The sequence below is a fragment of the Elephas maximus genome, chromosome 4 (assembly GCF_024166365.1).
Source record: "Elephas maximus indicus isolate mEleMax1 chromosome 4, mEleMax1 primary haplotype, whole genome shotgun sequence".
NCBI classification, from domain to species: domain Eukaryota; kingdom Metazoa; phylum Chordata; class Mammalia; order Proboscidea; family Elephantidae; genus Elephas; species Elephas maximus.
This window is the reverse complement of record NC_064822.1, coordinates 181,717,021-181,777,968: the sequence shown is the minus strand read 5'-3', so window position 1 is coordinate 181,777,968 and position 60,948 is coordinate 181,717,021. Positions and strand designations below refer to the sequence as shown.

The 60,948-nt window shown below is 45.4% G+C and overlaps 2 protein-coding genes across 4 annotated transcripts; one reads left to right on the top strand and one right to left on the bottom strand.

The window, feature by feature from the left end:
* Nucleotides 1–1,159: 1,159 nt before the first annotated feature.
* Nucleotides 1,160–29,627, bottom strand: EIF3L (eukaryotic translation initiation factor 3 subunit L). 2 transcript variants are annotated; one of them, XM_049884402.1, is made up of 13 exons: nucleotides 29,527–29,627; nucleotides 28,921–28,969; nucleotides 27,605–27,815; nucleotides 23,925–24,004; nucleotides 19,959–20,020; nucleotides 16,779–16,848; nucleotides 16,454–16,527; nucleotides 11,682–11,853; nucleotides 9,470–9,624; nucleotides 7,243–7,413; nucleotides 6,005–6,502; nucleotides 2,338–2,418; nucleotides 1,160–1,378 (listed from the first exon to the last, which is right to left on the bottom strand). In XM_049884402.1, the coding sequence occupies exons 1-13, from the start codon at nucleotides 29,557–29,559 to the stop codon at nucleotides 1,340–1,342; spliced, it is 1,695 nt and encodes a 564-aa protein (XP_049740359.1). In that variant the 5' UTR covers nucleotides 29,560–29,627; the 3' UTR covers nucleotides 1,160–1,339. The 2 variants fall into 2 exon arrangements, with proteins under 2 accessions (XP_049740359.1, XP_049740360.1); XM_049884403.1 differs by lacking the exons at nucleotides 23,925–24,004; nucleotides 28,921–28,969; nucleotides 29,527–29,627 and having other exon boundaries at nucleotides 27,605–27,683.
* Nucleotides 29,628–39,091: 9,464 nt separating this feature from the next.
* Nucleotides 39,092–57,500, top strand: ANKRD54 (ankyrin repeat domain 54). Of its 2 annotated transcripts, XM_049884391.1 has the most exons (8): nucleotides 39,092–39,541; nucleotides 40,844–40,891; nucleotides 51,727–51,825; nucleotides 54,772–54,843; nucleotides 55,338–55,385; nucleotides 55,468–55,592; nucleotides 55,802–55,909; nucleotides 56,282–57,500. In XM_049884391.1, exons 1-8 carry the CDS (start codon nucleotides 39,217–39,219, stop codon nucleotides 56,354–56,356), a joined length of 900 nt encoding a protein of 299 aa, XP_049740348.1. In that variant the 5' UTR covers nucleotides 39,092–39,216; the 3' UTR covers nucleotides 56,357–57,500. The 2 variants fall into 2 exon arrangements, 1 of the variants encoding a protein (XP_049740348.1); XR_007517396.1 differs by lacking the exon at nucleotides 56,282–57,500 and having other exon boundaries at nucleotides 54,772–55,385; nucleotides 55,802–55,888.
* Nucleotides 57,501–60,948: the final 3,448 nt, after the last annotated feature.

Here is a 60,948-nt window from a genome sequence, read left to right as displayed (position 1 = left end):
TGTAAAATTTCACTTAAAGCACAAAAAAAAGTTAAAAAAAAAAAAAAACTCTCTCTTTTGGGCTAACACATGTCTATTTTTACAGGCTACCTCTTATTGTTTCACCTCTTGCTGCCAATCTGAAGGTAGGAATTTCTAAAGCAAAACTCAAGTTTGGGAAACAAATGGCCTGCCCTGACTACCTATTAACTTGACGTTGGGCAAGTTATTTAACTTAGGCGCCAAGCCTTCCTTCCCTCAACAATCAACCAGGATACCAAATCTATCTTTCTCAAGATGTGCTCAGGTCTCACTGACAGCTTGCTCCTGAATACAAAGATTCTAAAGCTCTAAAAATGTTCGATCTTTGTTGGGTAGGCCAGATGAAAGATGGTAAGACTAGCTTTAGTGAAGTTTTCAATTTTCTGTAGATCTGTGCTTTGTTAGAAAAGATGAGAAAACAGCTCTGATAAGCCCAGTGACAGCAGGCTGCTGGGTTTGGAGGTGCCAAGAAGCCCCGGTGTGACTGTTTAAGGGAAGGGTGGTAGGAAAAGAGATGGGAAACAGACAGTACTCTGTTGTGACTGCCTGGGAGGGTGCTGGCAGACAAGCAGTGGAGCTGAACTCACTGAGGCTACAAACAACATACACCAGGTTTTGTCAGCTCAGAAGCAGCAGGGTTGTCAAGAGAGCAGTGTTAAGAATCCGAATACCTGGGCAACAAGAATAATAAAGTAGTAGTCTGGAGCCAAATTTGGCTTTTTTTTTTTTTTTTTTTTTATAGCTATGTGGCCTTGATTAGGTCAATAACCCCTAGTCTGTTTTCTCATCAACAGAGATCATACCAAAACCAGAGCTGTAAGGGCTAAACAACTGTATGGACAGCCAGCCCTTGGCACAGCTCCTGGCAGGAGATGTTCAATGAAGTTCCTCCCCCAGTCCCAGGGGCTCCACTAACATGCCATCCAAATAATGGCAGGTCATTAAAGACTCGAGATTCTGGGGAGGCTCAAATGAGACACTGGATGTGAAGGAGCCCTGTGAAGTGGAGTCTGCCGTATGGACGACATAATTCAACCTGAATGCCGATAACTGATGCATCGGGAGAGACGATCACACACACGGGAAATTATGTACTGTTGCCCCAGTCCACAGATTCTCCCAGCAATGAGACGAAAAATCTGGCTCCAAAGGCAATCCTTTACTGAGATCTGCTTAAAACATTTCAGTCCTTAATTCAAATAAATTTCGACTCAGTTGACAGCTGACGGCTCATCTGATAAAGGCTTCACGGTGGCAAACACACCCCACATACAACGATCTCAGAATAGGGTCCTGACTAATCCAAGTGTGAGTACATTCAAGGCCTCTGTCCCATCTTCTTCAGGGTTCGATTGAGCTAGAAGAAAAGAAAAAGCCAAGTTAGTCATGAGGTTCCACTACACCTTTCCCTACAGTGTGCATGGTCACTAGGTCAGCGCCCTCCAAAGTCAGGGAAGGAGCCTGTGACGTGGGCGTGAGCGTCCACTATGAGTACAAAACCCAGTTAGGTGCCCCGTCCTGACACCCACAAGGCTCTGCATCATTCATGCAGATTGTTCTACCTGCCCTTCACACACACAACACCTCCTCCCATACTGTTTACCAATTTTACGGATGAGGCCAGAGATTCATAGGGGCTCAATCTGCCAAGATTACTAGTCTAAATGGTGAAGAATCAGGACTTGAATTCAGATTTCTGGCTCCCTTTCACAGAATAGGATCCTTGAGAAGACAGCCCAGCCACCCCCAAGAGATGTATGTGGACAGCTCTGAAGCCCACGCGGCACTGGGGCTGTCTCATCCTCCTGCTGGATGAGCCTGGTGCACGCAGCAGAGAGAGCAGCGACCTCTCCTGGAGGACTCAGAGCTCCAGGCTGCGGCAGCTCCAGCTGTGGCCACACCTTGTCATGTTTGGCCTGACCCACACCTCTCCCAGGGCAAGACGCAGAGTGCATCAAGTCTGTCAAAACAGGGCTCCCTGTGCTCCTCCTGCAGGACTAGCCAGACCTGTCTAAGACGGAGAACAGCTGCCAAACAGGGAAGCTGGGAAGGAGAAGGCAGTGAATCCATCCCTATTAGGAAATAGCATGGTGGGAGAGAGGGCCACCCTCAGAGGGAGGTCTTGGAAAGACATGCTCCACAGACAGCTGACACAGCAACTCCTCTGGCCCAAGTCCTCTCCCCAAACCCCAAGCAGACAGCCAGTCTAGCTCAGAAATTTAACACCAATTTCAGGCTTTCCTGAAAACAGAGATGAGAAATAAGAGATTTAAGAAGTCCCCAGCCAACACACTGCTGCTCTCTCAGACCTCTTACCTCCTCAAATTTGTGGATCTGGCGGATGAAGAAATCCCCATAGCGCCTGGCAACCTTGGTGTCTGCGATGTGGATCATGTCCTGTGGGGAAAAGCAGAGTCAGCAGGCCAGCAAGGTGGAGGAGGGTCAGGCCCACCAACCCAAAAGCTGCTATGAGCCGTGCAAATGGTAATGATGCTGAGTGCTCCATAATGCTTTTCAAAAGCAACAGAAAACAACAAAACAAAACCAACCCCATGGAAGAGCATCACCAGTTAGTGGTACTTCTAGTTGGCTGATTTTTAATGTTCTTATTAACTCGTTTTATTTTCTAGTCTTTTTCAATGAACACGAATCTCTTAGAGATAAAAATAACACTTAAAACAGGGTTTCACTTCTCATATGCTGTTCACAGAATTGTAAATTAGGTCAGTCTTTAAAATTTCAACTCAAAAACATCTCCTGGAGCACCATTTTACTTGTAAAATATCTAGATGATCTAGGTTAAGTCCCAAGAACTTTCTGAACCTCTCTGAGAGGATTTGTCAAGTCAAGGATTAAAAGAAAAAAAAAACCCACAACCAAAAAGCAGTGTTTTGTCAAAAAAGAACCTGAACCAGTAATACAGAAACAATAATCCAAACAAAAACATGCAATTAACATTTTCTTTGATGCAGGGACTTTAACCATGTGACCCGACTGAATAAAAATAGATAAATGAATACGAATCACGAATTTCAAAAAGCTATCGTAGAGAAATCAAAAATTCTCCCACACATCATCTTACCACGTCAACTGAGTCCAACTCAGGAGCACGTGACTAATCTGACCCGAACATGACCTCACAGCAAAACTTTATCTGTAACAACCGAATGTTAATTCTTGGACAAAGTGTTTTATTAAAGACCATCCAAAGAGTTGGCACTATTCAGGCCTGGATAAGAAGAAAAATACCATGAAAATAACTAGGCCCCAACCTGGAGATCTTTTTCTTAAATGCCTTCTTGTTCTAAGGCCCATGGTTCCATGGGTTCATTTAAAAAACAAGAACTGAGTCACTGAGGGATGACAGAGGGATGTTGCTGGTGACTAATATTGCCAAAGAATGTGTACATGTCAGGCACTGAGAGTAAACTAGGAAAGGACTTTACGTAGTTGACGGGATACAAGGGGGTGGGGAGGGAGACAGTTTTGTTCGATTTTGAGAAGCATGACTTAAAAAAACACCGAAAAACTTCTGCTATTGATGTGTTTCTACGTTTGGTGAGCCTACTCATGTCAGGAATAGTGAAGTGCTGCCAAACACCAAGTCTTCCAAAAGCCATAAATTTTAATGAAAACAGTCAGTTTAGCGAGATAAGGTTTCAAAAACAAACTGTACCATATGACCCAGCAATTCCACTCCCAGGTGTACACTCAAGAGATCTGAAAATATACGTCCACAGATAAACCTGCCCATCATTGTTCACAGCAGCATTATTCACAGTAGCCAAAAACTGGAAACAAGTCAAACGTCCACCAACTGATGAATGGATATCTATAATGTAGTATATCTACACAATAGATTATTATTCAGCAAGAAAAAGAAATGAAGTACTGATGCATGCTACAACATGGATGAACCTTGAAAACATTATGTGAAAGTAAAAGAAGCCAGTCACGGAAGACCACACATTGTATACTTCCATTTATAGGAAACGTCCAGAATGGGCAAATCCACAGAGACAGAAAGTAGATTAGTGGTTGCCAAGGGGATGGGGGCGGCGCGCACGCGTGCGAGAGGAGGGGCTGGAGACTGACTGCCTAGCGAGTAGGGAGGTTCTTGTTGGGGTGATGGAAATGTTGGCTGCACAACACTGTTAATATACTAAAAACCAATGAGTTGTACACTTTCAAATAGTGAAGTTTATGTTATGGGAGTTGTATCATTTTTTAAAAAAGAGTGGAGTTCTACTTCCAGTAATACTTTATTGCAGATCAACCCACTGTCTAAAAACAAGTAAAAACGTAGGATAAAAAAATATTTTTTTAATCTTTTTAAAGAACTAAAGAGCTGACGAGAGAATAAGGAAATATCTAAGCTGGAAAGCGAATAAACAACTATTTGAGGGAAAACAGTAACCAGGGGTGCTTCTGCCCCGAAGGCATTTGCTAACCCTAGAAAACCTGGGCTGACAGGACTAACCAAGGCCAGGGCCCCTCTAACAGAAGACCCTCCTTCTGATAAGCTGGGATCCTAATGGGTTACATCCTCAGGCTAAGTGTGAGCTAGATGTAAACTGCCATCCCACCCCCCACACCAAGCAGAGGATGCTAGTGGGGAGGAGAGGTATAGAAGAGACCCATCCATGAGTTGTTCCAGCCACACGGTGACTCTTCTGGGCTTGTCACCTGGGTGGTCTGGGGGACTTGAGACTGTGAACTCAGTTTATGTAGTCCTGGATGAAGGTCCCCAGGCACCTTGAAGAGGCAAATGCAATTCTTCTCTAGAGGAATGAACAGTTGTCCTTGGCCTCAAAGAATCCCAACAGTTTTTCAAAAACAACGAACCATAGGTAATGAAGATAACCAAACGCATAAGAAAATAAGCACTGTGAGTTAAAAAAAAACAGAGGAAGTAAGGAACAGAGCTGCAGAGAGAAGTTAATGGGTATGACGATCAGTCAAAAATTTCCCAGCAGACAAAAAGACCGTAAACAGGGACGAATTTAAGAGACATTGTAACAAGACAGTCAGAGTGAGGTCTATACATACACTAATTTCCATGACTGTTCCAGGAGGAGGAGAATGGAGCAGAAACTATCTGAAGTGGTTATAAGACTGAGAATGTCCTAGGGCAGATGAAAGAATCCAAAGACCTCACAGGCTGTCTTAAGTCGATGCCAGGGTTCCAAATATGCCTGAGTGGTTTCTGCCCTGGTAAGTGTATACACAAGGAGGAGCAAAGAGGGTGGGTGATATTTAACAGAGAATAATTTCAGGAGTCTAGCTTATTAACTCAAAAAATTAACCCAAGAAAACAAAACAACATAGTTCTTTTAAAAGCCTTGTTAGGATATTAAAATGTCCGGCTTCCCTTCCTGCTCCTCCACCTTCTTAGTCGTCACAGCAACCAACCTTCACTGGCCTCCCACCCGCTGAAGTACTTCCAGAAGTCTTGCTTCCTTTCCTCTCCACCCTCATGTCCTGGCACAGCCGCCCCGCTAAGGCCATTCCAGATATACCCCAGCTGTCCGTCACACACACTGGGCTCGCTCTGGCCCTGGGCCTCTGCTGTAGCTGGTCCCTCCACCTGGAATGCTCTTCCCCAGATATCTGCTTGGCCAACTCGCTCACCTTCACCTCCTTCAAGTCTTTGCTTAAATTTCACTTTCTCAACAAAGCCCAGCCTGAGAACCTTATTTAATACTGCCACTTGTGCTTCTCACCCCTTCCCACTTCCTGTAACACTTGACAACTTCTAACCTACTATTACAGTTTGCTTAGTTACAGTGCTTACTGCCTACTGTCTATTTTTCATCACTAAAATGTAAGCAACGCAGAGCAGGGATCTTTGTTGATCTCGTTCATCGGTGTACTCACAAACGCTCAGAACAGTGCATGGAAGGCAGTGGGTGCTTAACAAATGTCTGCGGCTGAGTGGATGAGCAGAGTATCCCCAGAGAACCTAGCCCAGCAGTAACCATACCTTATCGATATAGAAGTCAACCTCAGAAGCTGACTGAAATTCACCATCTAGGGCAGAGATGCCACTGGTCCACACCAGGTTCTTCATTTTGTGCTTGAAGACCAGAAGCTGGATCCGGAACTCCTGCTCTGTGAGGTCCAGGAAGCCGGCCAGCTTGGCCACAGGCATGGTGGTGTAGAGCTTGAGGAAGCTGCGTATAGTTGAGAGCTGGGCCTGCTGCTGCACTTCATCAGAGAACACCTTCAGCTGCTGCAGGAAAGGCTCCTTGTGGTAGTTGGGGTGCACGTTGTCATAGTTGGGCACCACAGGTGACAGGAATTTGGGGCAGGAGTAGCTGAAGAGTTCCTCGTAGACCTGAGGGTCACCCTTCTGCATGCGCAGCATCTTGTCCCCGTATTTCTCCCGCAGCTGGAGGTGAATGCTCTCATCGATACGCATGGGGTACATGGTGAGGGCAATGGCCAGAAGTGCATGCATCTGCTCGTTCTGCTTGTTAATCTGGGGTGGAGAAGGGTGGAGAGAGGGGTCAAATTAAATGGATCTTCTGAGCTCCCTACTGACGAAGTGACCATACTGTCCTCCCAGGTATACTCTGTACGGATCTCTCACATCTCCTTTTCTTACACTAGTCAGTTAGCTTCCCCAAGCCCTCTTCCAAACCTCCCTCTTGCTCCACTGAACTTCTGCCCTAGCTCTAGGTCCTCCTCAGTTGTCTCCTGGCTTCTTTACTGGAACCTGTCTAGTTTCTCCAATGCACCCCATGTATCACTGAAAGGTCAACTCCCATGTTAGTTATGATCAAAGTCACCAAGAAACCTCTGAAGGTACCTCAATGTCTACAGGAAAAAAAAAAGTTTCAATGCCTTTGCTCATGCCATTCTCACTGCCTATAAAGTTCCTTCTCCCAGCTCTATACATGCCTGTCCCCAGTCCTCGATGGCAAACCACTTGAATGGAGTATCTACATCTAACGTTTTATAAACACCCTGCCACCTAGCGCATAACGAAAAAATAAGGCATTGAGCAGTGCTGGGGACCTAAAATGAAAGAAAAGATATTGCCTTTATTGTCATGGTTTTAATGATTTCAAGTAACAAGCATAATAACAAGAACTCTTAGAAACGGAACACCCATTAAAATAGGACAATTTGGCATGGGGTTGACCAAAAACTGTTGGCCTAGGTGCCAAGGGGTGAGCGGATAAGCACAGCCACAGGCTGCAGACAGACGCCCCTTACCATCTCATACTTATACGTGGTCCTCTGGAACATGCTCTTGGTCCTCTGGATGTAGAGGAGGATGTTGGCAAAGACCCGGATGGCATCCTGGTAGCGGCGCATCATCAAGTATGCAAAACCAACATAGTAGTATGTGGTGACCTGGCATTCGGGCACCCGGGAATACATGCTCTGTGGAAGGAGGCAGAAGCAGCATCCATGAGTCCCAAGGTCAGAGCATCCTAGACAGTACCTGAAAGTTGGTAGGGCCTATGGTCAGCATCCCCTGCAGAGGCCCTTACACTACACAGGAAAGCCATGGCTCTGGAAGTCAGGGTATCTGAGTAGAGATCATACCGTTCGTTGGTTAAGCTACATTTGAGGCCTCCATTTTCTTAGCTATAATAGAAAAGGTCTGGACAAGATGGCCGCTGAAACCTCTCTCAGCTCTAACACTCTCTTCACTCAGTTTTGTACTCTTCCTTGCTTTCCACTCCCTGCATTTTCAAATAAACCTTACAAAGGAACCAAAAGACAGGTTCGCCAAAAGCCAAATAAAAAATACCTGTTTTTTGTGGTTCATACATACAACGGACTATCACTCAACCATAAGGAGAAATCAAGTCCTGATGAACCTTAAAACATTATGCTCAGTGAAATAAGTCAGTCACAGAAGGACAAATATAGTATGAATCCACTTATATGAAATATCTAGAATAGGAAAGTATATACAGACCAAAGTTTATTAATGATTACCAAGGTAGGGTGGAGAAGCCCTCGTGGCACAGTGGTTAAGTGTCTGGCTGCTCACCAAATGGTCGGCAGTTTGAATCCACCAGTCACTCCTTGGAAACCCTACAGGGCAGTTCTACTCTGTCCTATAGGGTCACAACAGTAATGGGTTAAGGTAGGGTAGAAGGGGAGGCAGGGATAAGGAAGACACAGGCTTAGGAGGCAACGAACTTCTGTTAAGGGTGATGGAAAATTCTGGAAACTGTTAAGGGTTATGGTTGAACAGCACAGTGAAAATAGTGTCACTAAATCAGACAAGTAAAGATCGCTGAAATGGCAATATTTTTTAAATTTTGTTTTGATGTTGAGAATATATACAGAACATACACCAATTCAACAATTTCTACATGTACAATTCAGCGATAATGATTACATTCGTCAAGTTGTGCAACCATTCTGATGCTCCTTTTCTAAAGTGTTCCTCCCTCATTACCATCAACTCACTGCTCCGTATGTTTCCTATCTAATCTTCTAAGTTGCTGTTGTCAAACTGTTCAGTCTCACACACAGAGTTCTTCAAAAAGCACAATGCTCACGGCAGACATTCTTCACTAGTTCATCTGAGCTATTGTTTGGTTTTAAGATTTCAGGGGATACTTTTGGTTTAAGCTTTAAAGATTACCTCAGGGAAATAGTTTCAAGGGTTCATCCAGCCTCCACAGTTCCAGAAAGTCCGCATTCCATGAGAAGTTGAAATGCTGTTCTGTATTTCCCCTCTTTTTGATCAGGATTCTTCTATAGACTCTTTGATCAAAATATTCAGTAATGGTAGCCAGGCACCATTCAGTTCTGGTCTCATGGGAAAGGAGGCAGTTACTCATGGAGGCTATTAGCCACATATTCCATGAAATGGGAAATTTTTGGTTGTTTTGTTATATATTTACAACAACAACAACAAAAACTATTTCTCTCTGTGGCCAGGAAAAACCACCACAGCTCATCACATAACAATATCTATACCGTCTTAGAATAAAGTCTTTTTGTTCATTCTTTAAGACAGTGAATCTTAAATACTGAAAATCTGCCTTGACTATTGTTTTGAAAACAGAATAAAGACACTGTCGAATATGTTAAAAGTGTTATTAAAGACTAAAGAAAAACCATGTTGTCCGGGCCCAGATTTTCAATGCAGTGGTTTCCCTACACTTTTATTTTCCATAGACCTGCAGGGGAAGGGTCATAAACCCTGGTGGCATAGTGGTTATGTGCTACGGCTGCTAACCAAAAGGTCAGCAGTTCGAATCCACCAGGCGCTCCTTGGAAGCCCTATGGGGCAGTTCTACTATGTCCTATAAGGTTGCTGTAAGTCAGAATTGGCTCGACAGCAATGGGTTTGGTGTTTTTGGAGGAAGGGTCCTCATTCCTTTTCCTGAAGTTGTCCTAATAGATCAATTTCTCTTGAAGGAGATGGACATTCTGGCTCTGGGAAGATGGGCTGAAGAAAACAGGCATTTACCTTTTTGTTCAGTTCAATATTCTCCAGCACCTTGATGGCCTGGTAGTAATCCCCCAACAGGGAGTGCAGGCGCAGAAGCCCCACCAGGCTAAAGTAGCCAAGCATCTTGTAGAGGGAATGCCGTCCATACTCCCCAGCCACACTCTCAGGGTCACCTGAAAGAGACAGACACTGTGACCACTCAGCAGGAAGCAGGTAAGGAAAGCAAGTCTGACCTCTGAATGTCACTCAGTGAGCTCTTCACCTGCTGTCACCCATTAAGGTTTCCATCAGCAGGGAGTACATAACTGCACTGAAAAGAGCACCAAGAAACAGTAAGCCCGCCATTATGCTAATCCTAGCTTTACGAATAGCTGCTTGGAGACTGGCAACTTTTTTTTCTGTTGTTATGGATTGAATTGTGTCCCCCTGCAAAATGTGCGTCAACTTGGCTAGGCCACGATTCCCAGTATTGGGTGACTGTCCACCATTTTGTCATCTGATATGATTTTCCTATGTGTTGTAAATCCTATCTCTATGATGTTAATGAGGCAGGATTAGAGACAGTTATGTTAATGAGGCAGAATGCAATATACAAGATTAGGTTGTATCTTAAGTCAATCTCTTCTGAGATACAAAAGAGAGAAGAGAGCACAGACGGGGATCTCAAGTCACCAAGCAAGAAGAGCCAGTACGTGCACATCCTTTGACCCAGTGTCTACGTGCTGAAAAGCTCCTACAGCAGGGGAAGATTGATGACACAGACCTTCCCTCAGAACCCAGAGAGAAAAGCCTTCCCCTGGAGCTGGCACCCTGAATTTGGACTTCTAGCTTCCTGGACTCTGAGAAAATAAACTTCCGTTTGTTAAAGCAATACTTGTGATATTTCTGTTACAACAGCACTAGATAACTAAGACATCTGTTCCAACACACCTGAGAATATGAGAAGGCCCTTCTCATCAGTAAGTTACTCACCAAGGTCGCTCTCTTCTCAGGAAGCCCATGAGATCAGAGCCATCTTCCTAGGAACTCTAAGATGTTACTGCCTTTCCTACTGTGCTGACATATGCACTGACGATGCAAAAGCAAACAGTGTGTGAACCTGTGGACACCTCAGCACAAATCAGACAGTGACACCAAACCGTACTAGCAGTCACTGTACTCTTCACCACTGTGCACTTGCAATAAGAACTAGCCACTTTTTTTCATGGAATACCATTCTTACTTGAAAGAATGACTGACACATCAACCAAGGTTATTCAGGTGTGGGTATCCGGCAGACATTTTCTCAAAAACAAAGGGAGAGAGCCTGTCACGTTTTAAGGAAAACGGACAGTTTTTGTTGCCAATGAGAAAATCTGAGTTTTTAAGCAAAAATTAAAAATTTGTAAAGCTTTTATCTGCTACTGAGAGCTCAACAGGTTCCCAATAAAGACTTGTCTGATGAGGTAGGTGGTGAAAATAACAAGCGTGATGTCTCTTGTGTAATAAAATATATCAACACTTGGAAGACCTTTATAACTCACTGAACCAATATTTTCCAAATGACCAATACACGATGTCATAAAATTATGCACGGGTAAAAGATCATTCAAAATGCAGGACAGACCAATGAACTTTAATGTAACAAAATAGGAGTTCATTAATGCTTCAGATCCCACTATATGCCAACTACCACTTGTTGAGTTTGGTGTGGTATCAAAGAATAGCCACAGTATCTGAAAAGGCTATTAAAATATTTCTTCTTTTTTCCAACTAAATATCTGTGAGGCCAAATTTTCTTCATATACTTTCGCCAAATAGCATATTGCAACAGATTGAATGCAAAAGCAGAAATGAATCCAGCTATCTTCTCGTAAGCCAGCCACTAAAGAGATCTGTGAAAATGCCACTCTTCTCATTAAAAAAAATTTGAATATAAACAAAGTTCTTTGTGGTTCTCAATATTTTAGGTGTAAAGTTTGAGAGTGCTTAACTAAACAAAGGCCCTGGGGACACAGAAGTATTAGGAATGCAGATCTCAGTGAGAGCTGGTTCAGCCTTTCAGCCAACAGACTGCCTAGCCCAGCAGCCACAACATCAGCTTCAGCTAGTACTCATACCCAGCCACCAAAGAGCAGCAGCCCACTGCCTAAGAGACGGTGCCTCATCTCCTCTACCTGTGGCATCTCCTTACTTGGAACAGGGACGAGCAGCAGGACACTCCCATGGCCATCAGCCAGGCCTTACTCACCTCCACTTGTGTATACCTCCAACTGGCGGTTGATGTTGGATTTGTCCACCAGGGAATGAAGGACATTGAGGACACTGTGAACATTCCAGATTTTTGGATTGGAACGAAGGAAGTCAATCTCCTCCTCTGACTTCTTGGCGGTCTTACAGCGGTACTGACTAAATGACTGAAACTGATGAAGGAGGGAAAAGATTCAACAGTGGTAAAAAACCCAAAGCAAAAGACCAAAAGCACGTGCTGAAAGTGACGCGCTGCCAATGGTTCTGGATCGTGCCTTAGGGACCCCAGCTTTTAAATGCCTCTGGAGAAGGGGCACAAGACTGGGGAAAGGCGAGGGGAGACTGCTACTTCTCATTCTAAACCACCATGTATATTAGTTGACTTTTGTTCATTACTGAATTTGTTACTTACTCTACATTTAAGTAAAAATCTCTAAGACTGAGCCATTAGAGAAATGCAAATCAAAACCACAATAAGATACCATCTCACCCAGGCACTACTGGCATGAATCAAAAAAATAACAAATGTTGGAGAGGCTGTGGGGAGATTGGAACTCTTATGCACTGTTGGTAGGAATGCAAAGTGGTACACCCATTTTAGAAAACGATACAGCTCTTCCTTAGAAAGCTAGAAACAGAAATACCATATGATCCAGCAATCCCACTCCTAGGAATATATCCTAGAGAAGTAAAAGCAGTCACACGAATAAACATATGCACACCCATATTCACTGCAGCATTGTTCACAGCAAAAAGATGGAAACTAACCTAGATTGCCCACCAACAGATGAATGGATAAACAAACTATGGTACAGGCACACAATGGAAAGCTGTGCAATGATAAAGAACAACAATGAATCTACCAAGCATCTCACAACATGAATGAATCTGGACGGCATCATGCTGAATGAAATAAATCAATCATAAAAGGACAAACACTGTATGAGACCACTACTACAAAAACTCATGAAAAGGTTTACATACAAAAAGAAACAATCCTTGATGGTTACGAGGGAGGGGAGGGGTGAGAAGGGAAAAACAGTAAACAATAGCTAAGCGGTAACTTTGGTGAAAGGTAAGGCAGTACACAATACTGGGGAAGCCTGCACAACTTGACCAAGGCAAAGTCACAGAAGCTTCAAAGACGCATCCAGACTCCAACGAAATGAATTACTGGGCTGAGGGCTGCGGGGACCATAGTCTCGGGGAATGTCTAGCTCGACTGGCATAACATAGTTCATAAAGAAAATGTTTTACATTCTACTTCGATGAGTAGTGTCTGTGATCTTAAAAACTTGTGTGTGGCCATCTAAGATACTCCACTGGTCTCACCCCATCTGGAGCAAGGGAGAATGAAGAAAACCAAAGGCACAAGGAAAAGATTAGTCCAAAGGACTAATGGACCACAACTACCACAGCCTCCACCAGACTGAGTCCATCACAACTAAATGGTGTCCAGCTACCACCACTGACTGCTCTGACAGGGATCACAATAGAGGATCCCAAACAGAGCTGGGGAAAAATATAGAACAACATTCTAACTCACACAAAAAAAGATCAGACTGACTTGCCTCACAGAGACTGGAGAAACCCCACGAGTATGGCCCCCGGACACCCTTTTAGCTCAGTAATGAAGTCACTCCTGAGGTTCACCCTTCAGCCTAAGATTAGAGAGGCCCATAAAACAAAATGAGACTAAAGGTGCACACCACCCCAGGGGCAAGGATGAGAATGTAGGAGGGGACAAGAAAGCTAGTAATAGTGAACCCAAGGTCGAGAAGGGGAGAGTGCTAACATGTCATGGGGTTGGTAACCAGTGTCGCGTAACAATGTGTGCACTTTTTAATGAGAAGCTAGTTTGTTCTGTAAACCTTCATCTCAAGTACAATAAAGAGAAAAAAAGTGTAAAAAAAAAACCCTCTAAGATAGAGGTAGTTTGTGTAAAAAAATACATTCGATTTGGAGTCAGACACAATCTAAAGTGACTCCATCTCTCTGGGCTTACACAATGCCGTTAACCTGGTCACCGGAATCACCATGGGCAAACTTGTGACAGTCCTATTCACAGTGGCTATAGGGTTGTCATGAGTCAGAATCAACTCAATGGCAACAGGTTTTTTTTTATTCTGCCATGCCAGGGTCAGAGTTACAAATGGTAATCCCCCCCGCCCCCAGGACAGGAACCCAGCCCAAGTCACCTCTGTACTAAGAAGAGAACCTGGCCAAGTGTAAGACACACACACAGGTGACACGCCACAGGCATTTGTCTGGGACAATGGTACTACCCGGGACCAGTGCTGGGCTGACTCCATCAGTTACCTGGAGAATAGCAAAGAGACCTACCTACTCAGTGGAAAAACACTGAACAATAGCTAAGTGGTAACTTTGGTGAAGGGTAAGACAGGACACAATACTGGGGAAGCCAGCACAACTTGACCAAGACAAAGTCACAGAAGCTTCAAAGACACATCCAGACTCCAAGGAACTGAATTACTGGGCTGAGGGCTGCAGGGACCATAGTCTCAGGGAGCGTCTAGTTCAACCAGAATCTCAGAAGACTCCCTGGTTGATTCTGGTGTGCACTCAGGTATGGAAACCAGTGACTAGTATCTAGTGCCTAAATGAGCTGCGATTGCTTTTCAACTCTAAAATATTACCTTCCTCTGAGAGTGTAAGAGAAAGTTCCAAATTTATAAAAAAACAAAGAATATCCAAAATGTGTAAGAACTTCCCGTAAGTATGTTTTTTAAAAAAGGGCAATCCATTAGAAAAACCGGCAAAGAACACTGACCACCACTTAGATTGTCAAATTTCACCAACTATTTTTTAGAGAATATAAATTATGCCTACAAAGCCACTTTTAAAAAATTTAAAAAGCAAGTATCCTTCAACCAACAATTCTACTTCTAGATTGTGATCCCTAAAGGTATTCATAATAGTGAAAGCAGAAAACGCAAACGTTTATCCTCAGAGAAGTAGTACGCCCACATCGTGTACACTGCAGCCAAAGAACCTGCCTTGTTTTACACGTGTAGACACAGAAAGGGCTCCAAGTCATAGCAAACTGCGCTAAAAATGTAGCAAGATAGCATTTTTTAAACGATGTATTTCTGTATGTACACATTCATGTAAATGCCTGAGAAACATCAACGTGGTGCCTATCCTTCCAGTCAAGAACTGACATCTCTGCAAAGGCAAGGAAGGCAGGCACTTTCACTTTATCTGCAGGCAAAAAAAAATTAACAGCAGTTAACACATTCATACATTACTTGTATAAATAAAGATAAAAGGGGCAGGGAAGAGCCACTGGCCCAGAGTGGCATTTACCTGGCTGGGAAGAATCACACCAGGCATTCCCTGCTCCTCACTGGACAGTCTTTGTTAGAAGTAAAAAGCACTTAATTAAGCACCTTAAGAAGAGAACACCAGCTAGAAGTAGAAAGCACTTTATTTAATTAAGCACCTTAAGAAGAGAACACCAGCTAAGCTCAAAGCTCAGGGAATTACGATTTTCTTAAGGGGATGAAGAACCTCAGCACAGATGATCCTCCTCGACTTACTAGGAGTCAAGAGGACTGCCAACCACCTAAAATTACGCCAAGTAAGAGGCCCACGTAAGCCAAGGAGCTGGAGAGGGCAAACAAGGCCGGTGCGGTTTGTGGCCTTCACTGCAGAAAGGCACTGAAGCCTGATCTCGAACAGGAAGCCTCTTTCTCACAACTTATCATTAGCAGTCTGTACTCACAAAGTCTCTTTGGTCCACAGAGCTCAAATAACATATTTATTAAGAAGTCATTCTATGATAGAAAAATCTGGAAAAAGATAATAGTGATGACTACACAACATGATGCACACAATATCACTGAATTGTACATGTGAAGAATGAAAAAGGCCAGGAAGGGCAAGTGAGATGGGCATAGATGAAAGTCTGGCCATGAGGTAATGATAACTGTTTAAGGTGTGAGATGGGGCCATGGGGATTCGTCATATTATTCTACTTACATGTGTCTGAAAATTTCCAAAATAAACTCTTAAGAGATACTAGCGAATGTGTACACACTTATATTTTAAATTAAAATACCTCAATAACCCTCTCAACAATCTCTGTTTTAGAGATGAGGAAACCAAGGTACCTTGTAGTTAATTCGTCCAAGGTCCAGTAAATAGCAGAATTTGAGCTTTTACCCTTGCTGCTACACACCACTGATCTTTGCATCTGGCTCGGTTCGCAGAGGCACCTCAGCCATACGTTATTCTCAACCACAGGTTGAGGTAGGTAAATTGGTTTGGATAAAAACGTTCTATTTTATTCTGATCTTCTGGCATACAACAACTAACCACCACTACAATCAAGACATAAAATATTTGTTTTGCAGGTGAGGAAAGTGAGGCTCAAGGAGCTTAAACAACATGTCAGGGTTACAAAACTACCAGATGGCAGCCCCCAGAATAAAGCCCACTTTTCCCTGGCTTCGAAGCTTGTGAAGCCTGTGTCCTTCCTGCCAGACCACCTCCCAGGTAAGAGTTTGGGGGAAGTGAGAAAATCAGCTCTCCTGACTTCCAAGTTCTTATCTGGAGCTCGTGGGCCTCGCTGGCTCTTCAGAAAATCATTTACCATGGGAGTTCACTACCATGGGAAATTTTTACACTATAATGAGGATATTTTATACCATGCATTTTTTTAACAACACAAATAATGGAGGCAGCTGCCCCTTGCTTGGACCCGTTTTTCCAACCCAGGTACTTCACCTTAAGCTAAGGCTAACCAGATACCTGGTAGATGAACTCATCGATGATATCCCATAGCCACTGGTTGGGTAGTTCAAGAGGAGCAGGACCATCTGCATCTGTGCAGGAAGGACAGGTTTCACTTTACCCCAAATCACAGAAAAGTCAGATGTGAAGCAAGGATTCTGTCCATTCAGTAGGGCTGCAAGTTTATTTGTAATTTCTCTCTTCAAAAGATCATGAATCATAAGACTCCCTTCCCCCTTAAAGTCCTGCTAAAAGAACTGGAATCCAATACTGGTCCTCATCAAACCCTCACTAATTTTTTTTTTTCCCCTCACTCACTGATTTGCCCAAATTTCAGACTTACTAAGAATGTAGTTGAAGAGATTACAGTAGTTGTAATAGGATTCAAACCTCTGCTCCAAGGACGGTCCCCCCTGTAAAGAGAAAAGAGATAGCACAACACAAATATTTAACTTAAACGTGTCTTATTCCAGGAACCCTGGTGGCGCAGTAGTTAAAGAGCTTGGCTGCTAACAGAAAGGTTGGCGGTTCGAACCCACCTGCCACTCTGCCAGAGAAAGATGTGGCAGTCTGCTCCCATAAAATTACAGCCTTGGAAACTCTACAGGGCAGTTCTACTTTGTCCTATAGGGTAGCTATAAGTCGGGACCGACTCAACAGCAATGGGGTTTGGTGGTTTTGGGTGTCTTATCCATGGCCTACCACAAGTGCTGAAAACACACACAGGAGAATCAATGTCTGTCTTCTCCTTCCTAGTATACCAAGGAGCACTCATGTAAGAGGGAGACAGTAAGTGCTACAGCAATTCAAAAGAGGCACTGAGCACAATAGGCCACATTGGTCAGGAGTTATGGAAACTGGCCTCGATAGGCCCTTAAAGAACAGGCATGCACATCTGGCAAAGTAAAGGAGAGGGGAAGGTGTTTCAGTGGAAAAAGCAGTACTAGTAAAGAGGTAAGACCATGGTGCTTGAAGGCTGGGGAGTAACAGGAGAAAACATAGCTACGTTGAGCCAGGATCGCAGAGATCTTTGAGTGCCAAACAAGAATCTAGACCAGGGGTCAGCCAATCAGGGCCCACGGGCCAAATCCACCTTACCACCTGCTTTGGTAAATAAAAGTTTTACTGGCACACAGCCACGCCCATTCATTGTATCATTTCTATGACTGCTACACCGACAAGTTGAGTAGCTGCAGCAGAGACCATTATGGCTCTCAGAGCCTAAAATATTTACCTAGTAGTCCTTCAGAAAAAAACTTTGCTGACCCCTGATCTAGACTTTATGTTACCAGCGACTTGGAAGCACTGCAGGTGTCTGAACTGGGGAATGGTATGACGAACAATGTTGCTGTGACAGCGCAGAAAGAACACCTCCTTAGAGTCTCAGCCCCAATTTCACTAACTGTGGGGTTCTGACAAGTTATCTAGTCTCTCTGTGAAAAAGTGGATGAAAGCAGCTATTTGGCCTCATGACAATTAAATGTGATTATGTAGCTGAAGTGCTTAACACAGAAAATGCTCGTTCAGTGAAAAACCTTCACCAGGGTTTTAAATATGGTCAAGTATGGCAAGGTGTCTTATTTAGCACCTAGCAAAGAGGTTACACGGTCAATAAGCTTGCTCAGTCTTCACCTCTGAAGGAGTTATATGTTTCACAGACCAAACAGAAGGAAGACTAGCGGTGGTAAGATCAGCTAGAGCATCGCCAGATGAGGGTTCTGGCACCATGGTCTCCCCAAAGCAGCAGTATCATACACGCTGGCTAGATTCTCTGCCTAGCTCACAAAGCCTAAGACTCTTTACTTTCTACAAGATAAGAAGTCAGAGATCCCACCGGAATGCCACAAAGGCATGGCCTCCTGCATTCCTCTGGCAGTGCAAGCTCTTCCAGCTACTCCCACCGATGCAGGCGCCTGTGGTCACATGATCCTCTGAGAGGATGAGAGCTGGGTAACTGGGAGGAGCTAGGACCTCCTTAGGAGGAAATACTCCAAGTCTCAGTGCCAGTTTCCTTCATTTACGCGTGCACACAAGCACTCACACGCTCAGTAAATCATTAACGTGTTACCATCATGAATCCAATGTAATCCTAGACACCAGATTTTAAAAGTGATCAAGACAAAGATTATGCCCTCGCAAAGTTTACCTTCTAGTGGGGAAGGGAACAAAACCCAAATAAACAAATAATATGATGTCAGCGAGCGACGAGTGCTCTGAAGTACCTTCGCGTACAGCTAGGAGCTCACAGTGGGAAGGAGAAAAGTTAACAGGAAATGAGACTACCAAGGAGTCAGGGGCCAGATCAAGTAGGGCCATGGCTAAGACTTGGGATTTTATTCTAAGCATGATGAGAAGTCAAGGGAAAATTGTGAGGAAGCGGGTGACTTGATGAGGCTTGTATTTCAAACAGATCATTCTGGTTACTATGATGAGAACAAACTCTAACTGAACAGGAGTGGAAGGAGACATCAGCCTAGCAGCTACTGTAGTAGCTTAGACAAGACAGAGTAATGACTTAAATGAGGGTAGTAGCAGTGGTGGTGGTGAGAAGTGGTTGGTTTCGCAGAATATGTTGAAGACAGAGCTGGACAGGATTTGCTGTGAGGCTGGATATAGAGTGAGAGAAAACTCAAGAATGACGCCATGATTTCCAGTCTGAGTAACTAGGTGAATGGTGGTACCATTCATTGAGATGAACATGGGAAGAACAGGCTTAGAGTTCAGTTTTGGACATGTTAAGTTTGGAATGTCTATCAGACTGCCAACTGGAGATGTTCAGAAGGCAAATGGATATGTAAGTCTAGACTTCAGTGGAGAGACTGTGGCTAAAAACAGACTTAAGTCAACAATTTATAGATAGTATGGAAGGTATCTTAAGAGACTAGGAGCACTCTGAAATTTAGCACTAAGGAAGAGAAGAATCCAGTTAAGTGCCCCAAGTTGGGACAGTGTGGTAGGAAAACACTGATGTTACAAGACGATAGTCTTAGGTTCAAGCTTTCTTCCTTACTTGTCACGTGAATTTGACGTGTAACTCTTTACACCTCAATTTGCCAACTTTGCAGGATCGTTGTGAGGATCAGAGATGCACAGATGTGTGCCACATGTCCAGTAAAGTGCTGGTATACGGTGACAGTTTTACATACATTTCAGGGGAATCGAAGCTCAGTGGCAATGCACTGAAGGGGAAAGGGAAGGGCTTTCCATGCAGAGGCAGAAGGGTTTGGGAACACCCTATTTGGATAGCAACCTGTAATCTAGTGCATAGTGATGAGTGCCAATCAAGAACGAGAGCACTGGGAAGGAGAAATTAAAAAGGAAGAACAGATAAGATTATGCAGCATTACAGTTTGTTTAGAGCCGACTTAAGACTTCTTGGGTTCAATCATTCTGCCATTTCTTAAAAGAAAGCTCAGGAAGCTTGCTGACCACTCTTAGACACTGAACAACAGAATCTAGGGACTGTGTTCCAGGGGCACAACGGCATAGCTGAAAACATTGCGTGCAACACTCAGATACTCACACTGACTTTGGCGTATATGTGCCTGTAGTATAATTCTTTGTACAAAATCAGGAAGACAGCATCTGAAAGAGATGGCAGAGGGGTGCTTTAGTAATCCATAAAACATTACCCAGGGTCTTCTGGTAGTTTCATCCCTTGGGGAAGGGGAGGATGTAAAGGGATAAACATGACGTCAGAGACTAAACAACATCTAAACTCTTCTCCTTATTCCCCAAGAATACATGCAATGAGAAAATGCATTTCTCATCCCACTCTTTCAACCTCATCTTAATCTCAGTACACTCTCCGTTCAGACTCACTTCCCTTCACCGTGTGGAGGCTTGTCAACCAACTGCCAAACAATCTTGAGAAAAGAACACAGCTGAGGATCCACACTTCCCAATTTCAAAACTCACTACAAAGCTACAGTTACCACCACACGACAGTGTGCTGCTGACATAAGGAGAAACAGATTTATGGGAAATTGAGAGTTCAGAAATAATGCTTCACATTTACAGTATCAATTGATTTGTGACAAGAGCATCCAGACAATTCAATGAGGAAAGAAGTCTTTGCAACAAGTGATGCCAAGATAACTGAATATCCACATGCAAAAGAATGAAGTTAGGCCCTCTACCTCACACCCTGTTCAAAGGATACCATGAAGAAAGTGAAAGAGAACCCAAACAATAGGACCAAATGTCTGCAAATGATACACCTGAATAGGAACTCATACCTATAATATATAAAGAACCCTTATGACCCAACAATAAAGAGACAAATAATCTAATTAAAACATGGGCAAAAGATTTGAACAGACATTTCCCCAAAAAAGATACACAAATGGCCAAAGAGCACATGCAAAGACCATCTATGTCATTAATTACTGTTGTTAACTGCTGTCGAGTCAATTCCAACTCATGGCGACTTCATGTGTGCTAAGTAGAACCACTCCATATTTAGCAAGTGATGCTGGCATTAACTGGAGGTCCATCTGTAAAAAAATCAAACAGGACCCCTACCTCACCCCATACACAAAAACTAACTCTAAATGGATCAAAGACCTAAATGTAAACCCTAAAACAATAAAGATAATGGAAGAAAAAATAGGGACAACTCTAGGGGCCCTAACACGTGGCATAAACAGAATACAAACCATAACTAACAATGCACAAAGAGAAACTAGATAACTGCTATCTCCTAAAAATTAACTACTACGTTCAACAAAGGACTTCACTACAGGAGTAAAAAGAGAACCTACAGACAGAGAAAATTTTTTGTCTACAACACAACCAACAAGGGTCTAATCTCCATAATCTATAAAATACTTCAACACCTCAGCAACAAAAAGACAATCCAATTGAAAATGGGCAAAGGATATGAATAGACACTGCACCAAAGAATACAGCCGGGCAGCTAGCAGACACATGAAGAAATGGGTGTGATCATTAGCCATTAGAGAAATGCAAATCAAAACCACAATGAGATACCATCTCACCCTGACCATACTGGCACCGAATTAAAAAACAGAAAATAACAAATGTTGCAGAGGTCACAGTGAAATTGGAACTCTTATGCACTGCTGGTGGGAATGTAAAATGGCACAACCACTATGGAAAGCAATATGGTGCCTCCTTAAAAAGCTAGAAATAGAAATACCATACGATCCAGCAATCCCACTGCTAGGAATATATCTTAGAGAAAAAACAGTCACACGAATAGACATATGCACACCCTTGTTCACTGCAGCATGGTTCACAACAGCAAAAAGATGGAAACTACCTAAGTGCCCATCAACAGATCAATAGAAAAACAAATTATGTAACAGACACAATGGAACTCTAGGCAACGATGAAGAACAAAGATGCACCCGTGAAACATCTCACAACATGGATGAATCTGGAGGGCATTATGCTGAGTGAAATAAGCCAATCACAAAAGAACAAATACTGTATGAGACTACTATCATAAAAACTCAAGAAAGGTTTACACACAGAAAAAAAAACATTCTTTGATGGTTACGAGGGTGGAAAGGGATGGGGAAGGCAAAACGCTAGCTAGATAGTAGACAAGTGTCAACTCTGGTGAAGGGAAACACAACACACAATACAGAAGTCAGCACAACTTGACAAAGGCAAAGTCACAGAAGTTTCCTAGACACATCCGAACACACTGAGAGACTGAGTTGCTGGGGCTCAGGACCATAGTAATCTTGGGAGACATTAAAGTCAACTGATGTAACATAGTTCATAAGGAAAATGTTCTACTCCTACTTTGTTGAGTACCGTCTGGGGTCTTAAAAGCTTGCGAGTGGCCATCTAAGGTATATCTATTGGTCCCATCCCATCCAGAGCAAAGGACAATGAAGAAAACCAAAAACACAAGGAAAATATTAATCCAAATGACTAAAGGACCACGTCAACCACAGTGTACACCAGCCTGAACCCAGAAGAACTAGATGGTGCCCGGCTACCACCACCAACTGCTCTGACAGGGATCCAAATACAGTCCTGGACACAGCAGGATAAAAATGTAGAAAAAAAATCAAATTCACAATAAAACCAGACTTACTGGTCTGACAAAGGCTGGAGGAACCCCTGAGACTATGGCCCCCGCGCATCCCGGTAACTCAGAACCATAGGCACTCCTGAAGCCCATTTTTGAAGCAAAAATTAGTCAGGTCTATAAAGCAAACATAACTATCAAGCATACAAGGCCAAACGGGCAACTCCTGCCCAAAAGCAAGATGAGAAGGCAGGAAGGGACAGGAAAACTGCAGGAATGCGGTGGAAAGGGGGAGAGTGCGGGGACTGCAACTAATGTCACAAAACGGTATGTGTGTAGAATTTTGAATGAGAAACTACCTCAGGCTGTAAACTTTCATCTAAAGCACACACACACAAAAAACTGTTCCATAGGGCTTTCAAGGCTGTGACCTTTCAGAAGCAGATCTCCAGGCCTGTCTTCTGAGGCATGTCTGATGCCTGGGTGAGTTCAAACTGCCAACCTTTCAGCTAGTATCCAAACACTTAATCTTTTGTACCACCCAGGGACTCCTCGTTAGTCATTGGAAAAATGCAAATCGAAATCACAATGAGATACCACTTCACATCTGTTAAGATGGCTACAATCAAAAAGATGGATAATAACTGCAACCTTCACCACTACTGCCCCCTCTGCTGGAAGTCTTATGATGGAATAATAAAACTGCAGAAAAGGCAGTTAATTTTAAGAATCAGAATTTAAGATGTCTTAGACAGATTTCTTAACATCCACTGCAAAGGTGAAAGGTTCTATTCAGAAATACACAACTCCACTTGCTTCATCTGACACTCTTGGGCTAAGCACTGTAGGAATTCACGAATGAGAAACATCTGCTGTTAAGGACCTTTCCCAAAGTAGGAACACAAATATAATTACAACTTCTTTAGGTGAAAACAAAGTGTTGTAGGAATCAAAGGAAGAAGAAATTCCTTCCAGCTAGGGGCGAAGTTTGCAAGGAAGAAAAGTATTTTGCGGACAGTCTTGGAGAAGGCCTGTTCCTGGGCACACAGACAAGTAGAAAGAAAATAGAAGGTCCATTCTACAGAGGCTGTGATGACCCTAAAAATTACAGAGAAAAATGGAAAAAGGACAAAGATTTCAGTTCTCGCCACATTATGAGGGATCTCTGACCTCCCCCCCCCCCCGTTTATTTATACAGTCTCATTGGGCAAGTATTTACCAAGGGCCTACTATGCACCAAGCCCTGGGAAAATAAAACTGTAAGAAAAACATACACACTCTCTCATGAGCTTTCTGTCCAATAGCCCTCGGTTAATGTCATTTTGTAATTTTCTATTCAGGCCCCAGAAAACTTGGATACCCTGTTTATTACCATCTAACATTCATTGGTTGATTCATTTCTGGCTTTCTAACTCTTCCAGAATGTAGGCCCCAGCCATAGGATCCCATCAAGCACACAGGACACAAACACACCACACCTACCGTTGCCAACCTGCGGTGCAATGGCTTCAGCCTCAGGCCAAGGTGTATTCTTGAAGAATCTTTCAGTCAGCTTGGTCCAGCTAAAAACCAAACAGAAAAATTGTAGAACTCTAAAACAAGGAACTGAGATACCCAACCCTCACATTTTACAGACTCAGAGAAGGGAAGATATCACAGAAACAGAGGCAGGGCCAGAGCTCCCCAAGTCTATAGCTTTCTACAACACAACTCTGTACTTCACATGGCCTTTCTTAATGCAGTCGAACATTCCTTTCGTCTCAGTTAAGCACCATCAAACTTTGCAGAATCATCTCCTGCCTGTATACCACGACTCTAGCCATTATTTAACTGCTTGCTGTTCCCTAATATGAGACCCACTAGGCCTCTATAACCTTTAGCCTTGCTGTTCCCACTCCCTGGAGCACTGTGCCTCTTTCTCCCTCTCCAAACACAGAACCAAATTACAGCCTGTTGCAGTCTGATGCCACAACAAACCTACAGCATCCAATCCAAACGCTGCTGCCCACAACCCGCCAAGGACCAGGTTTCTGTTCATTTTCCTTCTCTTGATCCTCTTAGCAGCTACTTCAACTCCTGCCCCACCCCATCCTCAAGACCCACCTCTCCCTCTTCTCACGCTCTTGGTTCAGCATATAAACACCCACAAGGTTGATACCCTCTAAGTCCCCTACACTTACCAACCCCTCTTTCTCACCCCCATTTCTTGCCGCACTAAAAATCACCTTGCTAAGGTTACCAAGGGCTCTCCAAGTTGCCAAATTCAACCACTGGCTTTCTCCTCTTGACCTCACTAGAACAACAAAAAAAAAAAACCAAGCCCAGTGCTATCGAGTCGATTCTGACTCAACAGTGACCCTGTAGGACAGAGCAGAACTGCCCCCAAAGAGTTTCCAAAGAGCGCCTGGCAGATTTGAACTGCCAACCCTTTGGTTAGCAGCCGTAGCACTTAACCACTACGCCACCAGGGTTTCCAACCTCACTAGAGTACCTGACAGTTGCTGACCATTCCCCTTCCCTTCAGAGTCTCTTCTTTTTTTGGTTCCTGTGATGGTTCTCTCTGCCTTTCTGTTCTTTTTGTCTTCTTTACTGGCTCTCTTCCTCTGCCTGCCCCTAAAGCAACATATTTCCCAAGGTGCCAGCCAGTTTTCTCACCTCACATTCTCCTAGACAAGGGTCTACCACATGCTTGGTTTCAACTACCATCTGTATCTGCCTGCAATGTCCATTAGTACAACTGAGAAAGTGAATTTTAAATTTTAGTTAATTTCCTTTAAGTTTAGTAAGCGGTATTCAACTTTGGACTGGAAAACATTTATCTGAAACAAGTTGGGTGTGTCAATCTTTTTACTTTCATTGTAAGTTTACAAATAAGTCAGTCTCTCATACAAAATCTTATGCACACCTTGCTACGCACTCCTAGTTGCTCTCCCCGAGACAGCACGCTCCTCTCCACCCTGTATTCGCTGTGTCCATTCAGCCAACATCTGTCCCCCTCTGCCTTCTCATCTCCCCTCCAGACAGGAGTCACCCAAATAGTCTCATGGGTCTACTTATGTGAATCTTTTTCAATTGTAAATTTATCAAATCAAATATAGATCAAGTATTTCTCATGAAAACTTAGCACACAAATTGAGATGTGCTGTAAAGTACACACTGGATCTCAAAGACTTAGTAAACCAAACCCAGTGTTGTCAAGTCGATTCCGACTCATAGTGACCCTACAGGACAGAGTAGAACTGCCCCATAGAGTTTCCAAGGAGCGCCTGGCGGACTTGAACCGCTGACCCTTTGGTTAGCAGCCATAGCACTTAACCACTACACCACCAGGGTTTCCAAAGACTTAGTACAAAGGAAAAAAGTAAAGTACCCCATTAATTTTTCTTTACTGATTATATGTAGAAACACTTTAGATATAATAGACTAAATATTATAAAAATTAATTTCACCTATTTTTTCTTTAATGTAGCTACTGAAAATTTTTTTAAATTACATACACTGCTAGCATTGTTAGTTCTATGGGACGGTGCTGGTCTACATGCCACTAACCAGAAAGGCCCGGGGGATGACAGAAACATGGTTCAGGGATTAAGGTACACCAAAAAAAAAAAAAAAAAATTAATTTTATAATTAATTATCACTGACCCAGGAAACCCTCGTGGTGTAGTGGTTAAGTGCTACAGCTGCTAACCAAGAGGTCGGCAGTTCGAATCCGCCAGGCGCTCCTTGGAAACTCTATGGGGCAGTTCTACTCTGTCCTATAGGGTCGCTAAGTCAGAATCGACTCGACGGCAGTGCGTTTGGTTTTTGGTTTTTAATCATTGATCCTGTTAACACAGAGTCAACTCCAACTCACAGCCCTGGTGGTGCAATGGTTATGCACTCAGCTGCTAAACTAAAGGTTGCTGGTTCAAGCCCATCAGGCACTCCGCAGGACAAAAGACCCTACAATCTGCTCCTGTAGATTACAGCCTAGAAAACCCTATGGGGCACTTCTCCTGTCTTATAGGGTCACTATAAGTCAGAATCAACTCAATGACAATGGGTTTGGGTTTTGATTTAAGTCACTAATACAACAGGTCTTTGACCATGGTGCTTTCTCCATCCATACTTCCAGGACTGGCTTAGATGCTGTTTTGTTGGTGACACCTTTCCTGATTACCCCAGCCTTGACTGACCTGTCTAATCTCTAAAGCCCATTACCCAAGGGCAAACCCACTGTCGTGGAGTTGATTCTGACTCATGTGACCCTACAGGACACAGGAGAACTGCCCCATAAGGTCTCCTAGGCTGTAATCTTTATGGAAACAGACTGCCACATCTTTCTCCTGTGAAGCAGCTGGTAGGTTCAAATCGCCAACTCCTCAGTTAGCATTTGAGCTCTTAATCACTGAGCCACCAGGGTTCCTTTACACAATGGCAATTAGCCTCAATACTGAAGAAACCACTCCAGAGTCTGGCTGGCTAACCCTAGTATGTACCGAGAGGTTGCACAGCACAGGGGTTTAGAAATCTGGCTTTGGTATCAGACTATACAGGTTAAAACTCAGCTCATCCACTTCACTAGCTATCTGACTTATGCTCGCTGTTTTGTTTCTGCAACTGTGAAATGAGGAAAACAATGGTACCTAACTTCATGGGATTACTGTGAAGGGTAAATGAATAAATACAGGAAGATCACTTTGAACACTACCTAGTTCATACTGATACCACTACTGTAACAATAAATGATAATTGCTATTATAATCACTAATTTTGATATTATACAAGTTCCTGGGGAAGCAGGGTCCAACAAAATAACATGTCCCTATCTCCAAGAATATAGGGTCACTATAAGTTGGCAATGGGGTTGGCTTTTACAGAAACCCCTGATGGTGTAGTGATTAAGAGCTACAGCTGCTAACCAAAAGGTCGGCAGTTTGAATCCACCAGGCGCTCCTTGGAAACTCCAACGGGCGATTCTACTTTGTCCCATAGGGTCGCTATGAGTCGGAATCAACTTAACGGCAACGGGGCCTGGTTTTTTGTTTGTTTGTTTGTTTATCTCCAAGAAATCGTAGAGACCCCCCTGAACATTCTTTTCACAGAAAAACTATTGAACATCACCCGTTCTGTAGGCCAGGCCCACTCAGAGAGAGGTCAATGTAGCCAGTAGCCCATACCTGTTTTCATAGATGTCCTGGATCTCATAGACCTTCTGGTCAATGACATCACTGGAGACACGACTGGCCTGTAGCTCATACACCTTCTGGTCGATCAAATCCGAGACGGTTTTGTGGAAATACTGGATGAAGTTTTTGATCACTTCAGGGATGACTTGGTAGGTCTGCTGTTCATACTGACGTTCATAAGCCAGGTCCTGCTTTGGATCTCCTAGAGGTTGGATAAAACACAAAGTGCTTCCAGACCCACATATGTGATGTAACAAAAGGCACGACCACCCCAAGTCATCCCAAACGAAACTCCAGCCCATGAAAAAATCTAGAGCTGCCATCAAATCACTCCAATTCATGGTGATCCCACGTGTCAGAGCAGAACTGTGCTCTGTAGAGTCTTCAATGGCTGATTTTTAGGACGCAGATTGCCGGGCCTTTCTTCCAAGAGGCCCCTGCGTGCACATGCACCTCTCTGGATAGCAGCTAGGCATGTTGATTTACACCACCCAGAGACTCCCAAGTCTATGATATCAGGTACAAACCTTTTGAACGCTCTGATATAACCCCCACAAATCATCTCGACCCTACTGCTGTATTTCTTCAGAACAGTTATCGCTATCTAAAATTACTCATTTACCTATCATCTGTTTCCCCCACTAGAACCTAAAGTCTATGAGGGCAAGAACCTGGTCTGTCTTGCTCCCAGGTATACCCTCAGGGGCCAGAACAGTTGTGTATGTCTGTTGGGGGGTGGAGGATGACAAGAGGTAGTAGGCACTTAATATTTTTTGAATGACTGAGTGACTGCCAGTACCTAACTATATCATGTCACTAAACCCTTAAGTGCTCCGTTTTCTCATCTGTAAAACGAAAACATTAATGCATGTACTTCACAGAACTATTTTAGGAATTAAATGAAACACTTCTCATAAAGTACTCAGAACAATTCATGGCAAGCCAACTCACTCCAACATTTCAAGAACCCTCAAAGCCTCCCACCTTCCCCCCCTCAATTTTATTTTGGCATAGTTCTAATCACTTTAAACTTCACTTCAAGATTCTCTTTTTTTGCTAACAATTTAAACGGGGAAACCACAGCCAGTCAGTGGGGCTCTTCCTCTGAGACTTTGAAGTAGACCACAAACATGGCCCGGTTTATTAGGGTCCATACAACCTTCCCACTGAAAGCTAACAACTGACTCTAAACCTGGACCATCGACAAGCCCATTTTTAACAGGTACCCGTCAGAGCTGTTCTAGGCCATTCAAAAAGGCACGGGTCCACAGGAGAGCCCGCCTAGCCCTACAAACCCGTGGTCTCACCTGTGTGCATATCATAGTCGCCTGGATAAGCATAGGGATCATATGCGGCCTAGAACGACAAAGGCACAGAAAAGAACAGTCACCAATCTGTGAATGCAAAATGTTCATTCCTGCCAAGTGCCAAGCAGGCTGCTAATGGATACAAAGCTGAATAAAACGCAGTCCCTGCCCTTAAGAAACTCACATTTCTGCAAGAAAACAGAGAACAGACAATGACAACGCAACGTCACCGGGGCAATAAGCTAGAGAAAACTACAAGGACGGTGGGAGCCAGCAGGGTTTGGCAAGACTAAACCCAGGCCCAGAAAAAGCGTTCAGTCCCAGAAAGAGAAGCCTGATAGGAATAGGGCGTAAGCGCCCTCCGGCCGCAGTCCTGGCAAACGGGAGGACGAGGGCACCGAACACACGAAGCGGGCGGGCAGACACAGGGCGGGTGAGGGGCCACGAGCTGTGGCTTCTAAGGGCCGCGCGGAGAGGCAGGCCGGAGCTGGCCGCGGCCCACGGGGGCTCGGGGAAAGGCCAAGACGCCGCTTCCCCGCGGGCCCCAGCATCCATAAAGGCCCTGCCAATGTCGCGGACCCTGCCACGCGCTTAGGCCCATCTTACCTCAGACTCGTAATCATCAGCGGGATACGACATGGCTGCGGCGCTAGCGGAACACCGCCGAAGAGAGCGAAAAGACCAGCCCTCGCCGGCGTGATGACTCCGGAAGTTCTACCCCGCTTGGCCCTGCGGGGACCGGAAGCCTTTCTGAGGGCGCCGGCACCCTGAGACCGCCACGTTAAGAAGGGCAAAAATTACGAAACACCTAAATTTTTTCTTCCCTTTCCAAATAGAGACTTTGCAAGGGGGGACATTTTATATCACTTGCATAAATCAGAAATAGGGACGTGAACTATTTCATCATAAATAAACAATGGGCAAATTAAGGGAAACAAGAAGGAATGCCACACAAAAAATGGCTGACAGCTCCCTCGGGCTGCCTTCTCGCGTGAAGAAAAAGCCGGATGAACGGGGTCTGAATGCAGATTTAGTCGTCAACGGGTTGCCTGCGACCAGCAACGTTTTCAAACGTTCTGGTTTCAAATTTTACTGGGTGGAAAAGTTGAGCCTCGGTCCCACTGAGTGAGAGGTCATCATGAAAAGGTGCCCCCCAACTTTGGGCATTAAATTGGAGCAGGCAAAGATGAAGCCAGCTGTGGCGTGAGGCCCTGGGGCGAGTCCTGGGAGCTGTGCTGCGCTTGAGCGCCCAGTCTGTGTGTGGTGGTCGGGGAGGGGTCGTGGGGTGGATTCGAGTCGCTCGGAAACCCTCGAGTTAGGGATGGAGGTTATAAAACAAGGGAATCCCGGGTGGTGGGTTTATTTCTGTTTTCGGTCAAGGACCTTAGTTTAGCCATCGGCTCATTCCCAACACACTAGTCAGGTGATCTGGGTTCCAATGTGACTTGCTGTGTGACCCGTAGCGTGTCGCACCCCTTCTGCCCCAGCCACCGCGTCCTGTAGTCACACTGCCTTCCTTGCTTTTCCCATCCAGAGACACTCCGCCTCGGGGTTTTTGCACTCACAGTTACCTGCCTCTGGACTCTAGAATGCAGCCCGCTCAGATACCGCACGGCTCGCTTTGTCTTCAAGTGTTTATTCTGAAGTTATCACTCGAGCATCCCATTTAGAATTACAACGCCCCGTCCCAACTACCTATGCCCTTTCCTGCTTTGTGTTTCCCCGTCGCACTATGGTCGAATTGCCACCATGGAACTAATGGAGGTTACGCTTTGGGACCCCTTCATTCCCAGAGTCCTTCCATGGCTCTGGGTAGCCCCTAACAATGTCCTCACGTGGTCATGTATTTTTGTAAAATTTACAAAATAGTATTTATTGCAATTGGTTGTTAGGACCAAACTATCTTTCCACTTGGATTCCCCTCTGTCGCACTTGCTCTTGTTGATCCAGCTAGAGGAAATCCAATGGGGGAACATTTGAATTAAGTACTTTGCCTCTTCTGTGCATAGTTGTCGTTGCTGGCCTTTCGTTTGTAGGAATACACCTAACCATCCACTGTGGTCAATGAGTGTCGTCAATTAAAGGAATATTTAAGATTAATCAGAGCCTAAGAAAGCTTGAAATATGTGAGATCTTACAATTCATATATGACAAAAATTTCATACAGTTCTCTCCAAATTTGATAATTCCTCAAAATGTTAATAATACAGAGTTGTGAAATCAAAAGGATTTCTAAATTATAAATAATAAAATAAAAATTTGTTCTAATGAGGAAACACAAGCATTTTTCCATTCTCATTATGGAAAATGATGATACAAAATTGTTGTCATATAAAGAGGTTAGCCAACAGAAGAAAACAAAAACTGTGGAGGTGTTTCCACCAATTAATGTTACTTTTCTGGATTTTGTGATTTTGTGGTATTTGTGAGCATATTAAAATTTGCAATTGCTTGATTTCTCACATAATTTGGGTTGTGAGTTCTCTTTCTAGACAAATATTCTCTTTCTAGTTTCATTTTTGTAATGTTCTATTCTTTATTCCTAATGAAAGCTTCAGGCCCCACAAAATTTGGATTACCTGTTTATAACCATCTATCATTCATTCTTCATTCATCTATTCACTCATTTATTTATGGTTTCCTAACTCTTCCAGGGAAACCCTGGTAGCGTAGTAGTTAAGAGCTACAGCTGCTAACCAAAAACTTCAGCAGTTCAAATCCACCAGGTGCTCCTTGGAAACTCTATGGGCAGTTCAACTCTGTCCCACAGGGTCCTTATGAGTCGGAATTGACTCAAAGGCTGGTTTTTTTTTTTTTTTTTTTAACTCTTGCAGAACGTACCCTTTAATTTAGAGAATCACAATGCAAATTAGAATAGTAAAAGCTTCAAGAGGACCTTCCTCACTGGCTACTGGCTTCTCACTTTCTTTGTTGGCCCCTCTTCATCTCTACAATCACGAAATAGTAGATCACTCCCCGGGCTTGGTTCTTGGGTCTCTGCTCTTCTCTACCTTCATTTCCTGTCTCATCCAGTTCAGTAGGTTTAAATATCATCCATATGCCATTGACTCCTCACACGTATCTCTCCATCCCAGACCCTGCCCTGGAAGTGGGCCCATGACCCCTTGCCTAGTCACATTGCAACTTAAAACGTCCAAATTCAGTATCTGATCTCCTGGCTCAAACCTGCTGCTCCCATACTTTTCCCCACCTCAGTTAAGACAACCATTTTAGGAAGTAACATATGATCAGGAACCTATGGTACCGAAGGAAGAAGTCCAAGCTGCACTGAAGGCATTGGCAAAAAACAAGGCTCCAGGAATTGACAGAATACCAACTGAGATGTTTCAACAAACTTGCAGCACTGGAAGTGCTCACTCGTCTATGCCAAGAAATTTGGAAAACAGCCACCTGGCCAACAAACTGGAAAAGATCCATATTTATGCCTATACCCAAGAAAGGTGATCCAACCGAATGTGGAAAATATCAAACAATATCATTAATATTACATGCAAGCAAAATTTTGCTGAAGATCATTCAAAAGCGCCTGCAGCAGTATATCGACAGGGAACTGCCAGAAAGTCAAGCCGGATTTGGAAGAGGACATGGAACCAGGGATAACATTGCTGTTGTCAGATGGACCCTGGCTGAAAGCAGAGAATACCAGAAGGATGTTTACCTGTGTGTTGTTGACTATGCAATGACATTCGACTGTGTGGATCATAACAAATTTTGGATAACATTGCAAAAAATGGGAATTGCAGAACACTTAATTCTGCTCATGAGGAATCTGTACGTGGACCAAGAGGCAGTCGTTTGAACAGAACAAGGGGATACTGCATGGTTTAAAGTCAGGAAAGGTGTACAGTGGTGTTGTATCTATTCACCATACCTATTCAACCTGTATGCTAAGCAAATAATCCAAGAAGCTGGACTATACGAAGAAGAATGGGGCATCAGAATTAAAGGAAGACTCATTAACAACATGCGTTATACAGATGACACAACCCTGCTTGCTGAAATTGAAGAGGACTTGAAACACTTACTGAAGAAGATCAAAGACCACAGCCTTCAGTATGGATTATACCTCAACATAAAGGAAACAAAAATCCTCACAACTGGACCAATAAGCAACATCATGATAAATGGAGAAAAGACTGAGGTTGTCAAGAATTTCATTTTACTTGGATCCACAATCAGTACCCATGGAAGCAGCAGTCAAGAAATCAAAAGACGCGTTGCAGTGGCCAAATTAGCTGCAAGAGATCTCTTTAAAGTGTTAAAAAGCAAAGATGTCACCTTGAGGACTAAAGTGTGCCTGACCCAAGCCAAGGTGTTTTCAATCGCCTCATATGCATGTGAAAGTTGGACAATGAATAAGGAAGACCAAAGAAGAATTGATGCCTTAGAATTGTGGTGTTGGTGAAGAATATTGGATATACCATGGACTGCCAAAAGAATGAACACATTTGTCTCAGAAGAAGTGTAACCAGAGTGCTCCTTAGAAGTTAGGATAGCGAGACTATGTCTCACATACTTTGGACATTTTACCAGGAGGGGTCAGTCCCTGGAGAAGGACATCATGCTTGGTAAAGTAGAGGGTCAGCAAAAAAGAGGAAGACTCTCAAGGAGAGGGATTGACACAGTGGCTGCAACAATGGGCTCAAGCATAGCAACATTTGTGAAGATGATGCACGATGGGGCAGTGTTTTGTTCTGTTGTACATAGGGTCACTATAAGTTGGAACTGACTCAACAGCACCTAACAACAACAGTTAAGACAACTCTACTCCTTTAGTTGCTCAGCCCCAAATCTGCAGAACCATCTTTGACTCTTCTGTTTTTCTCACACCCTACATCCAATCCACTTACTGATGTTAAAAATGGTGTGAGTGTCTGATCTCTCTAACGTCTCGATGGAGAGAGAATCACTATTAGCATCAGCCTAAAGCTGATTTACTGTGAGACAGAGGTCAAACATACCACCTCTCTCCAACCTTTTTAGCAATTCTGACATCAGCTGTCCCTCCCGCAGCACTCCACTTCTCTGCTGGGTTCTCACAATTATGGGGCTTATTCGGGAAGTAACAGGTTACAATTCACAGTCAGGAACAACTCAGGATATAGTTCTTCAATCTGGACAGCATCTTCTCAGCTGGGCCTGCAGTCAGGCCTCTTTTTGGCCCTTGGCTCTTCAGCCTCAGACTCTGCTCAAGCAAGTGTTACAAAGCTCTTTAGCTCTGTCAGTAAGTACCTGGACGCACCCCATTCCACCAGCAAGCCTCCTGCCCAAATGTGCTCAACTTTCTCACTCTGTGAGCTAGGAAGCCCACTGCTTGATTTCCTGGTTCTGCTGCCTCTGCTGCCACCATTTCTCTGCCACTGCTTCTCACTGTCTACAGTATTACAGCTCTCTCTCTGTCTCTTGGGTCTAGGAAGTTCTCGACACAAGGACTCTGGGTCCAAAGGACGTGATACACTCCTAGCTTTTCTTTCTTAGTGGTAGTGAGGACGTGCCTTCTGCTCTGGGATTGGCTCTCTTTCAAGCATATCAGGATGGCAAAACTGGCCAATCTCCTCATAGAGGTTCCATAGACCTTATTGGCATGGTCCCACCGCCACAGGGGTGCCACACCCTTTATTTGCATTATTAGCAAGCTATCTAATCCCTTTGGTGGGCCACAAGCACCTGATTTGCATAGTCCCACCCAGTCATTTGCTAGGAGTTACAAGGCTGTGGTGAGAAAGGCCACATAAAATCGATCCATCACACCACAGCAAATCTCATTGGCTCTACCTTCACAAACACTCCCAGATTCTTCCTTTCCCCATCTTGGTCTCTGTTATCCCTGCCCAAGCCACCATCATCTCGCGTATATTATTGTAATAGCCTCCTCTCTCTTTCTTCCACTCTCAATCCATATTTGTAGAATTGCATTTGAATTGGAACCTATTCCATTTCTTGGCAGCACATTAAGCCTGCTCAGAAAAGGATCTTTGATCTAAAAGTGAATTGAACACCAACATAGACTATGAGATGTCTGAGCACAGGGTGTTTGATTTTGCAAAGCTTGCTTGTTGATAAAAAAGCAGTACGTGAAAGGGAAAGAAACTGTGAACAGACCAAAGCTCCTGGAATGATTTTACCTAGGAGAATTGCTGACAGAATTTGGCTGCTGAAAAGCTGCCGTATTTTCTCTTGATCTTCTTTTGCCTGGGGTTTGAAGCAGGAAATTCTCTGCCTCAGGATAGCCATGTCTTACAGTTGGCCTGGGCTCTTCTGCTGTATTCATTTCAAGCCCCACATCCCATTGCACCCTGGGGGTTGATATGTATTTCACTTACTATCCCGTTTGTTCCACTCCCCTGGGCGTGGTCTCAGGACTCCTTTCCACCTATGGCAATAGCACGTGGGCCCTGGGAGAGCAGTAGCTGTTCTGCACAAATCAGAGCTAGAAGCATTCTTAGCATTTGGTATGAGGGTCACAAAGCAAAATCTAAACGGGGGCTGCTAGATATAACAAATGAGTGAAGTTTCCTGACCACATCTTAAGTTGGATCCTTTCTTTCATCATAGACATTTAAGACTGTTGTTTTTGTACACAAATGTTCACTCATTTTCCTGAAAACACAGAGCCCTCTCTCTATAGCCTAAAACAATAATTCTTATATTGTTAAAAATATAATTCTTATGTTCTATATCTTGACTGGGATGGTGGTTACATGAGTGTATACATTTGTCGAAAATCATCAACCTGTACAACCTGATTATCTGTCCAGTTGAGAAGATGACCCCAAAGGTTACAGTTTTATTGCCCTGTGGGATGTGAACTGGTTTGAATCTAACTTAGCGATCATATTTCAGCATTCCTTTGACATAAGCTATAAGCAAATTTTTTTCAAACCAGTTCTGTCTCGCCATCCTAACTTCGAAGGAGCACTCTGGCTATACTTCTTCCAAGACAGACTTGTTCATTCTTCTGGCAGTCCATGCTATATTCAATATTCTTTGCCAACACCATAATTCAAAAGCATCAATTCTTCTTCAGTCTTCTTTATTCATTGTCCAGCTTTCTCATGCATATGAGGCAATTGAAAAGGCCATGGCTTGGGTCAGGCACACATTAGTCTGCAAGGTGACATCTTTACTTTTTAACACTTTAAAGAGATTTCTTGCAGATTTGCCCAATGTAATGCCTCTTTTGATTTCTTGACTGCTGCTCCCGTGGGTGTTGATTGTGGATCCAAGTAAAATAAAATCCTTGACAACGTCAATATTTTCTTCATTTATGATGATGTTGCCTACTGGTCCAGTTGTGAAGATTTTTGTTTTCTTTATGTTGAGGTGTAATCCATACTTAAGGCTGTGGTCTTTGATCTTCATCAGTAAGTGCTTCAAGTCTTCACTTCCAGCAAGCAAGATGGTGTCATTGTATAATTCAGGTTGTTAATGAGTCTTCCTCCAATCCTGATGCCCTGTCCTTCTTCATATAGTTCAGCTTCTTGGATTATATGCTCAGCATATAATGTTGATCAATACTTTTGGTATAATGACTCTGTTTATTCCTTCTATGTTCTTTTGGTGCTTCTTGGGTTGTTCAATATTTTGCCAATACAATCCTTCAAAATTGTAACTTTAGGCTTGAATTTTTTCTTCTGTTCTCACAGCTTGAGAAATGCTGAGCATGTTCTTATCCTTTTAGTTTTCTAACTCCAGGTCTTTGGGCATTTCATTTCAATACTTTACTTTGTCTTCTCAAGCCGCCCTTTGAAATCTTCTGCTCAGGTTTTTACTTCATCATTCCTTCCTTTCGCTTTAGCTATTCTACCTTCAAGAGCAAGTTGCAGAGTCTCTTCTGACATCCATTTTGGCCTTTTCTTTCCTATCTTTTTAATGACTTTTGCTTCCTTCATGTAAGATGTTCTTGATATGATCTCAAAGCCTCGATTTTGTAAAAAATTTATTTATTGTGCTTTAGGTGAAAATTTACAAATCAAGTCAGTCTCTCATACAAAAAGTCATACACACCCTGCTGTGCACTCCCAGTTGCTCCGTCCTTAAGTCCTTAATGAGACAGCACATTCCTCCTCTCCACCTTGTATTTGCTATGTCTGTTCAACAAGCTCCTGTATCCTTCTTCCTTCTCATGTCGCCACCAGACAGGAGTTGCCAGCATAGTCTCACATGACTACTTGAGCCACGAAGTTCACTCCTCACCAGCATCATTGTCTATCTAATAGTCCAGGCCAATCCCTGTCTGCAGAGTTGGTTTTGGGAATGGTTCCAATCTTGGGTCAAAGCCTCAACTTCCTGACCTAAAAGTTAAGATCTTGGCTGCTAACAAAGATGTCAGCAGTTTGAATCCACCAGCCGCTCCTTGGAAACCCTATGGGGCAGTTATACTCTGTGCTGTAGTGTCGCTATCTGTTGGAATCGACTTGTCGGCAATGGTTTTTTTTTTTTTAAGTGGGTATAATAATGCTTATCTGCTAATGCTGTGGTGAGGGAGAACTAAACGATATATATAAAGACCTTGGTACACGGTTGTTGTTGTTAACTGCCATTGAGTAGACCTCCGGCTCATGGAGACCCCCTGCACAATGTGATTGGTAAATCGTACACATTCAACAATGTGTGGTTCTTTCTTCTGTTCACTCTAACTACAAGTGCCGTTGGTGTATGTCCTTATCAGGGATGGGGAAGAGGTAGAGGAGGAGAGCTTAAACACAAACAGTATTTTTCTCCATGCAGTTAGCGGGTAGTACAATGACAGTCTTCATAATTGTTTTTTTCAGGCACTGCAAAACGTAGAAGTGCTTTTTCAACACTCAGACAAACATTTTAACTGGTGCAATGGAGTGGGAAGAGCCCTTGACTGGAACATAAGTCATGGGCATTGTCCCATAAAGCCTGGGCATCAGTTTAAGCTTCTTCTTTTTTTTAATGTATAAAATAGTGATAGTCCTCCTTACCGACCTTAGAGAAATATTTGCGGGGTACAGGGATGTGAGAATTCTTTCAAAACAGTGCATCTATGAGAAGTTAGTAAGTTTGTATTAACTAGCCAGACATTTTCTTTTTTCTGGGTCTGACTTCTCACCGGGGGAACGTGAGCATCTCAGTGGAACTGAGTCTGACCCTGTGTCCTGGGCGTTCCGGATCGGGCACAGAGAGATGTCTGGCTCAGTGACAGAATCCTGACTGAAGTGCCCTCTGGTGTTTGTTGTTGTCAGGTGCCCTCAAGTCGACTGACTCAAAGCGAAAGTGTAGAACTGCCCCAGAGGGTTTTCTAGGCTATAATGTTTACAGGAGCAGATCGCCAGGTCTTTCTGCCGTGGACCCACTGTGTGGGTTGGAACCGGCAACCTTTCAGTTAGCAGCAGAGCGCATAACTGTTAATTAAGAGATCTATCTCATTTAGGAGCTATTACCCTCCTATTAGGCAGCCGCGGTGACGCAATGGTTAAGTGTTCTGCGGCTAACCAAAAGGTGGGTGGCTTGAACCCATCAGACGCTCCAGGGAAGACTGCTTTCTTAAAGATTAAAACCCATTGTGGTGGGGGTGATTCCGACTCACAGCGACCCTACAGAATAGAGCAGAGCTGCGCCATAGGGCCGTACATATTTACGGCAGCAGACTATCATATCTTTCTCCCACATCTTCCTCCCGAGGAGCGGCTGGTGGATTCGAATCACTGGCCTTTTGGTTAGCCCTAAAGATTACAGCCTTGGAAACCCTATGGGACATTAGTCTTTTGGCTAAGTTGTTTTATTTATTTTTAAAGTTTATTGATTCAAAAAAATATTATACAGTATATATATTTTTGGCTTCTTCACTTTCTTTTCAGAGCGGCTCAGGTAACCTTAATGTGATTGGCTAAAGCACCTGCCCGTTATCTTTCCCATGATCCGACGGGGAAATTGGGAAAAAAAGTGTCTTAAACTCAGCTGTTTTATTGGCTCCGGTAGGGACGCACGGCAAAGACCGTGGGCACTTCTAATTTGTGATTAGTTTTTATGTCCGCCAGTCATGCTGCCGAAATTTCTGTCCAATCCTCTTACGCGTACTATGACCTACTTGCCGGATTGGCTGGAGGGGTTTACGCTGGAAAGCTTTTCATTGGCCCCAAACTCCCCGGCTCCCGGCCCAAGCCCGCCCCCTGCTCGGTTGCCGTGGTTGCAGGCCCGGCCCTGCCCGCTCGCTCGCTGACAGCGAGAGTTAGGGCGGAGGGAAGTGGGTCCGTCGGTCGGCCGGGAACGAGGCTCCGCCAGCTAGGCCCGCGCGGAATCGTTGCCATGGCAGCCGCTGCCGGGGGCGCGGACGATGAGCCGCGTTCCGGCCGCTCGAGCTCTGATGGCGAGTGCGCGGTGGCGCCGGAGCCGCTGACGGGCCCCGAGGGCCTCTTCTCCTTCGCCAGCTTGGGGGCCGCGCTGGGCAGCGGCACGGACCTCCCCGGTCGGGCGTCCGACGGAGCCCAGTCCCCGCTGCGCTACCTCCACGTCTTGTGGCAGCAGGACGCCGAGCCCCGCGACGAGCTGCGTTGCAAGATCCCCTCCGGCCGGCTGCGGCGCGCCGCCAGGCCTCACCGCCGGCTCGGGCCCACGGGCAAAGAGGTGCATGGTGAGGCGCGGGAGCGGTCGGCGGGCGCGGAGGGAGGCGGGCCGGCCGCGTGCGGCTCGGAGCCGGGGAGCCTGGGGCCAGGCTGCCGCCCTGCTGGGCCCCGTCATGGAGCCCCGGGCCCCGGACTTGTCCCCAGACCCCGAGCTAGGGGCCCAGGGTGACGCTGGAGTCTCCTTTCGATAATAATAATTATTATAGCAGCTAAGGGCCACGAATAAAAACAAAAAACACACCAAACAAAAAACTCCCTTCTCAGAACCAGTCACTCCTGACTTCTCACACTTGGCAATTCTCGAATAGAAACTTCATGACTCAGGGTGTTCCACTGAGTCGATTCCAACTCATAGTGATCCCGTGTGACAGTAAAGTTGCCCGGTAGGATTTCCTGGCTGTGATTTTAGGGGAGCAGATTGCCAGACCTGTCTCCCACGGCGTTGGTGGGTGGGTTCAAACCACCAGCCTTTAGGTCAGCAGTCCATGGCTTGACCATTTCCACCACCAGGTCTCCTTTGGTGTTTATTTGTTGTTGTGTGCCACGGAGTCTTCTAAAACTCCTGCTGTGATATATGTCTACCATAATATCTTTTATAGTTTATGGATGACATGGAAACTGAGGCCCTGAAGGATTAGGAATGGGAGTTTTAAGAGTCCCTTCTAGCACCTTAGGGGCGTTGTGAAGATTAAATGAGTATTTGAAAGTGCCGTATAAACCATAAAGTTTATATGACTGTCAGTAATTGTTACGTATCTTAGTTGCAGTTTTTGCCCATTTCTCTGCTGACAAAGGCATTTTTTTCTGTTTGCCTCTAATATACAGATCACTGGAGGGGAAAAATGTTTCTGCTTAGGAATTACCAAGTTTAGGTAAATCATTTGGGAATGGCCTATCTTGAAGGAGAGTATAATGAGATAATCTGTGTAACCAGCTCACAAAGAGCTTCTATGTAAATCATCTCATTCATTCTTGGAACAACTCAGGGCTGGCAGGACAGAGCTTAACTTTGTTTTGCAGATGATGGACCTGAGGACCAAAGAGGTCAACTGACATACTCAAGGTCACTCAGCCACTACAAGTGGCAGGGCCCCAGATACAGAGGCCTTGGGGAATTTGCTACAGAATGTAGCCTTTTCATTAATTGCGCTGCACTTTGTATTTCTCTTTGTTCCCAGGGTAGTATCTCTCAGATGCTGGCATCTTTCTCTCCCTCTCTGTGGCTGACGACTGGGTTAACTAGAAAACCATCCACTTTCAGGTTCATCATGGCCGTTTTTTTTAAACTGACACTCTTACTTTCTTTACAGCTCTGAAGAGGCTGAGGGACTCGGCCAACGCTAACGACGTGGAAACAGGTGAGTGTGCACAGTGGGTCTAGCTCCAGGGACCCGAGGGCTGGCTGAGGGAGGAATAGTCTAGGTACCTGGGAAGAAGTTGTTTTAATTCAGCCTGCCAGCTCATCCCTGGGACCAGGCTCTCTTACTTATTGTGTAACTTTGCAGTAATCCTGTGGGAGGTAAGTCTGGCTTCAATGCTCGCCCTCCCTACGCTCTTCTGCCAACCGGAACGTCCTAATGTCATAGCATTTATCACCCTAAGGGCTCCCTGATCCTGGGGACTCTGTCTGCTTTTGTATACCTGACACCCAGCAAAGTCCTCAGTAAAGAGTAGGTGCTCATTTTGCAATCTCTGGGTCATGGGAGTGAACACTCAACTTTAACTGCCAGGGGATCACCATGCTGATGCCACCCCCTTCAGCTGCTCACTGAGGCTTTGTGGTAGTTGGGTCAGTGGCTCTCAAACTTGTTTAGTTGACAGAGCACCTGAAAGGCATGGATGGCCTCCTAGCTGGATGTCACTCTGTCTATTTTTTGTTGTTACTCCCCAGGGTTCTCTAACTGAGAGAGTAATAGCAGCATCAAAGTTGCCAGGAAAATTTATAGGAAACATTTTTAAATTTTATCCACTTAATCCTTTCTGTGAATCAAGGAAAAGTAGTACGTTAGCTTTCAGTGGCTTCTCTAACAAATTACCACAGATGTAGTGCTTTGAAATAGCACAAATTTTTTATCTTACAGTTCCATGAATCAGAAGTCCAACATAGGACTCACCAGGCTAAAATCAGGGTGCCGGCAGAGATGCATTCCTTTCTGGAAGCTTTAAGAGGATAATCTGTTTCCTTGCCTTTTCCAACTTCTGGAGGCCACCGATGTCCCTTGGCTCATGTTCCCCTTCCTTTGTGTTCAGAGCCGGCAATGGTGGGTCAGGTCCTTCCCATGCTGCCATGTCTCTGATTCTTGCAGCAGGGAAAGGGTCTCTGATTTTAAGAACTCATGTGATTCGTTGGGTCTACTTGGATAATCCCGGATAATCTTCCCATCTCAAGGTTCTTAACCTTGGTGACATCTGGAAGGTCGTTTTTACCATGTACAGTAACATATTCACATGTTTCAGGGATTAGAGTGTGGACATCTTTGGGTGCCATTATTCTGCCTAGCACTAGTGGTAGAATGACATCTTGGTGGTGGGATCCTGTGGTCAGCAGCTGAAATGTGAGCATAGATGAAGGGCTGAGGGTTAGGAGAGCCCACGTACACCGGGCATGGAGAGGCGGCCGACTTCCTCAGGGAGCTGGGGTGTTCCACCATGGGCCTCGAGATGGCTCACCATTCCTGACGTAACCACAGCGAACAGGCCTAGAAAGTGGAAGGTTTTTCACCAGTCTTCACTTTGGTGTCTTGCTCTTTAACTTTAATATTTTGGAATGTTTAGGCAGCAACCTAGATAGCTTTTCAAGAAAAAATAAAGTAATAAGTCTTCTCTCTCTTTTTTTTAACGTGGTGAAAATACACATAGCAAACACACAAATTCGACCATTTCACCTGTATAGTTCAGTGACATTGATCACGTTCTTCACGTTGTGTGACCATTGTCCCTGTCATTTTCCAAATGATTCCACCACCATTAATATAATAAACTCAGTGCACCTAAGCAAAAACTCTCATTTCCCTCTCCCTTCCACCCCTGGTGTCTTAGTTATCGTCATGGATTGAATTATGTCCCCCCAAAAATGTGTGTATCAATTGGGATAGGCCATGATTCCCAGTATTATGTGATTTTCCTTTATGTTTTAAATCCTGCCTCTATGATGTTAATGAGGGAAGATGGGCGGCAGTTGTGTTAGTGAGGCAGGACTCAACCTACAGGACTGGACTGTGTCTTGAGGCAATCTCTTGAGATATAAAAGAAAGAAGCGAGCAGAGAGATGAGGGGACCTTGTACCGCCAAGAAAGCAGCACCTGGAGCAGAGCGCATCTTTTAGACCCAGGGTTCCTGTGCAGAGAAGCTCCTAGTCCAAGGGAAGATTGACCAGAAAGACCTTCCTCCAGAGCCGACAGAGAGAGAACTGGAGCTGACACCCTGAATTTGGACTTTTAGCCTGCTTTACTTTGAGGAAATAAACTTCTCTTTGTTAAAGCCATCCGCTTGTGGTATTTCTGTTACAGCAGCACTAGATGACTGAAACAGTTATCTAGTGCTGCTGTAACAGAAATAGCACAAGCGGATGGTTTTAACAAAGAGAGATTTATTCTCTCACAGTCTGGGAGGCTAGAAGTCCGAATTCAGGGTGCCAGCTCCAAGGGAAGGCTCTCTCTGTCAGTTCTGGGGGAAGGTCCTTGTTGTCATTTTTCCCTGCTCGAGGAACTTCTCAGCACAGGGAGGGTCCAAAGGACACACTATTCTTCTAGCTCTTGTTTCTTGATGTTCTGAGGTCCCCATGTCTCTCTGCTCTCTTCTCTTTTATATCTCAAAAGAGATTGACACAATCTAATTTTGTAGGTTGAGTCCTGCCTCATTAACACAACTGCACTAATCCCACCTCTTTAACGTCGTAGAGGTAGGATTCACAACGCAGGAAAATCACATCAGATGACAAAATGGTGGACAGTCACACAATAGTGGGAATCATGGACTTGCCAAGTTGACATACATTTTTTGGGAGCCACAATTCAATCAGCAATAGCTGGTTACCACTGATAATCTTTGGTTTCTATGTATTTGCGTAGTTCACATAAGTGAAATCATACAGTATTTGTCCTGTTGTGTCTGACTTTTTTCGCTCAGCATAATGTTTTCACGGTTCATCCATGTTGTGGCACGTATCAGGACTTCATTTCTCTTTATGGCTGAGAGTATTCTGTTGTGTGTGTGTATATATATATATATATGCCACATTATGTTTATCCATTCTTCTGGTGATGGACATTTCAGTTGTTTCCACCTTTTGGCAATTGTGAGAAGTGCCACAGTGTTCTCTTTTTTAATATCTCTCGTGTGTGGCCAAAGAATATTTTAATTGTACTCACCTTCCACAGAAAGTCCAGTTCATTTTGAATCGCTGTTCACATAGTGGTCTTATTATTTTGGTAGAAAGGCTGTAATTTTCCACACTCACCTTCAAACCTCAGTGGCTTTTAGTTGTGCCAGGTGCCCGCAGAGCCCTGCTGGTGAAGCTGGCTGTAGGATTAGCATCTTCCCTTGTGTGGCTAGCATTTTGTTTTCCTTCTATGCTGTTTGTTGCTTTTTTGTATAGTTTAGAGATTACAATGGACATAAAACTTATAGCCTGGTTTTGTTAGTTACCATTAAGTGCTTTTCTATCAATCCACAATCATGTACATATTTTACCTGTACAAATGATATATGCATTTAAAATGTTTTCAAAAACAGAGAAGTATAGAAGAAAATTACCCATAATGTCAGCAAAGGAACTGGTCACTGTTAATATTTTGGGGAATTTCTTTTCAGTCTTTTTTCCTATCATAGGAATTTTCTTCATGGGCTTGCAAATTACTGTATACAAAGTTTTTAGCCTGCATAATTTTTTGCGTATTATAAGCATTTTTTTTTAATTTGATTGTGCTTTAGGTGAAAGTTTACAGCACAAATTAGTTTCTCATTCAAAAATTTATACACAAATTATAACATTGGCTGCAGTCCCCAAGATGTAGCAGCACTCTCCCCCTTTCCTTTCCCACCCCATATTATGAGCATTTTTATAGTCTTTGTAACCATTTATTTTTTCAAAATGAAAATATCATTTTCCCCCATTTGTAGAGTGAATACATTGCTGTAAAAAGGCTTTTTTAAAGCTTACAAAATAGAAAGCAAAAATCATTTCTCACTTGTAACCACAATTTTTAATGGATGAGCACTATTCATTCCCTCAAAGTGACAAAGCGAGTGTTACTGAGTCATTTATTTCCATGCTGGCTTTTCATTTTGAAGCTAGTTTCCCAGGCATAGGATTATTACATCAAAGCATGTGCATATTTTGATGGCTCCCAAAATGCTGTCTCAGGTCTAAAACGCTAGCAGGCGGCCATCTAAGATGCACAAATTGATCTCAACCCACCTGGAGCAAAGGAGAATGAAGAACACCAAAGATACAAGGTAATTATGAGCCCAAGAGACAGAAAGGGTCACATAATCCCAAGACTCCATCAGCCTGAGACCAGAAGAACCAGACGGTGCCTGGCTATCACCGATGACTGCGCTGACAGGGAACACAACAGAGAGCCCCTGATGGAGCAGGAGAACAGTGGAATACAGATCTCAAATTCTCGCAAAAAGACCAGGCTTAATGGTCTGACTGAGACTGGAGGGACCCTGACAGTCATGGTCCACAGACCCTTTGATAGCCTAAGATTGGAACCATTCCCGAAACCAACTCCACAGACAGGATTGGCCTGGACTATAAGGTAGACAATGATGCTGTTGAGGAGTGAACTTCATGGCTCAAGTAGACACATGAGACTATGCGGGTGACTCCTGTCTGGTGGTGAGATGAGAAGGAAGAGGGGGACAGAAGCTGGCTGAATGGACACGGGGAGTACAGGGTGGAGAGGAGGAGTGTGCTGTCTCATTAAGGGGAGAGCAGCGGGGAGTGCATGGTGGGGTGGGTATGGCTTTTTGTATGAGAGACTGACTTGATCTGTAGACTTTCACCTAAAGCACAATAAATAAATTGGAAAAAAAAACACAAACAAAAAAATATGCTTCTTGTAACAAGGCCAGACTTACAGCAATCTGACTGAGACTAGAAGGACCCCAGAGGTCATGGTGCCCAGACCTTCTGTTGGCCCAAGACAGGAACCATTCCCAAAGCCAACTCTTCAGACAGGGATTGAACTGGACTAAGGGATAGAAAATGATGCTGGTGAAGAATGAGCTTCTTGGATCAAGTAGACACGTGAGACTATGTGGGCAGCTCCTATCTGGAGGGAAGATGAGAAGGCGGAGGGGGTCAGAAACTGACCGAATAGACATGAAAAGAGAGAGTAGAGGGAAGGAGTGTGCTGTCTCATTAGGGGGAGAGGAACTGGGAGTATATAGCAAGGTGTATATACATTTTTGTATGAGAGACTGATTTGATTTGTAAACTTTCACTTAAAGCACAATACAAATTTTAAAAAACCTAAAAAAAAAAACCCACAAAGTTGTAGTGTTGAAACAAAAAAAAAGATATGCTAAAATGCTTACCAGAAAGACTACAAAACCAAAAATAACCAAACCCGTTGCCATCAAGTCAATTCTGATTCATAGTGACCCTACAGAATGGAGTAGAACTGCCCCACAGGATTTCCAGGGAGCGACTGGTGGATTCAAACTGCCAATCTTTTGGTTAACAGCCATAGCTCTTGACCACTGTGCCACCAGGGCTCCTTTTTTTTTTTTTTTTGGTGCTGAAACCAGAATAAATCACAAAAATAAAACGGTATTTGAGCTATATTTTATCTTTTCAATACTTGCTGCATTTGGTGAATGTGCTCATAATCACTGAAGTGACCTGAAGCTCTTCTTTCTTCTCTACTCTCATCAGCCTTTTCCTACCCTCTTCATTCATTTATTCAGTCAGCAGTATTCATTGAGCAGATATTACTTGTGGGATACTACGCTTGATACAGGGACATAAAGATAAAACAAAAAACCTACAACATGTCGGAGAAGAAGAATATAAAATTAGACCATTTCCAAACTAAAACAGCAACAAAAACCCTGAAGGTTTGTGATTAGTTGGAGTGGTATAAGTTCAGGAGCCAAAGAAACCTGGGTGTATGTCCCAGCTTTGCCTTCTGTTAGCTGGGTGAATGTCACTTGGGTGCTTTACATAATCTCTCTGGGCCTGAGTCTCCCAGGCTGTAAAATGGGTGTGATACTTGCTGGGTTGTGGAGGGATTAGCATTCAGCTACCTACACATGGCTGCTACGCAGGGTATGGTAACTCAGTGTACAGCAGCAATAGCTCTAAAATAGCATAGGATGTCAGTATTACAAAAGCGGGATGAATAGGGCATTAAGGAGAGGTGAAAGGGGGAGTGACTAACTCAGCTTGAGGAGACAGGAAAGATTCGTGGAAGAAGAGATACCTGGGCTTTGTCCAGAAGCACTCAAGTCCTTGAGAGGTTTGTTTGGGGGACAAGAGATGAAAATGTTGTCAGCAATGCCTACATTTCAGCTGACCACGTTACAGCATGTGGTAACAATGCCTTACGTTTGTATATTGCCTCCATGCTTTTCAAAGAAGGATTTTATATCCATTATTCTGATCGCAAGGGAGCCTGGTGGTGCAACGGTTAAGCAAGCGGCTGCTAACTGAAAGATTGGTAATTTGAACTCACCCAGCGGCTCTGCAGGAGAAGACCTGGTGATCTGCTTCCGTAAAGATTACATCCCAGAAAACCCTATGGGGCGGTTCTATTCTGTCACATGAGGTCATTGAGTTGAAAATGACTTGATAGCACCCAACAACAACATTCTAATCACAACAGCTCCAGAGATTGTTAGGGCGGAGAGTATTCCCATTTCGCAAATACGGAAACCGGAGCTCGAGAAACTTGCCTAACGATGCCTAAAAGGTTGATGGTGAACTGGGGCCAAATCCAGGCCTTCGTTCTCCTAGCCCAGCTCTTGTCAGTGCCTCACACTGTTGACACTGTACTCCTTTCTTTATTTAGCTTAATCTAAGGCTTTGAACGTGCAGCCATGTCCCTCTGTCAGTGTAGCTAGCTGAAAAAACCTGGGAAGTAGGAAAGCCTTGTGAACTTGCTTAGGTGGAACGGGACAGTGATGATGACAATGACAGTAGCTAATGTTTGTTGAGCACTTGCTGAGTGCCAGGCACTATTGTAGCACTTTTCATGTAGTAGCTCGATTGCTCCTCACAACCGCCCTGTTAAGTAGGGGCTTAGCCACATGTTTCTAGAGGAGGAAGTAGAGAAAGCAACTTATTTAAAGCCTCTCTGCCAAGATGCGAACCGAGCAGTGTGATGTACTTACTGTCGTTTTTTTTCTTTTTTAATTGTACTTAGGGCACTGGGTTTTCTGGGTTAGGTGAAAGTTTACAACTCAAGTTAATTTGTCATACAAAAATTTATACACATATTGTTTTGTGACATTAGTTGCAGTCCCAACAATGTGACAGCACACTCCCCCTTTCCACCCCAGGTTCCTTGTGTCCATTCAACTAGTTCCTGTCCCTTCCTGCCTTCTCATTCTACTTTTGGACAGGAGCTGCCCATTTGTTGTCATACATATGATTGAACTAAGAAGCACATTCCTCACGTGTATTATTTTTTGTTTTATAGTCCTGTTTAATCTTTGTCTGAAGAGTGGGCTTCAGGAATGTTTGAGCTCTGGGTTAATAGTACATCCGGGGGTCATAGTTTTGGGGGTTCCTCCAGGCTCTGTCAGACCATTAAGTCTGGTCTTTGTTTGAATTTGAGGTTTGTTCTACATTTTTCTCCTGGTCTATTGAGGACTCTTTGTTGTGTTCCCTGTCAGGGCAATCATTGTGGTGGCCGGGCACCATCTAGTTCTTCTGGCTCTCTGCCTCTTGACGTACTGAATGTGCGGTAAGTATTCTTTCAGCCTGCGTATGTTAGAAGAATCCCATCAAACAGAATTCCCTTTCTGAACCCTAGGAACCAGGCGATCATTTGTAGTCTCCTTAGTTTTGAGCCACGAAAATTCCTGTGGGAGACTTTGATTTCAGGGTGTCTTATTTTCCTATGTTAGCTGCCATAACAACAACAACAAACACACAGTGGGTGGCTTTAAAGAACAGAAATTTATTTTCTCACAGTTCTGGAGGCCAGAAGTCTGAATTCAGGGCATCAGCAGAGCTGTGTTCTCTGTCTGTGGGCTCTGTGGGAAGAGCCTGCCTTGTCTGTTTCAGCTTCTGGCAGCCCTGGTGTTCTTTAGTATTTCTTGACTTGTAGATGATCCTCACATACTATGTGCGTGACTCTGTTTCCTATCTGCCTTTCTCTTTTATAAAACGCCACTCAGAAGGGATTAGGATTAGGACCCATCCTACTCTGGTATCACCTCATTAACCTAACTGGTAACATTTGCCAAGAAGAACCCATTTCCCCAAACAAAGACATTCACCAGTGGAGGCATTAGGACTTCAGCATATCTTTCTGGGGTGCACAACTCAACCCATAACACAGGGTGCCTTATCCGCCTCCCCCAGCCAGGAGGAAAGAAAAGGGAAGTTGTTGTCGTTAGGTGCTGTCGAGTCGGTTCCGACTCATAGTGACCTTGTGTATAATGTAATGAAACACTGCCTCGCCCCGCGCCATCCTCACAATCGTTGTTATGCTTGAGCCCATTGTTGTAACCACTGTGTAAACCCATCTCGTTGAGGAGCATCTTTTCACTGACCCTCTTTATCAAACATCATGTCCTTCTCCAAAAACTCATGTCTCCTAATAACATGTCCAAAGTATGTGAGACAAATTCTTGCCATCCTCGCTTCTAAGGAGCATTCTGGCTATACTTCTTCCAAAACAGATTTGTTCCTTCTTTTGGCAGTTCATGGTATAGTCAGTGTTCTTCGACAACATGGTAATCCAAAGGCATCAATTCTTCAGTCTTCCTTATTCATTGTCCAGCTTTCAAATGCACAGGAGGCGATCGAAAACACCATGGCTTGGGTCAGGCTCACCTTAGCCTTTAAAGTGACATCTTTGCCTTTTAACACTTTAAAGAGGTCTTTTTTTTTTTTTTTTGCAGCAGATTTGCCCAATGAAGTGTGTTGTTTGATTTCCTGACTGCTTCTTCCGTGATTGTTGATTGTGGATCCAAGTAAAATGAAATCCTTGACAACTTCAGTCTTTTCTCCGTTTATCATGATGTTGCTTATTGGTCCAGGATTGGTCCAGGTTTCTTACTGGTGAGGATTTTTGTTTTCTCTTTATGTTGAGGTGTAATCCACACTGAAGGCTGTAATCTTTGATCTTCATCAAGTAAATGCTTCAAGTCCTCTTCACTTTCAGCAAGCAAGGTTGTGTCATCTGCATGTCGAAGGTTAATGAGTCTTTCTCCAATCCTAATGCCACAGTCTTCTTCATATAGTCCAGCTTTTCGGATTACTTGCTCAGCATACAGATTGAGTAAGTATGGTGAAAGAATACAACCCTGACGCACACCTTTCCTGACCTTAAACCACGAAGTAGCCGTTGTTCTGTTTGAACATCTGCCTTTTGATCTCTGTACAGGTTCTTCATGAGCACAATTAAGTGTTCTGAAATTCTCATTCTTCCCATAATTTGTTATGATCTACACAGCCAAATGCTTTTGCCTAGTCAGTGAAACACAGGTAAACATCTTTCTGGTATTCTCTATCTTCAACCACTTTCAATAACTGACGTGAGCAGTGATTTCCCTTGTTCTACATCCTCATCTGAATCTGGCCTGAATTTCTGGCAGTTCCCTGTCAATGTACTGCTGCAACTGCTTTTGAATGATCTTTGGCAAAATTTTACTTGTCTGTGATATTAATGATATTGTTTGGTAATTTCCTCATTCGGTTGGATCACCTTTCTTTGAAATAGGCATAAATATGAATCTCTTTCAGTCGGTCGGCCAGGTAGCTGTCTTCTGCATTTCTTGTCAAAGACGAGTACTTCCTGTGCTGCATCTGCTCGTTGAAACATCTCAAGGTCATATTGTGGCTCTCGTGGACTTGTTCTAATTGTCTTCGGCTTCAACTTGAACTTGCATATCAGTAAACTGGTCTGATGGTCTGTTCCACAGTCGGCCCCTGGCCTTGTTCTGACTGATGATACTGAGCTTTTCCATCATCTCTTTCCACAGATGTAGTCAGTTTGATTCCTATGTATTCCATCTGGTGAGGTCCACCTGTATAGTCGCCATATATGTTGTTGGAAAAAAAATTTGTGATGAAGTAGTCATTGATCTTGTAAAAGTCTATCATCTGATCGCCGGCATCGTTTCTGTCACCAAGGCCATGTTTTCCAACTAGTGAACCTTCTTTGTTTCCGACTTCCTCGTTCCAATCACCAGTAATTATCAATGCATCCGGATTACGTATTCGATCAATTTCAGACTGCAGAATTTGGTAAAAATCTTCAATTTCTTCGTCTTTGGCCTTAGTGGTTGGTACATAAATTTCAATAATGGTGGTATTAGCTGGCCTTCCTTGTAGGCATGTGGATACTATCCTATCACTGATAGTGTTGTAATTCAATATAGATCCTGAAATGTTCTTTTTGATGATGAATGCAACACCATTCCTCTTCAAGTTGTCATTCCCGGCATTGTAGACATAGGATTGTCTGATTCATTAGGACCAATACCAGTCCGTTTCAGCTCACTAATGGCTAGGATATCCATGTTTATGCATTCCATTTTATTTTTGACGATTTCCGATTTTCCTAGATTCATACTTTGTACATTCCACATCCTGATTATTAATGGGTGTTTGCAGCTATTTCTTCTCATTTTGAATTATACCACCTCAGCAAATTCAGGTCCCAAATGCTTGACTCCATCCACATCATTAAGGTCGACTCTACTTTGAGGCGGCAGCTCTTACGAAGCCGTCTTTTGAGCGCCTTCCAACCTGGGGGGCTCATCTTCCGGCACTGTATCAGACAGTGTCCTCTGCTGTTCATAAGGTTTTCACTGGCCAATTCTTTTCAGAAGTAGACTGCCAAGTCCTTCTTCCTAGTCTGTCTTAATCTGGAAGCTCAGCTGAAACCTGTCCACCATGGGTGACCCTGCCTTGTCTTCAGGGGCCCTGAGCATCCTTGTTTTCCTGGGACCGCCACTTGGCTCACACTCCACTCTCCCCTTCCTCCCTGTGTCCTGGTGGTGTCAGTGCAGCAGCTGCTGGAAGATGGCGTGGATCCCTGTGCAGCTGACGACAAGGGCCGCACAGCTCTGCACTTTGCCTCCTGCAATGGCAACGACCAGATCGGTGAGTCCTGGGTAGGGGGGAGGGCAGTGGGGCCAGGCCAGTCACACCTTTCCAGAGGCACTGGGGGAAGATCTGCGCTCTTCACAGCCATGGGGTACCAGGGGTGCTGGGTGAACGGAGTACCTGAGAAGATAATGCCTCACCCCTCTCACTCCTTAGTGTGTGCTTGAATCTGGAAAAGGGTAGACCTGGGGAAAGAATATGACTGACTCTGAGATTGAAGGGAAGCCTCCAATTAGGAACCATGGGCAGCCATTCTTCAATCAGTTCCATTTGCCCATTCAACAAATGTTTAGGGTGTGTTATGTTTTAGGCGTTGTTAATAAAACTGTGAACCAAACATAGTCCCTTTTCTCATGGAGCCTTCTGGGACAGAGAGATAAATATGATAGATAAGCAGTTCTGCACCTCTGTCCAAGTGCTCGTGTGTGTGTATTTGAAGGTAAATGAACATGATAATAATAGTAACTCTCATTTAATGAGCATTTACTAAGTGACAGGCATCTTACCCACATCTCTAATTCTTACAACAGCCCCACAAGGGAGGTGACATTTATCCCAGTTTTACAGATGAGGAAACCAGGGTTCAGTGGTTTGTTGTGAAGTTCTGACGGCACTGGGAGGTAGGCAGGATCTAATGAGAAAGGACTCCCGTGGTTAGTGTCTCCGTCAGAGCAGAAACTCACACTCTCTCCCTCTCTTGCCTGCACTTGTGTCTGTCTGTGCCTGTGAGTCGCCTTCTCTGCCACCAGAGACAGACCTTCCCATGAGGTGGAAAAGATGCTACCAGCAGCCCAGGCCCACCTCCTGGACCCCGGGCGCAGCCCTGTGCCCAGGCCTGGGAGGGGTCCTGAGACTGGCAGCCTGCCAGAATCTCATGAGAAGGAAGAGGGGCAGCTTCCTGGTGGACAAGGGGTGTTGTGTGGCAGAAACAATGTTGTGTTTATGAAAGGTAAACCTGTAACCTTCCTGTCCTAGCCCAGTTGTCCCCATAAAGGTTACTTTCAGTTTTCGTATTTGTTTATGAACATTTAAATTATTACTTTAAAGTGAATAAAACATCCTTTTGAATCCCCTCTCTTAACTCATTTATCTCACTCCTACCATGTTGAATACCTCTTCATATGGTTGGCCATTTTTACAGTCTCTTGTGAAGGATCTCTTCAAGTCTTTTGCCCATTTTTAAACGGTTTGTCTTTTTATTCATTTGTAGGACTTCTTTATGTATTCTGGATACAAATCATTAATCAAATATAAATGACTTGCCATTTTCTGAGCTTACGTTTTTGTTCTCTGAAAATTGTGTCTTTTGATAAACCAAACCAAAAAAGCCAAACCCATTGCCATCGAGTCAATTCCAACTCATAGCGACCCTGTAGGACAGAATAGAATCGCCCCGTAGGGTTTCCAAGGAACAGCTAGCTGGTGGATTCGAACTGCCAGCCTCTTGGTTAGCAGCCAAACGCTTAACCATTGGCTTCACCAGGGCTCCAAACAGAAGTTCTTATTTTTATGAAATCTAATTTATCTTTTCTTTGTTATGGTTAGTGTTTTTGTGACTTAAGAAATTTTTGCCTATCCCGAGATCACGAAGATATTCTCCTGTGTTTTCTTCTAGAGTTTTGACTGTTTTAGCTTTCACATTTAGATCTATGATCCCTTTCAAATTAACTTTTGTGTATGCTATGAGGTAGGGGCCAAGGTTCCTGCCTGCCATGGATATCCAATGTGACCCAGCTCCACTTACTGAAAATGCCATTCTTTCCACACTGAATTTCAGTGGAGGGAGCTCTCTTTAGTAAACAGGCGTCAGAGAGGTCAAACCGGATTTGGGTACGTGAAGTAATTGAAACTTCCAGCCTGATTCATCAAGGAGAGGCAGGATGATAATGACCTTGATGATAAGTAACATTGTGGAACATTTCCGGTGTGTCAGGGACTAATCGAAGTGCTTTCTAGGTAACGAATGTAATCCTAGGAGGTAAAAAAAAAAAAAACTCCAATTTTACAGATGAAAAAACTGCAGCTCTTCAGAGGCTACCTGATAAAGCTATGCTGGTAAAAGGCAGGTGGTAAAGTGGTCAAGCCCGGATTGAGCTCAGGCAGTTTATTTTCTTTAATCGTACGTGTACATATTCAATGTAAATGATTTTTTTTAATGAAGAAAATGGAAAATGGTTATAATCCCTATGCACACACTCTTAAAAGAGCGTCATCTCTAAAGATGACAGCCTGGGTTATTGACCCAGTCCTACCTGTTAACTTCGTGTATGCCCTTAGGCAAGTCATCTGTCTTTTCTGAGCCTGCGTCCTCATTCCCAAATGTGGCAAGAACCTGATTTGCTGGGTGGGTGGGCAGAGGTTCACAAGAACACATGGAGTCAAAAAGCGGCCATTTGGTGTTATTCAGGAAGCAAACAGTTTTCGTCTTCATTTGTCAGTGCAGCACAAGCTGTGTCAGGCCAACCTTTGCCTCACACACTGGGAATCAGCCCTGCCTCCCCTTACAATGTCCTGGACCCCTGTTAGCCCACCTGTGCGTCCGTGTGGGTAATTGGCAAGCACTGGCGAGGTGGCCTGGAGACTCAGAGTGCTCAGCACCATATATTGGCCTAATTCCCGCTATGGCACTTGGCTCTGGTGCAGCAGAAAATGCCCTTGAGAGCCTTCACTGCTGTTGGAAGAACTTCCCTCAACCCTTTAACTCCCAGTCCTACAACACCTGCATAGGCTACAAGCCATCCCGGAATCCTCGGTGTCTGGGCCTCCTCAGGGTGCTGTATGTGAGTCTATGGATGAGTGAATGAAGGAGTGGAACAACGAGGGGACCAGTTTGCACTTGGGGCTGCACACTTAAAGCCAGCCTCCCCACCTAGGGTAGGGCTTGGGGAGTACAGGTGTCACAGGAGGCCTCTGACAGCTTCTCTCGGGTGTTTGTGTTTCCAGTGCAGCTGCTCCTGGACCACGGGGCTGACCCCAACCAGCGAGATGGGCTGGGGAACACGCCTCTGCACCTGGGTAAGTGCCTGGAAAGCCACCCAGACATCCTTTTTCTGCAGCACAGACAGGCTCCTTTGATGGAGAGCCTGGGGTCCTGCAGGCTCCCAGCATCCTGGGGAGAGCGTGACCCCCAGGGCCCCACTTCCCCCAGCCTGCATTCTGTGGACCTTCCTGTCACTCAGCAGTTGGCTGTGCCCTGGGCTGAGCTGATCAGCGACCTAGACCTGATCAGCTCTGCTGTGGGGGGACCTGATGTGAGCCCTGCTGCTGAGACTCACATGGCCGACAGCGAGGCAGATGCCGTCTCCAGGTCTCGGTTCTCTCAGCTATACAGGGAAGGCGTTGGACTTGACGATTGCCGAGTCCTGCCCAGCTGTTGCATCAGGGATGCCGTCTCGGGAGGTGTAGCCCTGGCACAGGCACACTGGAGCACAGTCCTGCTTCCTCTGGTGGGCACACAGGGCCAGGCCCTAGCGGTCCCTGGACCTCAAGTCCCTGTTCTTCTCCCTCAGCGGCCTGCACCAACCACGTTCCTGTTATCACCACACTGCTGCGAGGGGGTATGTGCTCCCTTCCCCTTCCCCTTCTCCTCCTCATCCCCCACCCCGCTGCCAGCATGCTCACTTCTGTCTACACCCACAGGTGCCCGTGTGGATGCCCTGGATCGAGCTGGGCGCACGCCCCTGCACCTGGCCAAGTCAAAGCTGAACATTCTGCAGGAGGGCCACTCCCAGTGCCTGGAGGCTGTGCGACTGGAGGTGAAGCAGGTGAGCACCCCCTCCCCTGCTAGGCACCAGGCAAGCACTGCACAGGTGCTGCCGATCCCACAGACACACCTGCCCCTGGCACCAGCATGGCTGGGTCACTGCACACTGACCTCAGTTGGCACCTGCTACCTCTTGCCTCATGGCAGCAGCATCAGGCTCTCTGGGCCTCCTGGCTGGAATCCAGGCAGCTCAGCCCACCCTCGTTTCAGATCATCCAAATGCTGAGGGAGTACCTGGAGCGCCTGGGGCGGCACGAGCAACGGGAGCGACTAGATGACCTCTGCACCCGCCTCCAGATGACCAGCACCAAAGAGCAGGTGGGTCACAGCCGCAGGTCCAGGTCCAGGGTCCATCAGGAGCCCTAGGGCTAGTCCCTCTCTGCTCCAGTGCAGCCACACACCAGAAGAGGCTGTGCTGGGGGTTTGCAGCTCACCGTGGCCCCAAAGCCTCTGTCCACTTCCTTCGAAGCTGGCTGTGCCTCTCGTTTGCCCGTGGTACTTTTCTCCGGGGCAGCCAGAGGCCACCTGGTGTCAAAGATTAACCCTTGGGCATCTGCTCCGTAGCCAGAGGGAAGGACAGCCACCACTCGCCCAGGAGGAGAGGCGGTGCCTGCACTCTGTGCCTTTGGTGTTGGGGAGGAGACCTGGGGGCTCAGCACCCAGTGACAGAGCCTCGGTTTTGTCCGGCAGGTAGATGAGGTGACCGACCTCCTGGCCAGCTTCACCTCTCTCAGCCTGCAGATGCAGGGCATAGAGAAGAGGTAGCAAGAGCGGCTCCCTGCCTTCCACTCTGCTGCCACCCCACCCCTGCCCCAGCCGCTCACTCGTTACACAGAAAAAGCCCGGCGTCTGGGGCTTTGGAGCTGCCCTTGCCTGGGGAGGACCTCCCCTCACCTCCTGATGCTGTGGGGCAGGGATGTTCTCGCCACGACCGCAGAGCCACTCTCACTGCAGTCTCCATCTCTGGGGGCTGGGACTGCGCCCCCCAGGTTCTTCTTCTGGCTCCTGCAGCACCAGGCCAGCCTCTGTGGCCGCCTGTCCGCTTTGGCTGCCATGTGCTGCCCTAGCAGGCCTCACTCTCTTGGGGCCAGGAGGCCCAGCATTGGCCGGCCTCCCCGGAGCCCTCACCAGGCCCCAGACTCGTCTCTGTTTCCCCTCTTGACCATGGGCTTGTTCAGTCAGCGGGGTATGGGCTTAGGGCAAGTACACCCCAGCCCAGGAGGCTTTATCAGGGTCCTCTGGGCTGGCCCTGCTCCTCTCACCAGCACGTAGACTTGATACCTGACTTTCAAGGAGACACAGCATTGAGCTTCTCTGGCTGGATGGGGAGGGTTAGTGAAGCCCAAACCTTAAAAATATGAGGTTAGGAAGGACCCTGCTGAACCCAGAGTGGAAAATCCCTAACCCTTTTTCTTCCCAGGCATTGAGACTCCAGGGGGATGTAGCAGTTGTGGTAGATTGAAGCATGGCTCCCCACAGTGTCCACATTCTAATTCCAGGAGCCTGTGAGTGTTACTTTATATGACAAAAGGGATTTTGCGGATGTGATTAAGTTAAGCATCTTGAGATGGGGGGATTAGCCTGGATTATCAGGTGGGCCTGATGTAATCACAGAGTCCTTCTAAGAGGGAAACTGGAGAGCAGAGAGGAAGCAGGCGATGTAAGGATGGAAGCAAGAGGTTGGAGTGATGCGAGGAAGGGGTCGTGAGCCAAGGAGTGCAGGTGCCTCTGGAAGCTAGAGAAGGCAGGAAAATGGACCCTCCTCTCGGAGTCTCCCAAAGGAACCACCCTGCCAACCTTGATTTTAGCCCAGTGACACCAGTTTCAGATTCTGATCTCCAGAATTTAAGAGAATAAATTTGTCTTGTTTTAAGCTACTAAGTTTGCGGTATTTTGTTACAGCAGTAACAGAAAACTGATACTAGGAGGGAGTGGACCTCACACTCGGGTGGGTGCCTTCTCTTGGCTTAGCACCCTGAAGAGTTGAGGGTAGCTTGTTGAACCTCAGATCTGAGGAGTTTAATTAATAGGCCCTTAGAGAGATGTGAGAAGTCCCTGGGAGGTGCAAACGGGTTAATGCCCTTGACTGACTGATGGTTGAAAGTTTTGAGTCCACAGACAGGATCCTTGAAAGAAAGCCTTCTGAATCATCAGTCCTTGAAAACACTATGGAACACAGTTCTACTTTGACACACATGGGGTCACCATGAGTCAGAGCTGACTTGATGGCAACAACAACAACAAAAGACACGAACCTGCTGTAACAATGCAAGGTTTTACGTGGAGGGTGCATGTGTGTGATTCTGAGAAAAGGGTCCATCCCACTGGGGTCTGTACTCAAAAAGGGTTAGGAACATATGCCACAGAGGTTTGGGGGGAAGAGTGGTGGGGGCTTGCCATGGCGGCCTGGGGGCTGACAGGGCAGTTTGGGGCTGTTATCCCCTCAGGTGGACTGCTGTGCATTGCAGAGCCAAGGGGGTGGGGCGTGTAGACTTTGGGAAATTGCCCTGAGATGATGAAGGTGTGTGTTTCCAGGACAGCCTGACACAGGGCCTGATGACCAACTTCTAACAAGCCCTCCCTCTGGACCAAACCATCCCCACCTGGGAAGCAGGGGTGCATCCCTACAGCATCCCCCATCCCTGCAGTGACCTGCCCACCCCACTCATGGCCCCATCCGTGTAGCAAATGAAGGATCTGTTGTTGACTCCCTCCAAGCTGTAAAGCAGTGAACAAAGGGCCTGACAGATGAGACGGCTTCTAGGTCCCAGCCAGGCGGCCAGCCAATCTGCCTCACCCCGTTTCCAGCCAGGATTTTCCTGCAACCCCAGATCTGTCTGAAGAGCCAGCCAGATAAATTTGGCCACAGCTCCTGCAGTGAATTAGAAAGCCACAAGCGGGCCCTTTGCTTGCCGGGGCCAGGCAGGGGGCAGGATGGAAGAGCTTAGCAGAGGCTGCCTTACAGGGCTCCCCCTGGTGCTCCTAGCTCCTTGAGTTACTCAGAGGCAGGCGGGGAGTGGGGGGAGGCAGGGAAGAGAAGATCCACACATACTGGTTTCCCCTCCTGGGTGGGCCCTTGACTCACTTTAGAAACCCTTACTGAGCATGTGCTATGTGCTAGGCGATGCTCTAGGGAGTACAGAGTGAGTGAACAGGCAAAATCCCTGCCCTTGCCCACCCGGCAGATGGTCGTAAAATGCTTGGAGAAAGTCACTCACAAATTCTCACAAACCCCTTGGGAAATAACGCTCTATTGCTGCTTTTTATAGATGGGGAAACAGGTTTACCAGGGATACCCACCCAGGCTGCTGGGGCTGGAGCCTGGATCCACCCTCAAAGCTCAAGCATACCGTTGCCACCATGCCGAAAATGAGAGCACGCTCACAACCAAGGTGTCCTAAAAAGGAGAGCAGGGAGAGTTGCTGAGCCCTACCATGTGCCAGCAGGCACTTTATACACCAGCCCTTTGGTTTAGTCTTTGCAGTCAAGTGTTAGATGGCCATGTTATTTATTGTTTCCTCTATTTTACAGATGTAGGACAGATAAAATCACTTACTTGAGGTTAGACAGCTGGTAAATGCTCCCACCGCAGCTCTGGTGTCCTCTCTGCCAAGGTTTCCCAAACATCAATGTATCCACTGTTCTGGGCAGGTCAGTTCCAAGAACTTGCTGAGTGAATGCCTGGGTCCTTGTGATTAGTTGGCGTCCTCAGGCACTGGGGACGGGTCTTTCCTGGGGTGAGCACACAGTGGTCACCTGGGGAAAGAGAAGGGCCGGAACCAGGTGATGGGGCTGAGCTGGGCTCTGGAGTGGTCCTAGCTGATGATTGGTGGTTGCCCCAGCTATGAGAGGCCTTCTGAGGTGGACGGGCTGACCAGCTTTGGGGTGGTCAAGGCGATCTCCACCAAAGAGAGAGGAATTGAGCTGGGAGAGGCAGAGGGAGCAGCATGAGCCAGCCCTGGAGGCTGGAGGACGGGCACAGCTGGCTGCCCCGAGCTGAGTGCTGGGTCCCAGAGAGAGAGAGGCTGGCCAGAGAGAGGCTCCAGGGTCAGGAAGGCTCGGAGGTCTGAAGGTTTGCCTGGCAGGCAGGAACAGCCAAGGTGGGCTGTCACCTCCACTTTGGAGGCCAGATGTACCCTTGATCCAGAGCGGGAGCCAGGAGCTTGGCTCTGGGTGTGACCTCCGTCTGGGGAAAGCCCCTATTCCCACCAGGGCTGCCTGTTCCCCAGACCATTTGGATGCTGAACCCAAGTGAAGGTCAAGAAGCCAGGAAGCTGGAATGATGCCTGGGTAATCCCAACAAAGTCCCTGGGCCCAAGGGGAACTTACAGCCAAACCTCGCATGGTGACTTGTAAGCGAACAATGACAGCTCAGTGGGTACAAGGAGATGGAGCTCCTCAGCTCATTCTCAGATGACGAGTCAGGCCTCAGACCTGGGCTCAGCCCCGAATGTTCTCTCATTGCTGTGGGCGCAGAGGGCAGCAGACGCTTTGACTGACCCACCCCTACCACCCGGCACGGTGGCTTGCCCCTTCTGTGGAAAGCCCAAGAGGAGCTGTGTCTGAGAAGCACTCGGCAGTCAGCACACCCAGGGGTAGAGGGCGTGAGTTGGGGTCCTCAACTGGATCGTGAAAGCTTTGGTGGAGACAGGGAGCTGCATGGGAAAGTCCTTGGTGCTCTGCGTCCTGTTGGCAGCAGAGGGTAAGCTTCCGGCCCTTCACCTCTAGATGGGGCCTTGAAGGGGACCTGCTCAGACAGCCCTCTGACTCTGCAGACGTTTGGAACGCAGATGCTGAGGGAAAGAGAGGTCATAGCTACTATGTGCTAGAGCCAGGATTCCCACCCAGCACTGTGGCTCCAGAGTCCATGCCTGAGCCCTACCCTGGGTCACCTCTGAGGTGACCGAGCAGGCCCACCTGGTAGTCAGGCTGTACCCTCCCCAGCACCACAACTGACAAAAGCCGGGGAGGCTGGGGGGACCAGAGTACCTCCAGGTACTTCACTCTATTTCCGGCCCTCTTCCTCACCACCCTTCCTCCTGCTTCAGTCTCACCCCCGACACAGCACAGGCCACCAAAACAAGCTTGGCACCAAGCAGATGCCTCAATCAATCAGTCTAGTCCCCTTAAACCAGAAACGATCCACCCCTGCTCAGCCTGGCCCTCTGGCCTCATGCCAACTTGGATCCAGCCAGCGGCTCACAAAATGAGCCCAGCAGCAGGCCTGAGCAACTGATGTTTGTTAATAGGAAACCTCAGAGTGGTTAATTGGTACTTATTTCCCCAGGTACACACCTCCAAGCTGATAGATGATGCTGTCCCTGCCAGCCTCAGGCAGAGGGAGGCTTGGTAAACGT

Coding starts and splice junctions, on each gene's coding strand:
- ANKRD54 (XM_049884391.1), top strand. CDS start 39,217: ATGGCAGCCGCTGCCGGGGGCGCGGACGATGAGCCGCGTTCCGGCCGC. Junction 39,542..40,843: donor CACGGGCAAAGAGGTGCATG/GTGAGGCGCGGG, acceptor CTTTCTTTACAG/CTCTGAAGAGGCTGAGGGAC. Junction 54,844..55,337: donor GAACACGCCTCTGCACCTGG/GTAAGTGCCTGG, acceptor CTTCTCCCTCAG/CGGCCTGCACCAACCACGTT.
- EIF3L (XM_049884402.1), bottom strand. CDS start 29,559: ATGTCGTATCCCGCTGATGATTACGAGTCTGAG. Junction 24,005..27,604: donor CAGGACATCTATGAAAACAG/GTATGGGCTACT, acceptor TTTGGTTTTTAG/CTGGACCAAGCTGACTGAAA. Junction 20,021..23,924: donor TGCACCGCAGGTTGGCAACG/GTAGGTGTGGTG, acceptor CATCTCTTTCAG/ATGCTGTCTTCCTGATTTTG.